The sequence below is a fragment of the Humulus lupulus genome, chromosome 3, assembly GCF_963169125.1.
Source record: "Humulus lupulus chromosome 3, drHumLupu1.1, whole genome shotgun sequence".
In the NCBI taxonomy this organism is placed as follows: domain Eukaryota; kingdom Viridiplantae; phylum Streptophyta; class Magnoliopsida; order Rosales; family Cannabaceae; genus Humulus; species Humulus lupulus.
Window position 1 is genome coordinate 191508946 of NC_084795.1, and position 72089 is coordinate 191581034.

General features: G+C 40.2%; 1 protein-coding gene across 1 annotated transcript; it reads left to right on the forward strand.

The window, feature by feature from the left end:
- Window positions 1-29444: 29444 nt before the first annotated feature.
- On the forward strand, window positions 29445-31435 carry LOC133821477 (7-dehydrocholesterol reductase-like). The gene is made up of 6 exons (XM_062253751.1): window positions 29445-29558; window positions 30036-30161; window positions 30265-30329; window positions 30610-30691; window positions 30773-30855; window positions 31189-31435. Exons 1-6 carry the CDS (start codon window positions 29520-29522, stop codon window positions 31253-31255), a joined length of 462 nt encoding a protein of 153 aa, XP_062109735.1. The 5' UTR covers window positions 29445-29519; the 3' UTR covers window positions 31256-31435.
- The last annotated feature ends 40654 nt before the right edge of the window (window positions 31436-72089 follow it).

The following is a 72089-nucleotide window of genomic DNA, read 5'->3' on the forward strand; positions in this document are numbered from 1 at the left end:
TTATCTATGGATTATCTGATAGGTTGATTATATAATATGCATATGATATCTGTTGTTTGAGTTTTGTTGCTGGGCTTCGGCTCACGGGTGCTCTGTGTTACAAGTAAGGGCAAAGTTAAATTCTACCAGCCATGAGTATGGAGAGCATGAAGCGGCGCGTACATGTTTGGCCTGCCTGACTGCTTTGGTTGGGGGCATTTTTCTAAATGGCTGTATTAACCTGTAATTTGATAGTCAATCAACTGTAAACTTATTTTAAGTTGTAAAACATTTTGCAAACCTTATTTTGGGATCCCAAATAATAGATACTTGAAGTTTTCAATAAAGTAAACCATTTTCAAAAGATTACAGCCTTAACGTTTGCTTAGTCACACTTTTGTTTTAAAAACCTCGGTTAGCGAGTTAATTGCACAAAGTTTTCTTTTAAAACTCACTTGGTAACGACTCTAAGGAAGTAGGGCGTTACAGTTTAATACCCGAGCTACAACTACTGGTCGCTATACTATTGACTCTATTAGTCACACACTCACTATCTGGCACGAAGAAGTCTGGCCCTAGATTTTGAGTATACGTAAAGTTGCCCTCCCCGTCAAACAAGTGACAGGGAATTGGCAAGCTATTTAAAAGCGAAATAACTGTACCATTTTCATCGGAGGATTCCCCCAAGTCCACAATAGATTCCGTTGCCTTTTGTTTCCCCTTGCCTTGGGGTGTAGAAGGCCTTTCTACAGAAGGATTGCCCGTGGGTTCCCTGATTGTAATCCCCGTCGGCCTCCTTCGTGGAGGGGATGCAGGGGGTTGCTGCTCGGGATCCCCCTCGGCAGTGGCATCTGCTACCACGGGTCCTCTTGTTTCATGGCGAGGAGCCAAGAGGCCGGATAGCCTCAGATTTTCATCAGTGACCAGGGACTTGACGCTTTTTTCTGCGTCTGTCATCCTAGCCAGTGCGGTGGACCTCAACACCATGTCTGGTGTTGGGGTCGGACGTAACCATGGGCCTGAAAGACAAAGTGAACTTTAGGAAAAAATGAAGAAAAATTCGCTGATGGAAAGTATCGACCAGTAAAATCAGCACTTACCTCCTCGGGCGAAGGGTAGGTTGTTGCTGGTCATGTCCGGAGTGAGGAAGTACTCCTTGCTGTACTGCGCCACGTTGGATATGTGTGTAGTGTCACTCAGGAACATCCAGTTTGTCTCCTGGTGACAAAGATGGAAGAAGCCCGTCCCATACTGTTGTGGGTTGGACTTGAGGTCGAAGAGATAATTGACCTCATGGGGGGTAGGTTTTGGCCATTTTTTAAGTTTGTACAGGATATAGAGTGCGGCCAGCATTCTATATCCATTCAGAGTAATTTGGAAGGGGGCGACACCAAAATAGTTGGCCACCCCCTGATAAAAAGGATGTAGAGGGAGGGTAGCCCCCGCCTCTATGTGATACCTAGACCAAGCACTGTATACACCTTCGGGAAGGTTAGCCCTTTGGTCTGCAGCAGGAATTTTGAGATTGACCCCTGTGAGAGGATACTTCCTGAGGTAGTTGGCAAGCATTCGAGGAGTCACTTGGCTGGTCGGGGAGAGATACCACTCGACATCAGGCAGATTCTGATGACGAGGATGGGCTCTAGTTTGGATATTAGGGTCAGGAGCGGGATTTTCTCGACCACTGGTTGAAGGAGCCCTAGCCTGTGAATCAGGCTGGGCAGGAGAGTTTGGGCTATCTTCGGAGTTAGGTCTCTTCTTGCCTAAGGATTTAGAACGGGCCATTTGAGGAGGAGATGGGCGAGGTCTAGAATAAGATCGTGAGAAAGGGATTTCGTGAACTCTGTCGGTCGGTTGTTCTTCGCCTTCGAGCAGTTGGGCAAGAAGATCGTCATCGATGGGCCGTTCACCTCCCCACAAATCTGGCATTAAAGTCTGCAAACAGAAGAATGGGGAGGTGAGGATAGAGAATTTTTAAGACTTTTTAGAATAACGCTGGCCGAGTATAAAAGTTAAGCTTTTATACAGCAGCATTCTAACAAAAAGTTAAAATTTTCCATACGAACAGTTTGAGAAATAGATCAAAGGGTGAAAGCAAAAAGTTTTTCATAAAAGCTTTTTCAACTCCCCTTAGGGCGGGAAAAACCTAATTTTTCGTCTGGCCAAAAGATCGAACTCTTACTTTGGTTTTACGTCCTAAAAAGTATGATCTCAACTATCAAACTAACTCGTAACTTTTTTCACCCACAAGACATTCTACAGACAAGCATCTCAACCCAGGTGTAGATAAACTCAACAGTCAACATACAGAAGCATGCATTACAAAATTACGAAACATAAAGATTCAAAGACTTACCAGAAAGAAGGTCGTGGAGATTGGTAAGAGTTTTCGGAGATCAGGGAACTCTCGGGCTGAGTCTTGAGAACGCAAAGGGATGGTCTCTAGAAGAAAATGGAAGCTCTGGTTTTAGGGTTTCTTGAAAGAGTAATGGTGTGTGTAAAAAGAAAAAGGGAACTTCGGAGATGTTATATATAAGTTTTGAATATGGCATTAAAAGGGATTAATCATCAGTTTCCCCTTTTTCGAAGTATGGGGAAGCGGGATAGCCGTCGAATTATTACTAGGGAAGCGAAAAGTCATGATTAGACAAGAGTAGGTTGCTTTTTCCAAGAACACACGAAGGGTTCTGACACGTATGGCGGGGTCACCGAAGGGTCGTTTCCTCAAAAGTTTATTTATTGCTCGTAATAAATAAACTTGGGAGGCAAATGTTATCCAAAAAACTGGCATAGATGACGTGGCAAGTGATTCCCGGACACGTGGCTGACATTTGGAGAAATTCTGCTAGGGTATCGACCAGAAGACAAATTATAAGCAGTAAGCAGCCGAAGTTTACCTGCGACCAGTCTGGTCGCAGGTTCCGCATACTTCATGATGTTTCTATAAAGATCTTTGTAAATCCTGAAATTGAATCCCACAATCTCCTGAGTATCCGATTATTTAGGAGAGAATATCTGTAACACATTCTTGTAATCCCCCTTGAGCCTATAAATAGAGAAAGATAGCTCAAGGAAGGGACTTTTGGCTTTCCAATTGTTTGAGACTAGAGTAATCCTATTTCAGATATTATATTGTTCTTCAGAGGTTGGTGAAACTCATTGAACCCTAGTTCTTTGATCACTCCTTTGATTCTCACATCAATAACAATCTAAGTGGACGTAGGTTATTACCAGATCATGGGGCCGAACCACTATAAAATATCGTGTTCTTATTATTTTCGTCATCACGTTCTTTTCAACGCATTCATCCACGTCAAGCGTATTCTGACTCCGTGTCAGTTGACCAAAATCAGGGTCAACAATATGTTTTGCTAAAATGTATTTAATAATTGTTTAAAATAAGAAAAATAATTTAATTTTAATTTTACATACAAAATAGTAATTCAAGTTTATATGTTTATAATTTTTTTAAATTTATATTATTATTTAATTAGAAAATTATGTATATTTGTAATCTTTATTAAAATTTAAGTAGGTTATTTATATATAGTTATGTTATTTTTATTGTTTAGTAATATTTTCTTAATTGATTAATTTAAAATTTTAAGTTGTGGTTTTAAAGGAGATTTTTATGAGATTTTTTCCTCAAATTTTCGATTTCAAGCACTCATTTGAGTTTTTAAGTTTCTAAAATTTCAATAATAAGTTATTGTTAATCTAATTACTTAGTGAAGTTTGTTTAGTAATATTTTATTTATTAATTAATTTAGTTTTGTAGGTTGTGAATTTAATAGCAAAGTGTGCTCTTTGCAAGTGAAGTAAATTTGCTAGCAAGGACTATTAATTACAAGTGGTACGTGCATTATCTTCTTTCTTGTTTTAGTATTATTAAACATTTGTTCGAGGGGTTTAAATATCTTAAATATTCATACATAGTGAAGTAGATTCTGAGATTAAAATTGTGTGTTTCGGTGATAACAGATGGTTGAGAACTGTGTGTTTTAGTGAAGTAGGTTCTCGAAAATTTGTTTGTGTGTTGCGGAGCTATAAGGAAGAAATTTATTGTGTGTTGTTTGAATTGTTTGACTTGTTATTCACAGATGGTTAGATCACTATTATAGGGGAAATGCTGCTCGAATTTGTCTAGAATTATGTATTTTATTATTCTATTATTATATTTGTATTGTGTTGTGCTTATTCGATTGGATTTGATTAGATTGATAGATGGTTATGTTACTAATATAGGGGAAATGCTGCCCAATTTTTCGTATTCTTATTTATTTATTTTTTTGTTTAATTTTTCATAGACATAGGAGATGATATGGATATAAAATGGATGTCAGCGAATAGGTTATCCGTGGTATATAAAAACAGGGTCAACCTTTTTCTGACCAGTCTACCAAAACATCCCGAGATTCCAAAGAATATAGAAATTGTGCAACCTAAAGTAAGTAACTACAACTTCAATTATTTTGAAAATCTATAGTTGAATTTGACTAATATTCTTTATATTAAGCATTTTCATTTAATTATTAGTGTCCACACCAACCAGACAATGTGACATTTAGATATTATGTGATGAGGATGTTGATGGATTACATTGAACATCCACGATCTGGACATTACTTGAAGAAAGAGGTATGTATATATATTTATAAAAAATTTATGACTTATTTATTATTAAGTATATATAATTAAATAATATATTTTAGTTTGTATTTTTTGTAGCTAAACACTACACCATATACACCAGCACATATTAATGAAATGCGACAATAGTGGGCGAATGATATGTTACCAACAGTTCAATGTCATCGTCACAAAATTAGGTTTTTGTTGTTTACTTGTTCTGTCTTACTATATGTCTAGCTAGCTAGTGTAATATTTGTTGATTATGTAAGTGTAACAACAAATATTACCTTTTTGTATATTTAGCTAGCTAAAACAAATTATACACACATTTGAGTTTTATTAATGAAAATTCACAATTTAAATTTGCATATAATTTATATTTTTTAATTAATAGATTTAATTTCATTTCAAAAAATATATATTTAATTATATTAATTAATATACTGAAAATAAATATTTAATTAATTATTAATTATTATTTTTTTAAAATACAAAAACCAATGATGACTCGGGATAAGAGACATTGAATATATACAAAGTCTTTTATGGGGAGACGTTGTAGGTACCCTACGATGACTCCCAGGGGGAGACTTTGTAAACATTCAACATCTCCCCCTGGGAGTCATCATAGGGTGTACGGTCTACACCCTATGATGACTCCCAGGGGGAGACGTAGAATGTCTACAAAGTCTCCCCCTGGGAGTCATCGTAGGGTACCTTTAGATGGCTCCTCCAACAACGTCTCTCCTAGGGGGAGACATTAAATGTCTACGATGACTTCCAGGGGGAGACTTTGTAGACATTCAACGTCTCCCCCTAGGAGTCATCATAGGGTGTACGGTCTACACCCTATGATGACTCCCAGGGGGAGATGTTGAATGTCTACAAAGTCTCCCCCTGGGAGTCATCGTAGGGTACATTTAGATGGCTCCTCCAACGTCTCCCCTAGGGGGAGACATTAAATGTCTACAATGTCTTCCTCATATAGCCATTAAATGTCTATTTTTTTGTAGTGATGTTTTCCTCAATGTCTCAAAATCCATTTCCTCCTCTTCGAAATCTATTTATGGCTCATCCTCAGCCACATTTTGCGGAGGAGGCTGGGTTGGTGCAGTACCGAAGGTTTGTCCAATCTTTCTAGCTTTTTTTTCCATTTGATCTTTTTGGAAGTCTTGAGTTCAGCTCTCAATGAAAGCACCAAAATATTGACCCTATAATTGGTCAATGACACGGAGTCAAGTAAAACGATAGAAAATGAGATGAAATCAAGATGAAAAGTTAAATGACACAAAAGATTTATAGTTGTTTGACCCCAAAAATGGTAATGACCTATGTCCACTTCGTGTTCTTATTGATGTAAAATCCCAAGAACTGTGATCAATGAACTCAGGGCTCACAAGTTTCACTAGTTTCAGGATGAATACAAATATGGTGGATAAAAACACTTTATTTTTTCTCTTAGAATTTTGAAGTTCCAAAATGTCAAAAAGTCCCTTCTCTTGAGTCCTTTGATTCTTATTTATAGGCTGAAGGAGTTCTACATGGGCCAATGGGCCTTAATTACATTTAATACAGACGTATCTAAGTAATAATAAAAATTACAATTAATATGTAATTACAAGATTACATATCTGAAGGAAATAAATGAAAATATGCGACCAGAGTGGTCGTCCATAATTATGCTGTCTGATGAGCCAATTCTCTTCTAGTCGATGGTCGAACAGATCATACTTACTTAAACCGTCACATGTAGGCCGATCCCGCCACGTCATCAGGTAGTCCGTTTTTGGGGTAAACACATTTGTTGTTTATTTGTTAATTTATAAGCATGATGAATTGATGTATTTGATAATAAAGAGGAAGCATGATTAGTTGTATTTTATGATTGATAGTGTAGTTGGTCAATGCCTTATTCTTGAAGTTTATGCTTTTAAAATAGTTTGAATTATTGGTGCTTGCTAATTAAACATTGCAATGCATGAAATTATAGAAACATCCTAGGTTAATGGTTAAAAATGAATATGAGTATCTTTTTTAAAATTATGCTCGCTGATTTTATTTTTGTATTTTATAGAAAATCCATAAATAAATAAGAGGAAATAAACCACATCTTAAATATTTTTAAAACTAAGAAAGGGAAAAATGGTGATTTTCACATGTTAATTAAGTATTTTTCTTCAACAAATACATGAAGAAATTTTGTTTGAAATTTGAGAAAAAGGGTACTTAAAAAAATTGGTTTATTAAAAAATTTGAGTAATATTAATCCTTGTACGAATTTTTAAATAATTATAAACTAATATAAATTTTGTGATATAGAAGTGTTATTTTTAACAAATTAATATGTCATGTTTTATTATTTATTTTAATTTGCCAAGATAAAAAGAGTACTTTTGTGAAATAAATTAATTATTTCATAAGTAACTACAAAGTTTTGTCATATTTTAATTGCTATTAAATAATAAATAAGATTATTATAAATAAGATAATTGTTTTAGTAAATTAAGTTTTTATAATAAAATTGATGAATGACAATTATATAATTTATGGAATAAAATAGTAGTAACCAAGTTGGTAAAATATTTTATGCTTGCTGATTTTTTACTAAAGTAACAATGAAATAAAGGAATGGAATTTACCAACTACAAAGCGCGTTTTCAGAACTCACCTACATATGCATGTTACATAAAAGTTCATGTTTACGTTCAAATATACGCCAATTAATCAAATACATGGTTCTTGTTTTGTAACCATTGAGAATTACTCACTAGAATTGGTATTATTATTTCATGATTTTATGTGTAACTATTGTATGATTATAGTTGTGGTGCAACTTGTGCCACGTGTGCATGACCCATACACACGTGGGGTGTATTTGTTTGGTTTTCTTAGCCTTATTTGGTATTAACACGAGTGTTTGATTGTTATTCTAGGCTCGTTGTGAAGTATCCCGCTCTTTAATTTGCTTGGACTCGAGGTAAGGAAGTTAGTTAGAACTCTTATGATGTGCGACTTTATGACAAGCAGAGTGTTGTAAGCGTGTTGAATGCGATGCAACAAAGGAGTTACAAAGGTATGACGTAACTGTTTATTCTTTTATTGTCATCTCATAGAATTGTTTGCTTTATTTATTATGATGAAATATTCAGATAGAGTGTATGAGATTATGATATATATATATATGATATTGTAACACCCTTGATAAAAAGGACGAATACACTGTGTTTAAAATAGTGCAAGATTTGCTAATCAAGTAGTTTGAACATAAATGTGTTTCTAAAGTCAACTCACATGTTAGGGTTAAAAGATTTTGATCATAAATTGGTTGATTTTCATTAAAATAAGTGTTTGATACATGGGATCCAAAATATAGTATTTACATAGCGGTTAAAACCCTCAAAAAATAAATACAACTGCAGCCAGCCTAAATGAAAAAATTCAAATTTTGGTTCTAGTCCCTGTAAATCCCTCAGCCATGGCAGTCGAGCAGCTGCCAATGTACACTCCACCCCTAAAGCCCTCCAACTCATGGCTGGTCCAACTTTCCCTTGCCTTCATCTACACCGAGTAGCACTCGTGAGCCAAGGCTCAGAAAGAAAACCATATTCAACAAGCATAGATAACAAAGTGCATAGTAAACTTTAGGCAATAGTAAAAAAATTCTTCCAACCATATAATTCAATCTCAATAAAAATAATTAATGGTCTGCACCCTTAGGCTAAGCCCTTTAGTTACTAGCTGATCCTAACACGCTTAGGCCGAGCTGCTTTCAGTACGCTTAACATCAGCCCTGCCTCCCTTAGGTCGAATTTTCATATCAAACATAGCATACATATAAGTTGCGAAGCACGCAATTGAAGGTTGTACCTACTAACCGGCCTATTAAGATATTCCAATCACAACACATTTATGATCTCACATATATTTATTTACAGGGGATCTCAGCCCCAATCACAATTCGGATGCAGTTTTCTTACCTCGAGTCCTAAGCGGAGGATATGGAGCAGTCTTGAGCACGATCCTCAATCGCGAGCCTTAACGACAACCCTAGTTAAAGCGAAAATGCATAGCTATCAAAATCTAATCCAAATAAATGCTTTGGAATAAAATACTAGCATCTGGGACGTCGAATTCTACTAAACCGGGCAGTAGAATTCATCCTGAGTGCTTAGGTTTAAGTCCTCGAGCCTAAAAACAAATCGTGGATACGACTGCCTAGGTAGGTCGCAACTTGGCCCTAAGGGTAGACGAGCCACGACCTGCCCTTTAGGGCTACGACACGCACAAGAATCAGTAAGCCCCTAGGGCCTTTTGGATCATGCAGGCCACGACGCCCATGAACTGGGTCGCGATGCGCCCCCATGAACCCAAAGATCCCTGGGTTTTTCTCTATTTTTCCCAAACTCCAAGCCTCATAATTCAACCATAAATATATAACCAAGCCAAAACTGTCTAGAATTCCCAATATCACCTCATAAACAACACTTATACCCTAAAACACTAGTTCAATCTTCCTTAAATGCCAAATTCAGACACCACCTCAAGTATCCATAAACATGCCCAAAACCCAACTAGAAATTCAATATATTAGAACCTGAAATCTTATCAAAGTTAGTAGCTTTAATCCTCAGCAATTCCTTGACTGTTCCTAGCTTAATTTCCCTAGACTTCTCAGCTAAATCCCAAGGTTTCTCTTCAAGAATTTCCTTCAGCTTCAAAGCAATCCAAACGGAGAGAGAAAACGTGAGAGCAAGAGAGAGAGAGCACCAGAAAATGTTTCTGATATGTTCCAGCCTATTCCTAACATTTTCTAACTTTATCCCTTAACTTTTAAGAGAAAATTACTCTTTATACTAGCTCAGCCCCTTTGTTGCCCATATGGGCAAAACGGTCATTAGCCCTAATTCCTGTTAATTCCTCGAGTCACCCTACAAATTCCCAATTAATCATGACACACCCAACTAATAGCTAAATACTTACCCGTTACTCGATAAATGTCAAATATACATTTAGTTTCCCAACATACCCCTAGGCTCACCCTGAGCTGGGTATTAAACCCTGTTGTGACTATTCCGCTCACTATGATCGCCTTGAGCCGTATTCTGCAAATATATCTACATAATAATGTGGTCCCAATCATTTAACGAATATAATCACATTTATGCCCTCAACGGGCCAACATTTGAAAATATGCCCTTGTAAACAGTAGCGGGCCTACATGTATATCTAATACCAATAAACATGCATATAAATATATTCATATTATCATATAAATCATGCATTCCACATAGCCAAGGAATTAATCATTTAATAACACATATATCCAATTTATGCCCTTCCAACATGCTAACAAGGCATTAGACCCTATTAGCATTTGCGAGACGTTACAACTATCCCCTCCTACTAAAAATTTCGTCCTTGAAATTTACCTGAATAACTCTTGATACTGATCACGAATAGATGACTCTAGCTCCCTAGTCACTTCCTCGACCTTTCTATTCCTCTAGAAGACTTTAACTAGGGGAATTGTCTTGTTTCTTAGAGCGTTATCCACCCTATATAGGAATTGAACTGGTCGCTCCCCATACGATAAATTGGTCTGTAGTTCTAGATCCTCATATCCCAATACATGGGTCGTATCCGAGAGGTACTCCTGAAGAATCGAGATATGGAATACTTCATGAACTCTTGATAATGATCATGGCAGAGCCAACCTATAGACTACCCACCCGATCCACTCCAGGATCTCAAATGGTCCTACGAATCTTGAGCTCCCCTTGCCCTTTTTCCCAAACATCCTTACCCCTCTCAACGACGAAATTCGCAGAAATACGTGGTCCCCAACCTAGAAATCTACATTCCTTTGCTTGGGATTAGCATAGCTTTTTTGTGTACTTTGTGAAGTGAGCATTCGAGCTCGGATCTTCTCAATAGCTTAATTAGTCTTCTGAATCATCTTCAGTCCTAGATATATCCTCTCTCCCATCTCATCCTTCTACAGTTCCTTCCATATAACATCTCGTATGAAGCAACTCCAATCGTTGATTGATAGCTGTTGTTATACGAAAGCTCAATCAACGGGAGGTACTTACACCAAGACCCCTCGAAGTCTAACACACATGCTCTAAGCATGTCCTCCAATATCAGAATTGTCCTCTCAGACTGTTCGTCTGTTTGAGGATGAAAGGTTGTACTAAACTTCAATTGAGATCCTATATCCTTTTGTAAACCATCCCCAAACTTCGAGGTAAATATGGGATCACAGTCAGATACTATAGACTTAGGAACCCCATGGATATGTACAATCTCCCTCACATACAACTCCGCATACTGATCCACAGTATAGGTCATCCTCACTGGAAGAAAGTGAGCTGAATTGGTGAATCTGTCTACTATCACCCACACCAAGTCATGTTTCCCCCTCATCCTTGGTAAACCTCCCACAACATCCATGGTAATATCTTCCCACTTTCACTTGGAAATACCCAAAGGCTGTAACAACCCCACTAGTCGCCAGTGTTTGACCTTTACCTGCTGATAGGTCAAACACTGGGCTACGTATTCAATCATGTCTTTCTTCACCCTAGGCCACCAATAAAATGTTCGTAGATCCTAGTACATCTTCGTGGTGTCTGGATGGAGTAAGTATGGTGTAGTATGGGATTCATCAAAATTCTTTCATCTAATACCCATATCCATCGGAACAAAGATCCGATCCTTATACCTCGGTAAACCCATCTCTGAGATGGAATAATCCCTAGCCACTTCGACTAGGACATTTCCTCTAACCTCCTGCAATTGTGCATCACTCATCTGACCCTCTCTTATTCTCCCTAAGAGGGTAGACTGTAAAGTAATATTGGCCAACTGGCCCACAACCAATTCTATTCTCGCTCTATTCATCTCCTCTGCTAATTTCTTCGATATTTGCTTCGAGCTAAACAACTGTCCTAGGCCCCTCTTGCTCAAAGTATCTGCCCCTACATTGGCTTTTCTTGGGTGGTAAAGGATATCACATTCAAAATACTTCATCAATTCTAGCCAACATCACTTTGTCATAATTAGGTCCTCCTGGGTGAAGTAATACTTCAAACTCTTATGATCGGTGTATATCACGTATTTGTCTCCATAAAAATAATGTCGCCATACTTTTAGTGCGAATACCACCGCTGCCAGTTCCAAATCATGGGTAGGGTACTAGTACTCATATTCCTTCAGCTGCAACAACACATAAGCGATAAACTTCTCATTTTGCAACAACACACATCCCAAACCCAGGCTCGATGCGTCGTAGTACACTACAAATTGCCCCCATCCGAAGGAAGACTCATCATCGGAGCAGTAATCAATCGTCGCCTCACCTCCTGGAGACTACCCTCACATTTGTCTGACCATGTGAACTTCAGAGTCTTCCATGTCAACTCAATCAATGGTGTGAAAACCTTTGAAAACCCTTCCACAAACTGTCTATAATGTTCAGCTACTCCAAGGAAATTCCTAACCTCCGAGGCATTCCTTGGACTTGGCCAAATCCACCTTAATCCCATCTCCACTGACAATATGTCTAAGGAATGTTACCTCCAGTAACCAGAACTCACACTTCTTAAATTTAGTGTACAACTGATGCTCCCTCATTCTTTGTAATACTCATCAGAGATGCTGCTCATGCTCTGCCTTTGAGAAAGAGTATACCAGGATGTCGTCAATGAAGACAATCACAAATTGATCTAATAAATCCTTGAACACCCTTTTCATTAGATCCATAAATGTTGCTAGGCATTGGTCAAACCAAACAACATGACCAAGAACTCATTGTAATGACCCAAATTCTCTATTAAGGCTTAGGGGCCTTGAATAGTGTGCCTGGAGGGCATAATGGGATTTTGTGTGTGTGACTTTAATGAGTTTAATGCATGATTATGATTTAATGCACGTTATATGACTATTTGATTATTTGAGATGCATGACTATGTGAATTAGTATGCATGTAGACCTGATTATCGTAGAAAGAGCATAATTGTAATTTGGCCATTTTGGGCATGACTGTGTTGATATTTGTGATCTATGACTCGAGACGATCCTAGAATGAGCGGGTTAGCGGAAAAGTCAAAGCGGGAATCTATACCCGGCTTGGGTTAAGCCTGGGGAGTTTAATTGAGAATTTGGAAAATATACTGAGGTTAATCTTGATGATGAGGAATGTATATTTGGTGATTAATCAGGTATTAGGTAGCGAGCGGGAATTATTAGGAACACTTGAGGAATTAGTGGGAATTTGGGTAATATGACTAAAATGTCCCTACATGGGCATAAAGGTTTAGAATTATTAAGGGAGGGAATTTTGGTCTTTAGGCTTGTAAGAGATGAGTTAAAGGGGGCTTTATACTTAGTGGATTTTGTAGAAAAAGAGTTAAGGCTGAAAAAGAAAGAAAGAAGGAAGAAAAAGGAAAAGAGAGAAAAGCTGAAGGGTTTTGTTCCAAAGAATCGGTTTGTGGCTCTCCCAACCATTTTCCTTCATTTTTCTTGGAGTTAAGGTCAGTGGAGAGCTAGGGTAGGCTGAGCATCAAGGATCCTAAGCGAGACTTGAGGATTGGCAAGGGATTAGCAAGATCACATCAGAAATTTGAGGTAAGTTCTTGGGGATTTCAATTTTAGGGCTTGACTGGTTTGAACTTTGTATTTGAGCTAAATAGATGGGATTTTTGGGAAAATCAGGTCAAGGTTGTAAAGAAGCAAGCTAAGGAGGTCTAGGGTTCAACCCAAGGTTGAATTTCCATCCACGGTATGATTTCTAAGACCTTATCTTTATTGTTTGAATGAATTTCTCGTTTTTGGTTTCATTATGATAGATTTTGAGTTTTGGGTTGCTTGAGCTTGGGGTTGAGTTCTTGGGATGCTTGGGATGAGTGTGAGGTGTGGATAAGTTTGTTTTTGGGCTTGGGAAATATTTGGACAAGTTTGGGGTTGAAATGGTAGAAGGAAATCGCAAGAAGCGATTTTTGGGTTTGGTCTGGCTGCAACTAGCGCTACAGCGCTAGTCAGGGGGCGCTGTAGAGCTACTCCCTGTTTCTGGGGGGGTGGTTCTGCTTGTAGCGCTACAGCGCCCTCTTTAGAGTGCTGTAGCGCTGCACTATTCACAGAAGGGGATTTTTGGGCATTTGTTAAGGGATTTTGACCTAGGGTTCGGGGCTCGAATCCCCCACTTTGTTTTGGGGATCTAGGACTTCCCAGGGGCTCGGGATTGGTCCCGAGGCTAGGTTTTGGACTTGAGGTTTGGTAATGACTTTGACTTATGGATTTTACTTATGTAAGCGCTAGGGCTCGAGTAGGATTGTGCTCAAGGAGTCAGGTGATCAAGGTTATCGAATTTAAAGGTAAGAAAACCGTAATACCCGGGATCAGGGCATGGGCCCACAGTGTTACTGCAGGGCATGGCCCTATATTGTTTTACTTGTGAATGTATGACCTTGGATGAATTATTATATGTTTGAACAATTATTTCGAAATGTATTATGCGTACGATTATAATGAAATGAACGGCTAAGGCCGAGAGCGGCAAAGGCCGGGTACGGCCTTGGGGCCGGAAGTAACACTCAGCACATGGGGTGCTTATAGCCAGGGTGGGACCCAAGGGATACATGAGTTATCCTGAAGGTGAAGACCGAGAACCCAGGCTTTGGTAAGGCCTCTGGGGCGGCATGGCCGTGCTTGTTTAGTCTGATGGTTTTCCTATGCATATGATATGTCAGCTATATAATATGCATATGTTATGTACTATTTGGGTTTTCTTGCTGGGCTTCGGCTCACGGGTGCTCTGTGTGGCAGGTAAAAGCAAGGAGTCAGTCAACCGGCCATGAGTATGGAGAGCGTGGGGGCGGCGCGTACATGTTCGGCCTGTCCGACTGCTTTGGTTGGGGGCATTTTGTATATGGCTGTATTAACTCATTCTTTTGATAGTTAACCTGGTGTAAATCTATTCTTGAGTTGTGAATATTTGTAAACCTTATTTTGGGATCCCAGATGTTTGATACTTAATGTTTTCAATGAAACTAAACATTTTCAAAGGGTACAGCCTTAAATTCTGGTTTAGTCACACTTTTGGTTTTAGAAACCACGTAGAGTCAGTCAAAAGCACGATTTCTGTTTTAAACTGACTAAGTAACGGCTCTAAGGTAGTAGGGCGTTACACTCATAATGCCCATACCTCATATGGAAGGTCGTCTTCAGAATATCCTTGTCATTGATCCTCAGCTGGTGATAACGAGATTAGAGATCAATCTTTGAGAATACCATCTTACCCTGCAGATGATTAAACAGGTCATCTATCTTCAGTAGGGGGTACTTGTTCTTGATAGTTAACTTGTTCAATTCTCTATAATCTATACACATTCTCAGAGTCCCATCCTTCTTTACAACTAAAATCGGAACACCCCATGGCAAGAAGCTAGGTCTGATAAATCCCAAGTCTAGTAGCTCATGCAACTGTATCTTCAACTCCTTCAGCTCTACCGGAGCCATCCTATATGGTGCCCTCGACACAGGCTCTGTACCCGACACTAACTCAATAACGAATTGAATCTCCATGTGCGGTGAGAATCCCAGAAAATCCTCAGTAAACACATATAGAAACTCATATACAAATCTAGTCTCTCCTGGCCCCACTGGCGTAACTCTAATGGTATCCACCACACTGGCTTAAAAACCTATACAAAAGCAATGCTAATATCATTGGAATGCGGGGTCCGTGCATATTACCCACAAAAACAACAGGGTCCTCACCCTCAGGCTCAAAAATCATAATATTCTTCCTACAGTCTATAGTTGCACCATACCTGACTAACCAATCCATCCCCAAATCATATTGAAATCATCCATACCTAAATCAATCAGGTCTACGAATAACTCTCTACTATCCACCATCACTGGAAGTGCTCTAATCCATCTCCTAGAAACTACTAGTTCCCTTGTAGGCTATATAGTCCCAAACCCCGCAGTATAATACTCACTAGGCCTACACAATCTACCAATCACTTTACTGGAAACAAATAAATGTGCAGCACAAGAGTCAATCAATAGAGTATATGAAGAGACAACGCTAGAAAGTTGACCTATCACTACCGGGGAACTAGCCTCATCCTCTGCCTGTGTCAAGGCAAACACTCGAGCTGTAGTCAAGTTGTCTGCCTTCCCTGGTTCCTCTATCTTTAACGTCAGGCAATCTTTCTTGAGGTGACCAACCACCCCACACAAATAACATGCCTTTGCCTTGCATTCGCCAGATGGCGCTTCCTGCATCTAGTACACTCTGAATAGCTCCTTCATGTCTCACTGCCTCCCTGCGTGGTCACCATGGGCACCCCAGCCCCTCCTATTAGGAACGACAATGGTCGAGGTGTCAAGGTTCTTCCTCTTCTGATCACTTGGGCCTCTTCCCCTACCAAACCCTGTAAATGGAGGCACTACTGCGAACATCGCATTTTGCAGCATTCTCCCTCCAAATCTTTTGCTCTACCTCATCAATAAAACTGGTGCCACAACTGGTGGAAAATCAGGTGCAACACTCCCTGGCGGAGCCTGCTGCCTCACAAGGCGAATCTCTTCATCCTAACTTTGAAGACTGGCTTACATGTCAGCAAGAAACTGTTGTAAGTTCTCAGGAACTGGCAGAGGGTACTGGCCCTGCTCATCATCTCTAGCCTCAACCCCAATGCTGGCTAGTCAAATTAATCACTTTTGGAGGCATTACTCCCCATGTCTATCTGGAATCAGCGACTTGGCTGGTCAGGCAATGATAATAAGTTTGTAATCATCCCACGGTCCAACGACAAAACTCAACCAACATCACACAGTCATAATGCAAACATGCATTTAAAATATTATTCACCTATAGTAGTAATGCTAATAAGCATGCCTTATCATATTCACACAACACTCAAGTGCCAAGCCCTATCAGTATATCTCATGGTCCCTAATAAACGTACAAATAAAGCATTTATACTTAATTTAAAAACTTAAACAAATAATCACGTATAAGGTTACCAAACCCTGAGTCGAACTTGTCTTTAGCGACGAGTGTACATGCCCAGCCAGTCTTTAGGATCCCTTAAACCTAGACGACTCTGATACCAAGTTGTAATGCCCTGGATAACCAATACCGTTACACTGTGTGTTTAAAATAGTGCAAGATTTGCTAATCAAGTCGTTTGAACATAAATGTATTTCTAAAGTCAACTAACACGTTAGGGTTAAAAGATTTTGATCGTAAAATTATTGATTTTCATTAAAATAAGAGTTTGATACATGGGATCCCAAAAATAGTGTTTACATAGCAGTTACAACCCTAAAAAAATAAATACAACTACGGCCAGCCTAAATGGCAAAATACAAATTTTGGTTCTAGTCCCTGTAAATCCCTTGGTCGTGGCGGTCGAGTAGCTGCCAATGTACACTCCACCCCCAAAGCTCTCCAACTCATGGCTGGTCCAACTTTCCCTTGCCTTTACCTACACCACGTAGCACCTGTAAGCTAAGGCTCAGAAAGAAACAAGATTCAACAAGCATAGACAACAAAGTGTATAGTAAACATTAGGTCAACTAGTTCATCCAACAACAGAGTACAAGCAATAAATTAGGCAACAGTAAACAAATTATTCCAAACATATAATTCAATCTCAATACAAATAATTAAGCGTCAGTGCCTTTAGTCTGAGCCATTTATTTACTAGCTGATCCCGACTCACTTAGGTCGAGCTGCATTTAGTACGCTTAACATCTGCCCCGACTCCCTTAGGTTGGATTTTCATATCAAACATAGCATACATATGTGTTGTGAAGCACGCAATCAAAGTCAGTACGTTCTAACTAGTCTTTTAAGATATTCAAATCACAACACATTTATGATCTAACATATATTTATTTACAGGGGATCTTAGCCCCAATCACAATTTAGGTGTGGTTTTCTTACCTCGGGTCCTGAGAGGAGGATATGGAGCAGTCCCGAGCATGATCCTCAATCGCGAGCCTTAACGGTAACCCTAGTCACAAGCGACAATGGATAGCTATCAAAATCTAATCAAATTAAATGCTTTGGAATAAAATACTAGCCTCCAGGACCTCGAATTCTACTAAAACATGTAGTAGAATTCATCCCGAGCGCTTTGCTTTGAGTACCAAAGCCTAAAAACCAATCTTGGCTGTGGCTGCCTAGGCGGTCCGCGACTTGGCCCTAAGAGTTGCGGTGCGCCCCAATTTAGAGGTATCAGCCTCTTGTCCCAAAGGTAGGTGGGCTGTGACCTGTCCTTTAGGGTCGCAGAACGCCCAAGAATCAATAGTGCCCTAAGGCCTTTTGCGGAACGCAGGCCGCAGCGCCCATGAACTGGGTCTCGGCGCGCCTCGTGAACCCAAAAATCGCTGGATTTTTCCCAAACTCCAAGCCTCAAAATTTAACTTTAAATATATACCCAAGTCAAAAATAGGTCTAGAATTCCCAATATCTCCTCATATACAACACATATAGCATAAAACACTAGTTCAATCTTCCTTAAATGCCAAATTCAGACACCCCCTCAAGTATCCCTAAACATGCTCAAAACCCAACTAGAAATTCAATAAATTAGAACCAGAAATCTTACCTAAGTTAGTAGCTTTAATCCTCAGCAATTCCTTGACTGTTCTTAGCTTAATTTCCATAGACTTCCTAACTCAATCCCCGAGTTTCTCTTCAAGAATTTCGTTCTGCTTCAAAGCATTCCAAAGGGAGAGAGAAAACGTGAAAGCATGAGATAGAGAGAGCACTGAAAAATGTTTCTGAAATGTTCCAACCTATTCCTAACATTTTCTAACTTTATCCCATAACCTTAAAGACCAAAATACCCCTTACACTAACTCATCCCTCCTGTTGCGCATAAGGGCAAAACAGTCATTTGCCCCAATTCCCGCTAATTCCTTGAGTCATCCAACAAGTTCTCAATTAATCACGACATGCCCACTCATTACCAAATACTTATCCTTTACTCGATAACTCTCAAATATATGTTGAGTTTCCAGAAATACCCTAGGCTCACCCCGAGACAGGTTGTAACGACCCGAATTTGCTAATAAGGCTTGGAGCCTTGATTAGTGTGCCTGGAGGACAATAATTGTTAAACTGTATTAACTTATGTTAATTTAATAAATATGTGGTTAGAATGCATGTTTAGGTGAAATAAATATGCATGTGGGCCCCATTTGGTTGTTAGAGGCAACTTGGTAGTTCTAGCCCATTGAGGGCATAAATGAAATATATGTGATGTTGTTGATATAACGGTGATATATTTGTGATGCACATTCTGAGACGGTCCTAGGGAGCTAATTAGTTTAAAAGTCACAACGGGATTAAATACCCGGCTCGGGAGGAACCTAGGGGTATTTTGGGAATTTTATAAATTGGGTTTGGGGATTTTTGGTGAATGGCTAATGGTATTCTGGTAGCTTGGGTAACCATAGGTAACCATTGGGGATGGTTACTCTAAGTGAGGAAATGGTATATTTGTAAGAAGTTAGAAAAGGTCTAAGTTGTCCTTGAGGATTAGTCAGAGTATGGGTTAGATGGAAGGGTAGTTGGGTTATTTGGTAGCTGGCTGTGATGGGATAAGGCTGAGGGAATTTTAGAACGGTTTAGAAAACAAAGGAAAGAAAGAAAAATAGAACTTCTCAGCTCTCTCTTCCTTCCATGCGATTTCTTCCTCATCTCTTTGGTGATTGGAGACTTGCTGAGTTTTGGAGGATTCTAGGCTAGAGTTCAAGGGATTCAAGGCTGGGAATTGGGGCATTGACCCAAGCTCAAAGGTAAGTTTTATTCAGTATGTTGATTGAATTCTACAGAGAAATAATAAGTTTAACAGCTGATTTGTGTGGCTATTTGGTGCATTCTTGGGGATGAAGCTTGCCTAGGTTCAGTTTGGGAATAAGAGGGATTTGCTTGGAGTTGGACTTGGAGAAGGCTTAGGGGCGAATTTCTACTTGAGGTAAGGGTTTTATGCATCTCTGTTATGTATTAGCTGCTGTGGTTCAAGTTTCTGGTTTATTGGTTTAAGTTTTATAATGTTTTAAGCCAATTTGTGAATTGGGGATTTTATTGTGTGTTTAGGCTTGTTGTTGATGTTTCTGAGTTGTTAGAGGGTCTACGTGGGGTTTTGAATTGAATTTGGGACTTAGGTATGCTTTGGGGTTGATTTGGGAGTGTTTTGGCACGGGGAAAATGCAGGGGAAAACCCAGAATTCTGGGTTTGCGAAGGGGGTGCCACGACCCTATTCTTCTGCGCCGCGGCGCTCGGTTGCATCAGGGAAGGAGGCCACGCTGGGCGCCGCGGCCCTTGAGAGCTAGTGCCGCGGCCCTAGGTCATTTCTGGGTAGGGCAAAATTCTGTTTTCAGGATTTTGCTCAGGGGGCTCGGGGGATGCTTCCGCAACCTTATGTGGGGGTCCGGGAGGTCCCGAGAGCTCGAGATTGGTTCCGGGAGATGTTTTAAATTGGTTAATAATGGGGATGCTATTTATGTGTTGTGACTAGGTTCTCGGAGAGGCTTGGATTAGAGGACCGTGCTCGAAGGTTCAGTGCTTAAGATGCTTGGGACACAGGTAAGAAACCCACTGTTCCCATAGAGCTTGTATGCAGGGCTGAGCCTAATATGTTTGAATAGCAGGGCGTAGCCCTTTGATTGAATTTGCTAGTATTCAGTATATGTTTGTTATGCTATGAATGCGATTAGATGAATGTTCGACGAGAGCCAGGAACGGCGCAGGCCGAGGTCAGCAGGGACCGGGAACGGCAAAGGGCCGAGAACGGAGTTGGGCACGTTGAGTGCTAGGTCGAGTATGGCAAGGGGCCGGGAGCAGCGTTGAGCACGTGGAGTGCGAGTTGCAGGGTGAGACCCTAAAGGATACCTGAGATATCCTCACGATGTGGACCGCGAACCCAGTGCCTGGTAAAGCACCTGGGATGGCATGGCCGTATGTGTTTAGCCTATTGATGGCATGTTTAACTGATAAGTGTTTGTTATGTATATGTTATCTGCTTGTGAGGGTTTTCTTGCTAGGCTTCGGCTCACGGGTGCTCTGTGGTTCAGGTAAGGGCAAGGGGATAGTCAACCAACCATGAGTACGGAGAGCGTGAAGCGACGCGTACATGTTTGGCCTGCCTGGCTGCCACGGCCAGTGGTTTTGGGAGATGGTTGTACTAAAACATAGATTTTGTCGTCTAGTCGACTTAAATTTGTAAATTATATGTTGTAAATATTTCTAAACATTTTCTTGGGATCCCAAGTGTCAACTACTCAATGATTTATAGTAAATGGAATTATTTTCAAAGTTTATTTCACTGTTTATGATTTAATTACACTTTTGACCTAAAAACCTCGATTAGTGAGTTAAATGCACGTTCAAAACTCACTTAGTAACGAATCTAAGGAAGTAGGGCGTTACACAAGTATTAAACCCTGATATGACTATTAAGCTAATCAGCTCACTAGGATTGCCTCGAGCCGTATTTTGCAAATATATCCACATAATAATGTGGTCCCAACCATTTAACATATATGATCACATTTATGCCCTCAACGGGCCAACATTTACAAATATTCCCTTGTAAATAGTAGCGAGCCTACATGCATATCGAATAACAATAAACATGCATATAAATATATTCATATGATCATATAAATCATGCATGCCACATAGTCACGAATTTAACTATTTTATCAAACATATATCCAATTTATGCTCTCCCGACACGCTAATCAAGGCACTAAACCCTATTGGCATTTTTGGGACGTTACAGATATGTTATTTTAAGCTTATGTGCGATGAGAATAGTTTTGTATTGTACTTATGTGAAATTTTTTTTGTTTGTACTTCCTTACTTGGATTTTAGCTCACTCCCTTACTTTCCCCCTTTCAGGTAGGCAATTGGATGTCATTGACACACATGGGGATGTGGGGCATTCCTGGGTCTAAGTTTGTATGTCGTGGAGCTCTGATGAACGAAAAATGATCTAGCAACACCTAAGAATATTATTTATTTATGAGTTATATAGTTTAATAATATTATCAGTGGGACTTTAACATATTATTTTAAACTGCATGAAAGACATTATGTTTTTATTTTATTAAATGGGCTCATACTGCATGATTCAATATGTCCCCACTTAACCCTTTTCATAATTATGGTATTTTTCTCAATAATTACCAAGTAGTCATCACACCATTGAGTAAGTAGATCATATCGTAGATTACCAAATCATTAAATATTCTATGCAGTGATATAATCTTAGGAGTAATTCTTTTCAATATATATTTACAATCCTAGTAACTATAAGTGTAACTAGACATATGTTTGAGATTTTATAAATTTTTTTATTAATTAATGATCATTTAATAAAGCATGCAAGCAATGCAATTAAAAACAAAGAATGATTTCTTCTTTTATTTATAATCAAATGTGTAACATAATAAATATGGTTTTACAAGGGCATAAAACTCCAACAACGTAATGCATCGCTTATCAGGCACCGGCTAGTGCAAGGTCGGGAGCCTTGAGATTTTCGTAATGAATATTATTTTGATAAATAATTTATATTTGTACTTGGGAATCATATTTCATGTTGATAGAATAAGCCTATGTGTGAAAAGTATGGTTTGCAGGCAAACCAAGAATTTCGGTCTTGTACCAAACCGAAATATCTAAGCAGGTTAAATCTTGGATAATTAAATGGAAAAAATAATAATTATGGCCAAAATATTTATTTTGAGCGTAGAAATATTAAGAATGCTATAAGAGATTTAAAAAAAATAAAATTCTTAGGAATGAATCCTAATTTGTATTTTGAGAGAAAATTCTTATTTTTCCATATTGGGATAAACAAATTGAAAATGATTTCTAAAAATAATACGAGGGGACTTTAATGACATTTAGGGTGTGTTTATTTACTGATAATATGGCCCAGAAATGAAACTTCCGATAACCAGAACTCGCACTTGCTAAACTTAGCATATAGCTTATGCTCTCTCAGCCGCTGCAACACCAGGCGCAGATGATGCTCATGCTCTGTCTCTGACTGGGAGTACACTAAGATATCATCAATAAACACAATCACAAACTTATCCAGATAATCTTTGAAAATTCTGTTCATCAAATCCATAAAAGCTGCTGGGGCATTGGTTAATCCAAAGGACATAACTAGAAATTCATAATGCCCATACCGTGTCTGAAAAGCAGTCTTTGGTACGTCCTCTTCTTTGATCCTCAACTGATAATAACGTGATCGGAGATCAATCTTTGAAAACACTGTACTCCCCTGAATCTGATCAAATAAATCATCAATCCTAGGCAATGGATACTTGTTCTTGATGGTCATCTTATTCAACTCCCTGTAGTCAATGCACATCCTGAGCGATCCATCTTTTTTCTTAACAAATAACACTGGAGCACCCCATGGCGAGAAACTCGGTCTGATAAACCCCAAATCCAGTAGCTCCTGCAACTGAATCTTCAATTCCTTTAATTCTGTCGGAGCCATTCTGTAATGTGCCTTGGACACTGGCTCTGCTCCCGGAACCAACTCTATGACAAACTCAATCTCTCGCTGTGGCGACAATCCTGGCAGATCTGCTCGAAACAAGTCTGGAAACTCACAGACCACTCTGGTTTCATTTGGTCCCACTACCGCCACCTTAGAGGAATCTACAACACTCGCTAGGTATCCTATGCAACCCTCCTGCATCAGGTCTCTAGCCTTTAGTGTTGAGATCATAGGCACCCGCGGTCCACTCACTGTCCCCACAAACACAAAGGGTACCTCGCCTTCTGGTTCAAAAGTCACCATTCGTCGCTTACAGTCAATTGTTGCTCCATACTGCATTAACCAATCCATTCCTAGTATTATATCAAAATCGTCCATATCTAGTTCAACCAGGTCAACAAACAATTCCCTACCGTCTATTACTACTGGTAATGCTCTAACCCATCTCCTAGAGACTACCAGTTCTCCTGTTGGCAATAAAGTCTGAAAACCCCTAGCATACAAAATATTAGGTCTACAAAACTGATCAATCACCCTAGCAGATACAAATGAGTGAGTAGCACCAGAATCAATCAATGCAGTATACAAAGAACCAGCGCTAAAAATCTGACCTGTCACAACTGAGGGACTGGCTTCCGCCTCAGTCTGAGTCAAAGTGAATACCCTAGCAGGAGCGAGGCTGTCTCCCTGCTTTGGCTCCTCTTTCTTAGCTTGTGGGCAGTCTTTCTTCAAATGATTGTTGCTCCCACAAATAAAACATGCCCTGGTCCGGCACTCGCCCTGATGTCGTCGCCTGCATCGAGGACACATCGGAAAGCTCCTCCAGTTGTCATTTTCGCCCTGACGGCCACCAATAGAACTGCGAACCCTCCTATCAGAACCATAAGGAACAAGTGAATCTGGTACTCTTCTTTTCTGCTCACTGGGACCACTTTCCCGACTCGGCCCAGAAGAAGGAGGCACCATCCTCCTGGTATCGCGCCTAGCAGCGCTATCCTTCCAGATCTGATCCTCAGCCCTCTCTGCAGTAAGGGCTTTATCCACTACCTGATCATAAGTAGTCTCTGGAACCAATGTAATACTCACATCATAGGCGATCATCACATTCAATCCCCGTATAAACCTATCTCTCCTGGCCGCATCAGTTGGCACTAACTCTGGCGCAAACTTCGGCAATCTGTCAAATCTTAGGGCGTACTCAGTGAATGATAACCTGCTCTGAGTCAGGTTGATAAACTCATAAGCCTTCGCAGCTCGAACTGCTACACTGTAGCATTTCTCATTAAAAATGCTCTTAAATTCATCCCAAGTCATAGTTGTAGTATCCCTTCGCTGCCTTACTACATCCCACCATATTCGTGCATCATCTCTAAGCATATAGCTGGCACAATCAACCCTTTCCTTTCCTTCAACCCTTATGAAATCCAAGATTACAGAAATCATATTCATCCACTGCTCAGCCCGTAGTGGGTCTGTTCCACCCTCAAAGGTAGGAGGTTGCTGCTTTCTGAATCTTTCATACAGAGGTTCTAACCTGTTCTCAACCACAGGCTGAACCGGAGCTGGTGCTATACTCTGCTGTAGTGGTAACACTACAAGAATTTTGTGTAAATATTACGGTAAGATATTACATATTTTTTAAAGTGCTATTATTGACTTAGCTCTAAAACATACGGAGGGAACTTTTTGGCGCCATGTGAATTAGTAATGGCGCTTTACTTATCATTTTTTTTTACTCAACACTCTCATTCTCTCTAATCTGAGAAGCCCTAAGACGCCACCCTCTCCTCCTCTCACTCCTATCCTTTATTCTTCTTTTTCTTCGTCTCCTGATTCCCCTCAACCTCTTTTCTTTGGTTCTCTCTCTCTCTTTGCTACCTCAGGGCCTCTCATTTCTACTCACACCCTCCTGCTTCGAAACCATCCCCACTTCACTCTCTCTTGGAAGAATTGGTGACGGCGCCTGGTGGAGGCGGAGGCAGAGGCGAGATCACGGGTTCGACGCTGCGTGGGTCTTCTTCTCCTCAGCACACGACGAAGGCAAGATCTGGTATGTTTCCTCTCAACTTATTTTTGTTGCTGTTGGTTGGTTCATGGTAGTCGAAGGCTTAGTATGGGATATTTTAATTTCTTTATTCTCATTCTTTCTCTCTCTCGAGACTTTCTTCTCTCAGCGATGTACCTTTTCTCTTCTCAACCCTATCTCCCTCACATCTATCTAACCTCTCAACTCCATCATTTTTCACATTTCTCTCTTGTAGGTGGCTGGCACGGGAGACTAGACGGAGGTGGTGACGAGGACTCGGAGGTGCAGGAGCTTGATGATTTCTGTCTCTGATTTCATCATTACAAGTCCGGCAGTGTGTAGGGTCGAGCGTGGGACTGGGCTTGTTGGCGGAGAGCGAGACAGAGGAGGGAGACAATTGGAGTTCAGGTTTCGTCCCTGAAACACCATCAAACACATTTGATAGATTACTAAATGCATAATAATAGGGTACTCTTCCTTGTTGTTACATGTTTCTTAATTACAGTTAGTGAGGAAAACCATTGACATAATTTATGATGAACTATATGTTTAGGCGTTCTCAGTTTTTGTTATTGCCTTTAAGTAACTACTAGTACTAGTCATGGTGTCTTTCCTTTGAACTACACTGATGGTTGAGAAAGAACTTTTTCTTCACATAATAATTATAAAACCATTGTATTGCTAAAAATGAAAGCTTTGGGACTTTATTTATATTTGGGGGAGATTGAAAATTTGAAACTGTTTGCTCGGATAGTTATTTCAGAGTGGATACTACATAATTTGATGTTGGGTATTGGGTTATTAAGATTGGTAACTCTGTTTCTTTCATTGTTAGTTTGGTTGTGATTTAGTTGAGAAGATTATATTTCAAACAATTTGGTCCCGAGTTCTAATGGTGGGAGTTTTGTCTTTTCTTGACTGAATTTGCTTCAGGCATATATGATATTACTATAGCCATATCTGTTTCAAGCATTCCTTTTCAAGGTTCTGTTAGGTCTCTCTCTCAGTCCCTTTTCAATGGTATTTATTTTAGGAGAATAAAAGATTGATTGAATTTCTTAACTTGACATTGCTTTTGGTAGAATATCATTATCTTCCTTGTGGCTGCTGTATTTGATAATACAGATTGTTGGCTGATGTGAATTTTACTGTATTTAGTAATGTATTCTAATTTATGAAAAAAGAGGGTTGGTTTCATTCACCTGGGTTTTCATGTCTGGTCTGGTTATATCATAAAGGCTATAAATTTGTATGTAATTGTGATATTAACTGTATATTTGGGTCACAGAAAAACGTAATTCATCAATTTTCTGAAGAAAAAAATTGATTCTTGTATTGATAATCGCCTTGTTTGTTCTTGTTATGGCTATAGGATGAAGATCTTATCTTTTTCACCCTCGGAACCTCATGAACAGCTGCAAGACAATAATCATGTTGTATATCCAGAGGAGAGGATGAGTCTCTAAATCTTTTGAGATCAAGCATATCCAGAGGAAGCATCTTTGAGGTATCTTGTTGTATATCATGTACATGCATAGAAAGTTTGGTTTGACTTTAACATAAAAAAGGTTCCATATTGGAAAAGAAAAGGGTTTATTCTGTATAGCAATTAACTTAGAAAAACACACATCCCACGAGCTTGTTAGTGTTTGATTCATTGTTGTGTGCCATTACATATTTGATTGAATGAATTTATCATCATCAAATTGATTTCAGTAACTTTGAAGCTAAAATATTTCACTGCTTTATCTTTATTTATCTTTAGCTTGTCTTTTTCTTAGTGTCTTATCCTTTTAAGAAACTTCTGTCGAATCTATTCGATTTGGTTGTGCTAGAAATCAGGTAAATTTGGTGCCCTTATAAATCATGTAACTACTTCCTTGTATTTTTTCTTTATATAAATAGTACAAGTGAATACAAGTAGTGTTGTTTCTTTTTAAATCCCTGTTGTTCGTAAATTTTAAGTGCAACTCTCTAATTTTTGGTTCTAGTTTCATGTGATTAGAAAGGCCCTCTTATTAGTTTATCTTGTTTTTTAATTTTTGGTTCTAATTAAGTGGTTGAATCGTTTCACACACTTTTATGTTTTCTTTTTCTTGTATAACAGAAATCATATTTGTCTTTTTTTCTTAGGCCCTTTTTCTTGTAGGACCTTTATCGAATTACTTAAGTTTCTCCCTTCACACATCTTACTTAGCCAAAATGTTATAAAATTGGATGAGTTCCTCTGTTTACTATTCATATATATTCTTTAATAAAGGGGTTGAAAAATGGTTGATGCTGAAATGTAACTAATGGACAACCTTGCTGCAATGTAAAAGGGGTCGTATAAACTTGCTTTATTGTAAGCTTTGTTGCTCTCTCTCATTATAGGGCATTGGCATTTGTGCTTGTGCTGCATCAACTGGTTTTCTAGTTGGTTAAAAACTTTGATTAGAATCATTATATTTTTGACATAACCCACTGCTGGGACATAAGTTCAATGATGTTATTTTCTATAACCAGGTCAAATAGAACAGGTCCTCTGTTATCCTTGATTGAAAACATGAACTTTTTCCAAAAGGTTTTGCTTTTGATATATGTTTGTCTTTGGTTTTGAAAAAAAAGTTCTGTTCATGGGAATAATTTGTTAACAGTTTCCAATATGCTAATTGTGAGATTTTTCTTATGTCTTTTTTTTATTTTTTTGAGAATGCAGGTTCAAATGCGGCATACAATGTATCAAGGTTTATAGCTTGGAATGTGAGAGAAAAACATTGCTGTGCTGGGTTACAAATAAGTTTTCATTATGCCATTTATTGTATGGATATAAACTAAAAATAACTAAATCATGCATGACATAGATATTAAGAATGTAAATGAAAAGGAACATGTATCATATAAATAGAAAGGGAAGGAATAATGTTTATTTGGGTATCTGTTTTACCAAATAGTTGCATATTTTAGCCATTTGTTACTATGATCATGTAAATTATAATAGTAATGCGTTTCAGATTTCAATAATTTTTTTTTTAAAATTGAAAAGATTTCAATGATTCCAAGTACTGAAATATGCATTGATTTTCAGACCCATGTCTTGAAAAGGCCAGCTGCCTTCTCAAGGCCTCTCATATTTGCAACTGCATTTATGAGCTTCTTCTCAGTTGTTATAGCATTATTTAAGGTATCAACTTTTGTTTTTTTTTCATGGAACTATGTTCTGTGCTTTCCCATTCTGCTTGATTAGTACTGTGAATGTTGATTTTTTTATATGTATTTCCTTGATTAGGTATTGGGACACACAATTTTGGCTTCAATACTCTAGACTAATGCCAAGTCGGTTGATTTGAGCAGCAAAGCTGCAATAACATCGTTTTACATGTTCATATGGAAGGTAAATAACTATGGTGCCAAATTTAATTTGTTTGGCGCTTAGTTTAGTTTAACAAAATTGTAAAAATAATAATTTAAATAAAATTAATTATAGTCACTTGGCTAACTCAAGTGGTTGGGTGTGTGAGTTTGTGTGGGAGGAAAGGTTCAAATCCTACTATAAGATGGCTAACTCAACGCCTGAAGGGATAGCAGCTATGCATACACGTCTTGATGCCCAGATCACTTATGAATTGAATGGAGCTCAGATGCTGAAGAAACAGGTTTGTTTTTTCTGATCTTTTACTTTAGCATTTTGAGCAATTTTAATGTTAACATTGAGATTCTTAATTTTTATGGCTCAGTAAACATTGCATTAAGTTGGCCATGATCGAGGTTCTACATCCTTTTATTTTAACTTTCCATCCTTGTTATCCATTATTTTATTAAACATCATTTTGGCAATAATCTTCTGGATGGTTTGATATTTTGGAACATGTACAAATTTAGATGTCTTATTATTTTTTTGAATGCATACTAAGCATAACTTATATTTATGAATTAAGTGAGATAGAAATAAGATAACTCGTCTTCTATGAAGTCATCATCATTAAAGTCTCTTACTTTCGTTACCATTCGAAGATTATAGTTACTTCCCCTTTAACCTTTTCCATCTATTGCTGTATTTGATCCCAATTACTTGGATTGGCTACCATGACGTTGCAAATTCTTGGCCTTAATTTTAGCAGATAAATTGTTTCTACTACCTAATTTTTCACTGTGATTAGAAGAGACCAAATAATTATTAAACAAATGTTCTTGTAGTGTTGAATTTATCTATTGCTTCTTTCCCGTTCTTTTGGTTTGTTCATACTTTCTCTCATTTGGATCATTGTACCTATCATTTTGACAGCTGGTTTTTATATTTGCTGGGGATGCCTTGTATGGGTGCCTTCTATATATACTTCTCCTGGCATGTACCTGGTCAATCATCCTGTACACCTTGGAACTCAGGTATAAAGTTTTCTATTCTAAGTTTATTTGGTCAATAAAATGTAATATTACTGCTTTCGTTCAGGAACAGTTCCAAAATGTGAACACTTTTCTGCATTACTAGAGAGTAGGAAACTATAGCAATGGCTATGTAGATACCTTGGTGGGATTCAAACTTTAGACCTTATGGAAGCAAACCACATGTCTTCCCATTTGAGCTAACTCCCCTTGGTATACACCAGTAATATTATTATTAGCTTGTAAAAGCTGTATATTGGCAATTTGATTCTAGATTTGAGTTAGAAGCTGCAAATCTATTCTACCAGCCAAATGCAAAAGTTGAATGCTTGTAACTTTGTTTGTAAGCTGCCAAGCCCATGAGATGAGCGTAGACTTGATTTTTTTTGCAACCAACCATACTTTCTTTTCTGTCCTATTTCCCCATTGTCCCTGTGAAATTAATTCTTAATTTTAGTTGTCTACTTTGCTTTGTCACAGTTGGCACTCTACATCCTAGTAGCAGGCATTCTTTGCATATACATCAACTATGACTGTGATAGGCAAAGGCAAGAGTTTCGCAGAACAAATGGCAAAGCTTTGGTTTGGGGTAAAGCTCCATCAAAGGTATATGGTTCTCTGAAACTCGTTATTTGGTTCTCATTATACATACAATTTTCTGTATATCTGCTGCTAAATCCTGCATAATTCTTCCCTTTCTGTTTCACAGATAACTGCCACTTACACTACCACAACTGGGGAAACAAAAAGCAGCATTCTTTTAACTTCGGGATGGTACGTTTTCAGGCTCTGCCATGTAAATATGAACTAACTGGATTTTTTTTTCTTCTTGGTTATGAATGCGGGGGGTGAGCATGCTGTTTTTGGCCTACTTGCTCCAACAGGATGTTGGAAACCTTGAAATGGGTACACTATGTATATAAAATGAGCATTCTAACCATGTGGATGGTTTGGTTTTCTGATAGAGGGTGCTTTCTTCTTCTATTTCTATGAGCCATTGTCCTAATTTGTCAAATGCTAAAATTCTAAAAACAAAGTTCTCTGGTTCACGCAGGTGGGGATTAGCTCGACATTTCCACTATGTCTCAGAAATATTAGCTGCATTTTTCTGGACTGTTCCAGCTCTTTTTAACCACGTAAGTAATTTTCCTTCTGGGGTTTAGATTTATTTATGTTGTTAGAAGTTGTGTTTGAATTGAATCACTTTTGTCCTGCAGGCTTTACCCTACTTTTATGTGGTGTTTCTTACAATCCTTCTCCTCGACCGGGCGAAAAGGGATGATGATCGGTGCCGATCCAAGTAAGCAAACACAATCTCATCATTTGTTTATGAAAAATTATATGTCCCTTAAAAATTGCAAAGGTAAACCTTCCAAATTTAGTTTTTCAAATAGATCCCGAAGTTGAGGTAATTCATTAGTTAAAACTTACCTTACGAGTGCTACTAGTTTATTTGCTTGTATGGGAGAGACAAACTCTGATCATGTTAGTGGTTTCTGGTCCAACAGGTGTAGACAATTTACAAACCGATGCCAGTGTAGAGAAAAATAAATAAGTAGACGAAATGAATAATGGTTTGCGCGTTTTCATACAGATAAAGGCATAAAATCTTGACATGTGATTGTTATTGTAGGTATGGAAAATACTGGAAATCGTACTGCGAAAAGGTTCGGTACAGGGTCATCCCCGAAATTTACTGAGAAAATGTTGCACAAGTGTTTGTTCTATGTTGAGAATGGCATGTATATTCAACGTTTCCAAATTAAATGATGGCAGGCTAGAATCATGTTGTTGTTATTGTTGTTTTTGTAATGGTCAACTTTATGGATGTTGTATTTCTCTCATCTTCAATGACCAAAAACTTTTCTTGTTTAGGAAAATTACTATAAAGTTTTGTTTCTATTTTTCATTTTTGAAGTAAAAATTGTTCAAGATTATAAAACTTTATTATGTTATGCTTTCAAACTTAAGTTAGAACTAAGATCTCATGAAGTAGACACATTTATGGTTTGAATTAGTCATTGTTTAATGTAATACTTATGGTTTATCAATCTATTGAGAATTAAATTTATGATTAATTTTGAATTTTTTTATCAAAATACAATAATGAAAATCTTTTAATTAAAAAAAAACTATATAAGTATACTTATCAAAATAAAATTTAAAATTTTATTACTATATGTTATGATTTAAAAGCATATTATAAGCGTAAAAAATTGTTATGGTTTATATAATATAACAAACTAAAAATGTTATCAAAATAATCAAATGTAACAGTTGAAAAGTGTTATGAAAAAAATACAAGATTAAACTTCAAATTTATAATCAAAAACTCTATCTAAATGTTATTATTTGAATATTATAGCACCTAAAAATGTGTTATTGAATAGTTTAAGATAACACCGAACATAACATTCAAAAAATGTTATAGAAAAGACTGGACTTTTAATAACATGGGCTACGTTATCATTTTCAGAAGTGTTATCAATAGTCCCAGATAGCACTTTTTAAGTGTTATGAATACTATTTTTTCTTGTAGTGTAACCCGGTGACTTGTGGAGGAGCCTGCTGCCTCAACTGACTAAGCTCATCTTCAGTTTTCTTCAATCTAGCCTCCATTTTGGCTAATATCTGCTGCCAGTTTTGAGGAGCAGGTGGAGGGTCTTGACCCTGATTGTCATCCTCGGCCTGAATTCCGCGGAGTCTAGATGATTGCCGAGGCATTACAACTAAATGCCTGCAATCAGTGACACCGCTCATCAGGCATGATAACAAGATCCAATTCCACGTCTCAATCTCAACAACAATCAAGATCAACAATCCAAATAATATACAATTAGCATACAGCACACAACGGGCCTTGCCCTGGCATCATGCATATGTTATCTCACTCATCATGCTCATTATAATCTAAGCAGGCAAACAAGGCATTCAAACACATATTCAAGTACATTATTCAACCATACCAATCAACCCTGAGTCAAGCTTTTCAATGGCAGCGTGCGTACATGTTCGGTCAATCTCCAGAACCAATAAACCTTGGCTCGCTCTGATACCAAGTTGTAATGCCCTACTACTTTAGAGCCATTACTAAGTGAGTTTAAAACACAACTGTGCAACTAACTAACTCTACGAGTTTTTCAAAGACCAAAAGTGTGACTAACCGGAATTTAAGGCTGTAATATTTGAAAATACTTAGTTTCATTGAAAACTTTAAGTATCAACATCTGGGATCCCAAAAATAAGGTTTACAAAATATTTACAACTCAAAGAATAGATTTACACTTGAGTGACTATCAAAAGAACAAGTTAATACAACCATATTCAAAATGCCCCCAACCAAAGCAGTCGGGCAGGCCGAACATGTACGCGCCGCCCCCACACTCTCCATACTCATGGCTGGTTGACTGACCCTTTGCTTTTACCTGCCACACAGAGCACCCGTGAGCCGAAGCCCAGCAAGAAAACTCATACAGTAAATAACATATGCATATAATATAGATAACATATAATCCATTGATAAACAGGAAAACCATCAGACTGAACAAACACAACCATGTCGCCCCAGAGGCCTTACCAAAGCCTGGGGTCTCGGTCCTTACCGTAAGGATAACTCATGTATGCATTGGGTCCCACCCTGACTATAAGCACCCCATGTGCTAGGTGTTACTTCCGGCCCCATGGCCGTTCTCAGCCTTCGCTGCTCTCGGCCTTAGCCGTTCATTTCATTATAATCACACATATAGTACATCTCGAAATAATCATTCAATCATATAATAATTCATTTAAGGTTATACATTAGCACGTAATACAATCTAGGGCCATGCCTTGCAATAACACTATGGGCCCATGCCCTATTCTCGGGTGCTACAGTTTTTTTACCTGTATCCCGAGCTTTCCGATGCACCAAGGTCACAAGCACGATCCTCTAGCACGAGCCTCTCCGAAATCCTACTCACAACACACATAAAACAATTTTAATACTAACCAAATCCAAAACCACTTCCCGGGACCAATCCCGTACTCTCGGGACCTCTAATTCCTTAAAACAATACATTGGAACCAACCCCTGTGTCCCTGGGAAAAAGCCCTAAAAACCCAAATTTTTGGCTGCCAAAATGGCCTAGGACCGCGGCACTCCCCTCAAGGGCCGCGGTGCCCAGCGGCTAGGCCATTTCCTGAAGCAACCTCGCGCTGCGGCGCCCAAGAACAGGGTCGCGGCGCTCCTTCGCGAACCCAGATTTCTGGGTTTTCTCTTGCGTTTTTCCCGAGCAACAACCTCTCCAAATCATCCCAAACAAATACCTAAACCCCAAGATCAATTTAAAACATCAAATGAACTATCTAACAACCCATAAACACTAGTATCAAGATCAAAACACAATCACACCCAAAAATCCACCCTTTGATTTCTAATTTCAGCAAACTCAAACCAAAACTTAAAAACTTAACTCATGCTTTAAATTTCTCAAATCAAAACAGAAACAAGCCCTAAATTTGCAATAAATTCTTACCTCAACTGGGGAATTCACCCCTAAGCTCCCTTGATTCTCCTCCTAAACTCCCACTTCAGCCCCTTCTACTCTTCTTCTTCTTCTTCTTCTTCTTCTTGCCCTAGCGTTCTCTCTAGCTCTTCTTCTCTTAATTTTTAACAAAACCCATAATATGGCTAAGTGCCTAAACCGAGTACCCCTATATCCCTGCTGAAATTTGTCTAAACCCCCTGCCAAATGACCATTCTACCCCTTTTAATAATCCTTTCTTAACTAAACCTCCAAGGGTACTCAAGTCTTTTCACTTCTATTTCAATTCTACCATTTTCCATCTAAAACTTGTTACTCAAAGCAGTTACAAACGGTTACACAGGTTACTCAATCGCCAATAACTATAATCATTAGTTCTCAATTCAACTTACGAAATTCCTAAAGTACCCCTAGGCTCCTTCCGAGCCGGGTACAAAATCCCGTTGTGACTTTTAGACTAATTAGCTCACTAGGACCGTCTCGACCAGTGCATCACAATAAAAACACCACACTCACATGGTACAAGTCACATAATACAATTATCACATTTATGCCCTCAACAGGCTAAAATTACCAGTTTACACCTAACATACAAACGGGGCCCACATGCATCTATATTCCACCTAAACATGCATTACTAATCACATATTCATTCAAATTCATATATTATCATGTAAATTCATTTATTTCCCTCCAGGAACGCTAACACAAGGTCTTAAACCTTATTAGCAACTTGGGGTGTTACACTGCCCAGCCCTTTGGAGCAGTAAAGGACGTTGTAGCTACGGCTCAAACCGTTACCCAGAATAACCAAGGGGAAGGTAGCAAGAGGAAGGGAAATGGTGAGGGCGACTAGAATGGTTCAAAGAAAAACAAGCCCGTGGAGAATTTCAAACCGATCTATGTGACTTATGCCGACCTCACGTATACTAGAGAGCGCATTTTCTTGGCAAATTCAGCTCGCCTTGCGGGGAAATAGTCGGAGCCTTTAAAAAATCAAAGGGCGAAGAGAGACCCTTAAAAATTTTATCGGTTCCACAATGACATTGGTCACAACACCAATGATTGTAGGCACTTGAAGGATGAGATCGAGATTCTCATCAGGGCCGGACCTTTGGCTCAGTATGCCCGGAATCGAATAACTCCTAGTCAACTCGCTGGACAAAACATTCCCTCAACTTCGGAGGCCCCGAAAAATTAGACTGGAGCTAAGGTGAATCAGGATAACCCTCCTCCGATAACAGGGGGAGAGATAACAACCATCTCCAGAGGCCCCCATCTGGCAGGCATGAGCAGAGGTGCCCAAAAGAGGTATATCAATGAGTTGAGGTCTCACAACAGAGTTGAGTTTGTCCCGAAGCAGCATTTATCCAAGCAACAATGATTGGAGAAACAACCAATCAGTTTTACAGAAGAAGATGCTAGTCATGTCCAATTCCCGCATAATGATCCTCTAGTCATAACCGTCCAACTCGCAAATCAGAGAGTTAGGAGGAAACTAGTGGATAATGGGAGTTTTGTGAACCTACTATTCAGGTCCACACTAGAGAAAATGGGTTTGTCTGTGACCGAGCTGAAGGCAACCTCCATGACACTATATGGGTATTCTGGCGAGGGATCGACAACTATCGGAACAATCGAGTTAGTGATAACCTTGGGTGAGGGATTGTGAACTGTTTCCAAGCTTCTCGAGTGTGTGGCCGTTGATTTTCCGACCGCATACAAAGCTATCTTGGGTCGACCTACGCCGATGGAATTCGCAGCCATTACATCTGTCCTCCACCTTGTGATCAAATTCCCCTCCTCTACGGGAGTATGTACTGTCTGAGGTGATCAACTTGCTGCCATGGAATGCTACAGCATTTCCATGATCGGAAAATCATGACCTAGGCAGCAAACGATGGCCATACAAGACGAAGGCGAGGAATCCTAGGAAGTAAAGACTGCTCCAGGAACGGAAGAACCTCAGAAAGCTAGTGCCAGGGATATTGCCCTGAGTGATGATATCGATCCACGAGTAAGAGAAGATAGATCTGAGCTCCAAGCCATTGAAGAGCTCGAAGAAGTAAACATCGATACCACAAATGCTTCAAAAGTCATTAAGCTTAGGAAAAATGTCGGTGAGAAAAGGAAAGGGGAGTTGATAAAATTTTTACAATAAAATCTAGATGTATTCGCCTGGTCTCATGAAGACATGGTAGGGATAAGTTCGAGTGTGATCATGCATACCTTGAACTTGGATAAGAGCGTGCCTGCGAAATCCCAGAAACAGAGGCGTCTGGGTACAACCCAAGCTGAGGCCCTGGAAGAAGAAGTAGCTCGGCTATTAAAATGTGGGTTTATTCGCGAGGCTAAATACCCGAGCTGGGTTGCGAATCCTGTCCTGGTCCCAAAGCCAAATGGAAAGTGGCAGACTTGTATCACACTACACCAAATACCCATTTCCATAACACATGAATATAATACTAATGAAAAAGTATTATGATATACTCATATATATGTGGCAAAGTAATAGAAAAAAGAGGCGGTAAGTTATTTTGGGTGCCCGCCACTTGTAAAAGTTATATTTTTTCAGACTAATTCCTTCTTCATTTTCAGAAGAAGAAGTCAATCCCCTACTAATAACTCTTTTCTTTCTCTCACTCTCTCTTCGACTGCGTTTTCGGTTGGGAATTTCTCAAGCTTCTGATCCGACAGCTCAGGATCTCCTGGTCCCTCTAATCGTACGCCCAGGATTTCTTTGTCAGTCTCACCTCTTATTCTCTCTCCATCTTTACGTAAGTATCTCTATCTCACTCTACATGCCTTTTTCTCTATATTCCCCTCTCCCCCCCCCCCCTTCTCTCTTTCTGTCTCTCTATATATGTATATATGTGTGTATATCAATCTGTGAATCATTGTCCGTATGTATTCCTTTCTTCTTATTTTTGGGGGTTCTTTTTATTTCATTCATGCTAAAGTTTAATAATCATGCTTTATTTATATCTAATTATCATTATTAGCATCATTACGATCCCGCTGTATTGTTATTACATGCAATGGTTTTAACTTTTGATCAATTGTATGATGATGACTTTTGTAATGGGTTCTTTCTTTGATTGAAAAGATTAATTCGTAGTTGCACGTGTGAAGATTTCATAGCTTTTTTGCTTTAATTAGTTTGATGTTCTCTTATTCTTTTTCCTCTTATATGTTATTAGCTTAATTGTTAAGTCAGTTTTGGATTCCAATGCTTTTACTCTAGGTGAATTAGTTCAATGAAATTTTCGAATTATATAGCTCTATGGAAGTATTTGGTTCTTGTGCTATATATGCATTTGAGATTTAATTCTTTATTTTATTATCTTGGTGGGTTTGTGTGTGATTTCTTTCCGGGTAAGGGTACTTTTCTTCATCAATATAGCGAATAACCATGTATAATCCGTTATATTGTATATATAACAGCATGTAGGTGCCTTTTTATAGACTTCTTTTATTTATTGTATGAAGTTTTTTGTAGTGTTTGGGATATATAATTAGAAGAGTTAACAGAGATACTAATTATATTTTCAGGTTGTCGTAGTTTATTATAGTTGAAGTAACCATGGCCTTAATTTATAGATGTGTTGGATAGTATAGGAGGCTATGAAACATGTCCCAATGATTGTTTCTTGTTAGTGCGCCAAAATTTTATCTTTTTGGTCTGGTTTTATATGAGCTGGTTTTAATCGAGGGTGAATTTTAAGGAGAGTTTTCTGGGATTTGTTATTTTTACTTGGAAAAGTATTTTTTGATCATATAAATGCACTTTTTCCAGGTGGAATTTAGTATAGAAGTGGGTTTACTTTATGTAGAAGAGTGTGATAGATGGCACGATGATCGATATGCTAATATATGTAGGATTGTGGAATTTAGTGTTGAAGTGGTTGTGACTTTATAGAGAATGGTGTTTGATTTTAGCATGGCCCTCAGTACAACTTGTAGGACTGTACCTACATGTCGGGCAAGCTGGATTTGATTTATGGCCTGACTAATCTCTCATGTTTTCATGGAATATATGTTTCAAACATGTAGGCCTTAGTGGTAAATTGAACAAATTATTACAGCTTTCTCTATGTTTTTTGTTTTCAGATTTTTATGGTCATCCATTGATTCCACTCACATTTCATCCCTATCTTTTTCTTTATTGGATAATTCATTTTCAGTTAATGCAAACTTTACCTTTCTCATGCTGTATTTTTATGCTAAATTTGTAGGGAGCTGAACTTCTCTGACGGTCAGCCCATGGAGCCTAATGGTGATAGGAGATTACAGGCAAACCATCATAGTAGTCGAGAAAATGGTGATGTTAATTATTTTAGTGCTACTGATGACCTTGATCCATGGACAGCATGGGCATACAAGCCTCATACCATTTCGATGTTACTTATCGGTGCATGCTTTCTCATGCGAGAGTTCTGCCATTTAAGACTTCCCATGTTGACAGTGATTTTTTTTATATATACCAATTATGCAATTCTTTGCTAATTAAATAGTGCTGCAATACATTTGTGGAAGATTATAGTGATGGAAAATCGTGACTTAAATGTTCTTCACCTTTACTATTATCTTTCAGGTTAATCACTATATTTTTACCTGAACAAAAGGTTGTGTTCCTTTTAGGAGTTTTATGTCTTCTGCAATCGTTGCTAGTTGCTTCTATCATTTTTATTAATGGATTTTACTGGTTTCTCTTAGGATGGGGATTTTACTGGGTGGTGGATAACTTATGGCTATCTAGAAGTTGGAAGATTGAACTTCTGAAGTTGCAAAATAATGATACAGTATTTTTGTTTCTTGATTATTCTCATCAAGTACTAAGAGATTGTTTTTGCTTTTTTTTCTTGATGCGTTTACCATTTGGGTAAGCGGGGTCTTGGATCTAGAAGGCAGTGCATTTGGAGATGTTGTTACATCAGTTAAAAGGTAGGCTCTTATTTGTTATTTTTGTTTGCCTATTTATGTAGTTTCTGCTTTAATAGTTGGTGTAATTTGTTTTAAAACTCTATGTCTACTCTTTCATATAGGGACATATGGGCAATGATAGCAGTTTTTCTCGCTTATTGCTTGCTGCAAGCCCCATCATCGTAAGTCCTTTGATATATTTTGTTCTCAACAAACTTTTTTCTTTGTACAATTGCTTAATTGGTTCTGTTATTCAGTTCTTCTAGCATATCATTGTACTCAGCTACCTTGATTTCAAGATAGAATTTTGGTTTTTTTTTCAGACTAAGTTATATTCGTTCAACGTTTATTTTGTCTACCTTTGATAGTTGCCATTTGTAATCTATTGATTAATGTTTGATTGGCATGCTTAATAATATTAATCATGAAGAGAAGAGTGACTGGTAGTCGTAGTTTAAAAAAAAGTCCTTTATTGGGAAGTCTTTAATTTAGTCACCTTTCCGTGTAACTAGTTACGCTGTACAGAATAACGATAATATTTTATGGATCTTTAATAATGATTGTTATATAAAATATGAGTTTCATAGTTCACTAGGATTTTTCTTATTTTCAGGGGAGGGCATTGGGATAAAATGGTCCAGATGGAGTTGGATCTCTAGGATGATTATACATGTAACGAGAATGAATAGAAGAGAGCTTGAGTGGTTTTTGCTTGGTTCTTTGTAAAAGAATTAGCATAAAACATGTGAACTATTTTATGTCTGCTTTATGCTAGAGTTTCAAGGGGTATTCAGTTGAATCTTGTATGTTGTTTTCTGACATAAATTCATACAGGATTCTGATCAGACCGCATCCTACAATTTGGCGTTTAGTTCATGGCACGGCTGTTGTTTACCTTGTTGCTCTCAAATTTTTGCTTTTTCAGGTTAGCTCTTCTCTTTCCTATTTTTATAGTGATCCTTTTTTCCAAAAAATAAAAATGTTTGGAGTAGCCTTCTTTTGATTCACTCTAGAGTCATCTACTTCAAATTCTTAGATTGTTGTTCAGATTGTCGGCGCATTCTGTTGGCTTTCCTTAGCTATTTACATAGTAGAGCTTCTCATTTGCATCAAGTTTGGACATGTTATGTTACTCTGCAACAATAATCAATCAAACGATGTAACTACTGAGAATAATAACAACAATAATAGAGGGCCACAATATATTGAGAATAATAACAATAATAATAGGGGGCTCAGTATAATTTAGTATTAGGATACTAACTTTTTTTTTCTACATGCTAAGAAAAGAGAGAGAGAGAGAGATTAGGAAGAAGAGTGTTGCTAACAGTCTCACTCCCTAATATATATATAATTATATATACAGTTACAGTATTCATCCTTATCATACTGGTTTTGTATAGTTCATCAAAAATTCTCATTCTCCACATATTTAAGTTGTCCGAATTGTTAAGGATATTATTTTTGCCAAACAAAGTTGGATAGGCGTTTATTCTCGCTATATAGTGGCTGTAGTTAAGGTGTTTGGTCAAAGGCAGATCTCTTTAATGCGTTAAATTTTGTTATCTATGTTTCTGTAAATCCGCTTGTATTCGGACCATTTATTAGAAATTTTTTTTTGGTTTATGCCAACACTACAACAATTATGCCATTATATTACACTAAAATATCACATTACAACAATTATGCCTATATAATGCTTTCCCAACAACACTAACTGTTTTGGTTAGTTAGTTGTTCATTGTAACTAATAATTGTTATTTTGTAGATTAGTTACTTTATTAGTTTTGTTCTTTTCTGTATATATACTCTTTTCTATCATTACTTCTTTAATGAGAATTGATTCTATTAATTCAGTCACTAAGTTTGATTCTATCTGCTTTTCTCTTTTTCCTCCTCTGGGTTGACGATGGTTCTTGGTTGTGGATGAGCTATTCTAATTATTTTTCTTCTGTTTGGGTTTGCGTTATGCAGGTTTGTAGGCGTGATGGTGGTGGTGGTGAGGGTTCGATGTAGTGGCTCAAAGGGCAAAGGGTGGTGTCTTCTTTATATCAATGTCTGGGTTGTTGAGTGATGCCGAGATAAGATTTTATTTTCATTTAAAAATGGGTTTGTAAATTTGATTATTTTACTTTTGAGAATAACTTGTGTGTTTCATATTTCTTTCTGTTTTGAGTTTACTAATTATTTTTAAAGATTTATCTATGGTTGAGTATGTTAAATCTTTTATTTCTAATTCACTGTATATTTTTATACAAATGTATGTGTGTTTTTTCATAAACACATGTTTGCATAATAATCTATGAAGTTTTTTTTGATTCTCTTGATGTGATAATGTGTGCGTAGAATCTGTTTGATTAAATTCCTGAATGACTTGTATTTTCTTTAACACATTGCTTCATCCTTCCTAGTAGTACACATTGCTGCTCTGTTAAGTCTAGACCTCATCTGATGCACTTGTTGTTTTTTTTAATGTTACATTTGAAGTCTGTAAAAATAGTTAAGATAAAAGTGTGTTGGCTTGGTGTGATTATGTGTAAATTTCCCTGTCAATTTACTTCAGGAACTTTCATATCTTATAAAACTTATCTATACATATGCATACACACTTTCAAAACTTGCAAGCCTACTGGTACACATTATGCATTTTGGCCATCATCTCATATATCTATTTGATTGAACTGAAACTTGGTTGTGCATTTTGTTTTTATTGTTAAGTTAGCTTACCTATGTTTAATGCTTTGGCCATCAACATAACATGGTGGTATTTTAGTTTTAAAAAATTGACCCTATGACAGTTACTGTCTTAGGACTGTAATTTACTGCATTTCTTAAAGCACAACCCAGTTAATAATATGACGCAAGATAGTCCTTGCAGTGTTCATCAGTGTTTGTGCTCATGGAATAATTGAAATATGTGGAAACAATGAAATATGTTTTTGTTCATCAGTGTCCTATTTGCTGGTAAAATATAATGTCTGTCTTTGTTTTGTTTTGGTAAAAGTTAAATCTAGAACATTGACATATATAACTCAGAATTGTTGAGTTGTGCATTGAAAAAATTATAGAGCAGTTACTGAGTTGTGTATTTTCTTCTCTACAAGTTTCTATTCTATCGGGCAGTGCATGCATTACATCCTCCTACCTTCAATAAGGATGAATTCATACCAAAATCTCTGCCTGCACTTCCCTGCGTGAGACCAGCTAGCTCCATCCAGCCTTCTTCTTCCTTGTTTTTTTTTGTTTAATAATAATACTGTGACAACTTTGGTTTGACCCACTTCCTCTGTTTTTTTTTTATTATTATGGTTTATTATTTTCTCTTTCTATACGTATACAAACAATACAAAACAGAATTTGTTCGCAACATTTAAATATAAATATGTAGAGGAAGAGAGTCTTTTGTTTTCAGTTTCAGTGGGGAAGTGGCATGTAGCTAGTTCTATCAAGACTCGTTCATGTCTTTTCCCGGAATTAAAACCTCATTTTAATCTTTGTTTTTACTGACATGAATTATTTTTCAATGGCAGTGACTGGTTCGAATTCTGAGCAGCCACAGTTCATAGCCAGCGCTGGAAATCGAAGCTTTTCATCAAAGATTGTTGTTCCAGATGTGAGTCTTTTTCCTTTTTCTGTTTTCTTTGTTTAAATGTAGTTTATTCATTAATTGAGTGCTTATCATGAATGGATACAAAATATTAGATTAAATTACAATATAATATTTTGAGTTAGGTGGCTCTTCTATTTTGACAAAAGCTTGAGATTGGTTAAGAAAATGTAGAATTCGTGATGTTAATGCCTCTAAAAAAAAGGCTAGGAATGTCCCGAGATCATGAAACTTAAAATTTTGTTGGCTCTTATATGGGTCCTAGATTTCTTGTCTCTATTGCATATAGTCTAGTAAAGCATGCCACCCTGTATGCACCAGTTTTTTCTGGCTGCATACTTGATATTTCGTTCTGTATGTAATGAATTAGATGGTAATTTTTTTTAGCAACAATTATCTGGTGTGTTATAGTAGGAATATCAATTTTTAACTTCATAATATTTGATTAGAAAAGGTATTTTAAACACTGTTGGAACTGCAAAAAGAAATTCTGAAATTGATCCGGAATAATTCATTAAGATATTTCTGTTGGCAGCCTACACAAGCCTGGTAATGTCCTCATAACTCATGGGAGAGTTTACATTAGTACATTTTCTTGATATGGCACCTGTCATGTAGATACAGAAAGTGGATGCACTTTATAAGATCCCTGGTCAGTAGTCTCAGGTTATACAGATTTACAGACTTTGTGTTGTAAATTTTCTGTTTTAAAATTTATAATTCTACTTTTAATCTGGGTTCTGGATTTTTCAATGATACTTCTTTTAGCCTTTATTTTTAATCTTAATACTTTTTTATAACAATGATGTTAACTGAACCATTGATGTTGTCCCCTGTTATACATTCTTCTGCTCTTTTCTTTTGGCTATAGAGAAATTGTTCTGTTAAAAACACACGTGGAACATGTTTCAACTGCATTATGCTCTCCTCCAGCAGGCTGACAAAATAAAATTTGGAACTTCTAGTGCATTGAAAAATGATTTTGCCATTAGAAAAACTTATTCTTCTCTTTGTCACAATGCATTCTATGTTATTTTATTTATTTATTTATTTTCTGGAATTTGCTAGGGACACATGTTTCATACCAAAATCTTGCACCACATAATGTTGCATATATATATATATATATTTCCTTTTCGAAATAGAACCGGTCATTTGAAGTCATATGGCTGGCTGTGCATTTTTATTATTATTATTATGTAAAATGTCACATGCATTACTCTTATTTTACACCCTTACCATTGTTTTCTTTAATTGATTGTATTATTTTCAACTTGTGGCTTCACAAGATTTTTGGTGATCAACCTGCCATTGATTTACTGATTTAGAAGCAAAATGCATTGCTTGGAGTGGCTACAAATGATGATGGAAAGCAAGTGGAGGAAGATGCTAGATATCCACCATGGGTGCAATGTTGCCTGAAATCTCATTATCTGGATAAATCTGATATTTGGGGAAGTCAACAGTATGGAATATTTGGCACTAGATTGGTGGTTATTAGGATAGATACTCATTGTCTTGTATGTTGGTTGGAAATTGTATAGCATGTTAGTTTTACCATGTGATTTAAGATTTATTGGTTTAAGTTTTTGGGTCTTTGTCTCTTGGAGCTATAATATAATTTGATGACAGTGTTGAATGTTTTAAACTAATTTGTGGATTGTTAATACAATGTTGAATGCTTTTTACTTTTTGTTATTTGAAAATCAAGTTCATTTGATGATGCTAGTATATATTGGAAAAATAATTTTAATTATATAAATAAAAAATAAAAATATAATAGAATAAATTAGTGTTATATAAATGAATATATAATGAGAATTTAAACTTATCTAAATATTAAAATAATACGAAAAATATGTGATAATATCTATTACAATAACTCTTTTTTATAAGTAAAGAACTTTGTTATGCAAACTTCATTATATAACACAAAAAATGTGTTATACTAAAGTATAGTATAACACAAAAAATGTGTTATATAATCGACTATAAATAATATAATTAAACACTTATCGATTTATTAAAATAACACAGAAAGTGTGTTATCGTTGACAGTATAATAACACATCTGTATAACAATGATAAAGTGTTATGTAAAGTACCCGGACCTACGATAACATAGTCCGTCTTAACACATCAAAAAGTGTTATGGTATGTTTTGATAACACATTTTTGGTGTTATTAAAAACATTTTTTCTAGTAGTGTCAATTTTTCCGACTTAAACAAAGCTTGTCCCAAGAATTGCTTCCCATTACCAAGGATTGATCAGTTGGTGGATCTCACTGGAGGGCACGAGCTCATCTCCTTCATGGATGCGTATTCTAGATATAGCCAGATCGTGATGAACCCTGCGAACCAAGAACATACTAGCTTTATGACTCCAGCGAATGTTTACTGCTATAAAGTCATGCCCTTCGGTCTGAAGAACGCCGGGGCTACCTACCAGCAATCGGTCAACAGAATGTTCACTGATTAGATCGGGAAAAACATGGAAGTGTATGTTGATGATGTGCTGGTCATGTCTAAAACTGCCGATAACCATGTTCCCGATATGAAGGAATGTTTTGAGATATTAAGGAGGTATAACATGAGGTTAATTCCCCAGAAGTGTACTTTCGGAGTGGCATCAAGAAAATTTCTAGGATTCATAGTCAGTACTAGAAGGATAGAGGCGAACCCTGACAAAATCAAATCGCTACAAGAAATGCCTTCGCCTAAGTCGCGTAAAGATGTCCAGAGTCTGACTGGAAGAGTGGCAGCCCTTAATTGATATATTTCGAAGTCCACTGACAAGTCTTTTCCATTCTATAACTTGCTATTGGGAAATAAAAAGTTTGAATGGACTGAGGAGTGCGAGCAGGCATTTCTCGATCTAAAAACACATTTTGCTGATCCACCAGTATTTTCTAAACCAACGGCGGGGCAGCTCTTTTTTCTTCATTTAGCTGTTATAGAAAATGCAGCTAGTGCCGTGCTGGACCAGGAAGAGGACCGAGTTCAAAAATCGGCATATTATATAAGCAAAAGACTTCTCGGAGCTGAATCACGGTATCCCTTAATGGAAAAGATGGAGTTCTGCCTTATTACGGCCTCCAGGAAGCTTAGGTCGTATTTCCAATCCCATTCAATCCACGTCTTGACTGATCAACCTTTAAGGCAGGTAATGCAGAAACCTGAGGCATCAGGACGTCTTTTGAAATGGGCAATCAATCTCAGCCAATTCGAAATACTATACATACCACGGACCACGATTAAATGCCAAGCCGTGGTTGATTTCATGGTTGAATGCACTGGATTCTTTTAGGAGCTTTTGAGAGAGTCGGTATAGGCATTGTGGAGAATCTTCGTAGATGGTTCATCTAATGAAAATGGGTCTAGACCTGTGATCCTTTTGATCTCTCCAGATGGGCACCGGTTCCACTCTACGCTACGGTTTGGGTTAGAGGCGTCCAACAACGAAGCCGAATACGAAGACTTATTGGCTGGGCTTAGAGTTGCGAAGGAACTAAAGGTCAGGGTCGTCCAGTGCTATAGCGATTCCCAACTCATGGTAAACCAAGTGTCAGGGGAATATAAAACACGAGGGGAAAAAATGGCAGCTTACCTAGCCAAAGTGAAGAAAGAGCTATCATAATTTGAATATGGCCTAGTTGAGCAGATCCCTCATGAGCAGAATGCAAATGCTGATGCTTTGGTGAGACTCGCTACCTCCAAGGAAGCCAAGACTCTGAGCATAGTACCAGTGGAATTCTTGGAAAGCCCAAGCGTGCCATAAAGCACGATGGAGGTCGAGATGATCGACACCAGACTGACCTGGATGACTCCCATAATAGAGTATCTTACAACAAGGAAGTTGCCTGATGAGCTAAAAGATGCGAGGAGGATACTTTATCAGGCTCCAAGGTATACAGTCATGGATGGGGCGCTATACCGATGTGCCCATTCTTTGCCTCTTCTACGATGTGTTCTGCTAGAGGAGGCCAAAACTATTTTGCAGGAGGTGCATGAAGGCTTCTGTGGGGGGCAAAACTTGGCCTTAAAAACATTAAGGCATGGATATTATTGGCCAACTTTATCAAAGGATTCCATCTCTTATGTTCGAAAGTGTAACAAGTGCCAACGATTTGCCACAGTCGCCTGAGCTCCACTAGTCGACCTGGAAATGATCTTATCCCCATGGCCATTTGCGGTATGGGGAACTGATTTAATTGGAGCTCTGCCCACAGTAAAAGTAGGAGTTCGCTATGCGGTGGTGGCCATTGATTATTTCATGAAGTGGGCAGAAGTCGAGCCCCTGGCGACAATCACCTAAAAAAGAGTCCTTGACTTTGTAGTTAAGAGTATTGTTTGTCGACTCAGACTGCCCAAAAAGGTTGTACCGGATAATGGAACTCAGTTTGATAGCGACCTCTTCACTGAGTTTTGTGAAAGGCATAGCATAATTAAAAGTTTCTCTTCGGTTGCCTACCCGCAAGCCAATGGGCAGGTTGAACCAGTGAATGAAACCCTCAAAGCAAGCCTTAAGAAGAGGTTAGACGAGGCCAAGGGATTCTGTCTCGAGCAACTCCCGCAGGTGCTATGGGCATACCAGACCTCCCATCGAACTTCTACGAGGCACACCCCTTTCTCCCTGACTTTTGGAAGTGAGGTCGTCCTTCCCGTCGAAACAAAGATAGCCATGCACAGACTGCAAACCCTCAACCAGGAGCAAAATGATAAGTTGCTCAGTGCGTCCCTCGACTTAATTGATGAAAAACGAGAGGATTCGCAACTCCAGCTTGCGGATTACCAACAAAAAATCACTTCTTATTTTAATTCAAAGGTTAGGAGGCATATCTTTAGTTTAGGCGATCTGGTACTCTGAAGGGTCTGTTCGGCAAGCAAGGACCCTAAAGATAGTGCTTTGGGTCTGAGCTGGAAAGGGCCTTATCAAATAGTGGAGGTCGTACAGGAGGGAACCTTCAAATTAGCTCAGCTTAATGGGGAAACAGTCCCACGGACCTGGAATGCTATGCACCTAAAGAAGTATTATCAATGATCATAACACCTGTCTGTGTAATGCTTAGTTATAAAAGCCGTGTAATTTAAGAAATAAAAGAATCATTGTATAATTTTTTTCTTTCATATATTTTCATCTATGTGTTAGTTCGGATGATAGCGTTTGTCCAAATCAACCAAGAAAGTTCACTTTCTGATTACTTGGGGGGCATATAACCCGAGAAGGATTAAGACTTTGAAGCTAGAGAAATTGATTAACTAGTGTTTTTCCTAAAAAACGCGAGATGTCAATAAATCTAGCGTGGATTAACTTTTCAATCATCAGAAACCATGGATATAACCAGGTACAAAAATATCCTGGATACAACCAGGTCTGAATTTTGGAAGTTAATAAAATTGATTAACCAGAGTTTTTTTTCTAAAAAAACGCGAGGTGTCGATAAACCTAGCACAAACTAAGTTTTAATCAAATATCCTGGATACAACCAGGTCCGAAACTTGGAAGTTAGCAAAATTTAAGAACCAGTGGCTTCCTTGGATGCTCGGGATAACAACAAAACCTAACAAGAACTAAGTCAGGAATATTCAAAACCCCGGATACAACCATGTCAAAGGCCTAACACTTAACAGGTAGGATATAAATCAACATCAATTTTGGTTATTAAAAAAATTAAAATATCTATATCGACATAAAAGTCATTTCCTAAGATTTTGAATGTACAAGTCATGAACATAAGAAAAAAATCAGGGAATAGATAAAAAAGTAGATATTGGAATTATAAATAAATTGTCTCGAGGAGAATAACCTCGTACCAAGCCAAAAAAGTAAGTGTTTGCAAAAAGAAAAAAATATACAGGGTAAACAAAGGCAAAAGAAAATTAAGCCCCTCTACGGTGCTCTGAGGACATCACCTCCTCGATCTCCAGCTGACCAACGGTGGAGGCTTCCCCAGTATCGGACTGCTCTTGTTGAATCTGAGCCTTGAAGTTTTCGAGAAAGGGATTACACACTACAGTGGCCAGGAAGGAGAAATTGTTGTCCTTGTTCAAGGCCCAGCAATGGTACACTATGCTTTCCATGGAGGTTAGCGAGGCTGCCCTCTCCTCCTTGACAGTAGTCTCGACCTCCAGCCGCTTGGATTTTTCCTCCGCGAGCTCAATTTGAATAGCAGCCATATCAGCCTTTGCAGCTTGCTCGCCCTCTTGAGATGCTGCAAGAGCAGCCTTGGCATCCAGCTCGCCTTGTTGAGTAGTGGAAAGGGAAATCTGGGCGGCAATCAAGGCTGTCTGAGAAACTTGAAGCTCAGCCCGAAGCTCATCATTCCTGACCTTGGGCCGAGTTATGCTTCGGTGCTGAGCCAAGACCGCTTGAAAAAAAGTAAAGAATCAAGTTAGACACACGCTGGAATAACATCAGAAGAGTATATTTAGCTAAGGAAAATTGGCTTACTGTAAGGTTCATCCCCAGCGCGGACTCCATAACGTTCTCCGGGCTCCTCTCCTCGATCACCCTCAAGTCCTTCGGATTGGCCTTGTAAAAATGCTCCACCATATGGTTAGCCGTCTCATAGAGAGTCCCCCGAAAGGTGTCTGGGATCTTCTCCAGGTCCTGGGAAATGACTGGAATACGTACGAAGGCAGTGGGGATGAGGGACGCTGGGGGATCAGCTTGTGCTACCTAATCCTGAGCAGAGGTGGGTTGAAATCGGGGATAAGGTGGAGGCGGACCCCTTTTGTCTTGAGCAGTAGCAGTAAGAGTTGTTGAGCTCTGGCCTTTCCCCTTAGCCGAGAATTTGGAGGTCGTTCCTGCTGCAGGGGTCACTTTCTTCGCTGAAAGCTAGGGCTTCTTCACAAGTGGCCTCGAACCGGATTTTCCCTACTGGAAAATCCCGTGGATGTCAGGAACCCCTTTTTGTGCCATCTCCTCGCTTGAAAATGAATGGGATGTAGGTTAGTATGCATATGAAGTCATTAGTTTACATAAGAAAGTATATGCGATATAACAAAAGATCCTACCCTCTGAGCTAGAGGAGGAGTCTATTGTCACGACCTCCGGCCTCAGAACCGCTATGGGAGATGGAGAGCCTAAGTCTATGATTTCTGGGATTAGGGGAGGTTCAGGCTTAGGCTCTATCTCGGGGCTGGACTCCTCTACGTATTGCCTAAGTCCAGGGGCAAGGATACCCTGGCGCAGGGTGGCCCATGACCTAAGGTTGGTTCCATACTCTTCAGAAAAGACCGACCTAAAGGATAAGGTGTTGTCTACAACTATGGTCCCCCTAGGATGGCCCATGTCATGACGTAACACTAAGTGATCCACACACTGTAGCAGGGTTATGTTACGGTCGGGGCCATTAGGGTGGCGATGTACGAGCTAGTTTGGGTTAAACCTAACAAGCCTATGGTTGGCGACAACCCTATCTAAGTCCCTAAAGGGATATGGGTTACCTTGGCTGGAGGGGCCGGCTTCTGCCCCTGATGAAGCTCACTCTACATCAGGATCCCGAGTAGCCTTGGGAGCTCGCCTCTTCCGCACGAGGGGCACCTCGTCTTCTTCTTCCTCTTTGCCCTCGTCGGCTTCAACAACCCCTTTGGGGATAGGCGCTAGCTCGCGAATAACCGTGAAGTTAGCCCGAGTTCTTCTCAAGGCCAGAGTCTGGCCTTCGGTAATAAGCTTACATGCCAACATCGTGTCGTCAGACACGAGCTGGCAGAAATCCTTCTCGCTAGGCGGGAGCCTTGAGAGAGTATCGTATTAACCTCAAAGGGTCACAGATTTGGCCGTCCTCGCAAAAATGGCTGCACGAAGATACTACAGTTAATCTACACGCAAAAAGACTAGAAACAATGAAAATAATTACACGAACTAGAAAGGGAATAAAGACTTACGAGGGCAGTTGAAGTATTCGTGTTCGCAATTGCGAAACCCGTTTGTCATAAAGAATTGGTCTTTAAAGTCGTTGGGATGGTTGGGCAGCTCGATGACTGCGGGTGAGTTTGGCAATTGGGTCAAGTATTTAAACCCATCTCCTTGCTCTCATTGATCTGGGCTGGCCTTGAGGCAGAAGAAGTAGAGAATGTCCGCAGGCGTGGGGACCTCCCACTCGTACTTCAGGAAGAGGTACTAAAACCCTGCCAGCATTCGATACAAATTCTGGGGGAGCTGAAATGGTGCCAACTTCACGTAATTGAGGAAGTCGGCAAAATATTGGTCAAGGGGGAGGAAGGCCCCTACCTTAAGGTGTTCATCACTCTGGCCACGAAGTCGTCCTGGAGTGGTGCGTAGCTCCGATCCCTTTCAAATGGAGGTCGGGCGATGAGGACGCCAGTCCCGACCTCAATGTTGTGTGACAACATGATCTTGTTGACCCTTCCTTGGGTCATGATCTTGGAGGCTATTCTCTCTACCTCAAAAAATGCATCAGATCCGACCACGTCCTCCTCCACCGCGGGGCCAAATTGAGGAATAGGGGACTCTGAGGCAACCTCCTTTCCCTTGTTGGCTTGTTGGGACGATGAGCTAGCTGCACTTTTCTTGGGACCGTTTTTCTTGGGCATCGTCAAATTTCCTGGCAAACAAGAGCGATGGAGCACTTATTAGGCGACCTAGAATTGTTATAAAAGCAAGGAAAAACGAAGGAAGGTTGAGGTTTTTAACGCACGGGCTGAGGTAATATTAGCCCGCGGTGTAATGCCACGCGCTACCTACACTACGCGCCTAGGTTTCCCAATAGACCCGTGATGTTTAGGGATTCGTGTGTCAGAAAGTCAGGCCACTACCCTCCTTGGGGAGCGATTTAGAGTAAAACCACCCAAGAAGCGTAACCCCTAAGCAACCTAGTTTCGAACCCTAAAAACTTTTCATCTTCTATATTTTGATTGAGTATCTCCTAAAATCCCCCGTAAATTACCCAGGTTTACCCATAAATTACCCAGTTTTATGAACATCATAATTCTAGGGATATTTTAAGGCCTACCCAATAAACCTAAGTCAAAGCCTATGTGCCAAAAACATGTGGAGAACAACTTAATATTGACTACGGAGAAGTACGGATAGGCATGGTAAAAAAAATTATAAAAAAAAGAGGGGAAGAAAACCCAGGAACCAATAAAAGAAAAATTTCGGAAAAACCAATAGACTTACAGTATGTTCTTCAGTCGAGAGTAGTAAACTTTGCAGGGGAGAGTTCCTGGAAGACTCCTGAGCGATTGGGTTTCTGAGGTTTTTTTGCCACATATGGTTTTCAGTTTCCTCTATGATAGAAGAAGGGTTGAAAATGCAGAAGGGAGAAAATGTGGAAAGATTTCGAATGAAAGGTGGTGAATCCTGGAAATTACCAACCTTATTTATACGTAAAAGGCATAAAGTGCCGTGGACAGTCCGATCAAACTAGTGCAAGATCCGAGGATGGTGTTTTGAAAGAGGAATTAGAGGGAAAAAAGTTACCAGGCCATTAATGCAAACCTCGAAACCCGAACAAACGCTAATCGTGGTGTTCAACATGTCCAGTACTCAAGTAATGGACAAACATGGATAATAGCGATATAAGTTTAAAAGTCCCCACCATGTAAGTCAGAAAATGATGTCATGGAACACGAGCAGTGACTTGGGGGGCAAGTGTACGTCCTAAAATTCAGCACGAGTCTTTTAGACAGCTCGGATACAACTGTCTAGCCAAGAACTATTTCAGCTTTCCTCTGTAATGACAACACGATTCCCCAGGTAAATAGCATGAGCTGATGTGTACAAAGCAATAGGCACGATCTGGAAACACTTATGAAGCATGGCATCCGAGACACGACCTGACGCTATGTTCAGCTCAGGGTACGCTAGAGATTTACCATTTCCAGGGATCTTTATAGACCTGGATACGTTATATAAACGTGCGTGATCAGACATCACATGTCTGTTTATCCTTGACTTCCAGGACACGTAATATAATCGTGCATGATCAGACATCACATGTCCGATTATGCCGGATGACCCATGATCAGTTTCACCTATTGATTAGACCATACCTTAATATAAATTGTAATATTCATCATTAGTGCGCGACATGTCACATGAGGAATTGGTATTCACGTGATGACCCCAACGCCTACCCAGGGATTGTTTTTCTATAAATACCAAGACCATGGATAGGGGGAGGGATTGGTTTTTTCTGTACTACAAATACTCTGTCAAAATGTAGAGAGATATTCAGTAATAATACAAACTCGTGGACTTGGGGGATTTTAACCTCCAAACCACGTAAAAAGGAACGAGTGTTCTTGATATTTCATTTATAGCATTTTTAAGTATCATTTTCTTATTATGGTTTATCATTAAGCACTAATCTATCGCAGCTATTTACGTAATTTATTGTTGGCGAAAAACCACATCAACACAACCCATAAAGGATATCCAAATGGAACTTTTCACAATATCCAAAGTATATTATAAAGGATATTAAAATGTAGGCTTAGATTTTCTCCTTAACTAAGTAATATTATTATTTTAAACACTAATAAATGGAGTAAACCCATAATTTTGAGAGTTCACCTTAAAATAATTAAATAATTAATAATAAATAAAAAGGGGTCCAAAGCATATCTTTCCAAAATAATTAAGGGAGAAAAAATTCTTTTCTAAATAAATCTTAAGAAATTGTTAAGAATAAGTTAATTCTTCTAGGACCTAATTAAAGTCAAAAGGTAAACTTATTTTCCTTATTATCGAGTATTAATTGAGAAATTTTCTTTTCCACTAGTTGTTAAGGAAATAACGTTGGTATATCATTAGTACTCTACATTCAGAAAACATGGCTAGGGTCAAGAATAGAATAAATTTTGGAAAGTAATTAGGGTCAAACCTTTCTAGAGATTCTAAGGTTCCCGAGGTCATAGAGGGAATGTTTGAAAAACAAATAATGAAATGTTGTAATAGTTCAATATTTTCTATAATGATCTTACTGCTCAAAGAAAATTTAATTAATTATTAATCTCCATAATTAATCTGAGTGTATTGTATAGCTAACTATAGTATTGGCTAAACAAGAACAAGGCTTCTAGTAGAAGAAAATCCTGCATATTTGTAAGGACTACTGGTAAGTCAACTCTGACTTCGTTGACTACAACATGAATGACTAGTGTATTCCTTGTTAGGTATAGGTCACAAGCAAAAGTATCCATAGTTGTTGTAGAAAGACCATAATGTTGTTATCCTAGCAGACATGAGTTGAGGTTTAATTTTGACATTGATGAAATGACTGAAATCATTAGTCCATAGAGCTCGTATGCCTGTAAGGAGGTTAGAATACCTAATGGCACTAATGGTTCTAATGGAAATAAAATGAGCTAGTGAGGTTGAGGGCCCGATAACTGCGAACCATTATTAGATTGGTGTTACCACATCCATGATAGTAGTTGTTTACTTATATGGGCATTTCATAATTGAATATTGATATGATGCATGCTCTCTCTATTTGATGTTAGGATTGGATAGTCCGATTAAAAACAAAAATGAAAAATATAGATTATTTACGTGATGCATGTATTGTTTGAACTATATTAGGATGTGATTATTTGAATTGCATAGAATATAAGTTGCCTATACAATAATATTTGTTGGTGTTGTTGCTAATAAGATTGCCCAATCTAACTACTATACGATTACAAATATTGTTCTACAAATCTATTTTAATCTGGGATCATTGGTGTGTAGGTTCAATTTGAATTATAGTTTTTGGGCCAGACCACAAGTTTACGAGGACACTTATGTGTTCTTGAATTTTATGTTTAGGACCCGGTAATACTGGAACACTAATTCTCGTTAGATTTTTTAATGTTGTTGTTATAACAAAAATTTCTTTGTCTTTATTGATGTTATTTGTGTTGGGTTGATCGAACTAAGCGTTTTTACTTACCTAGTTGTTTCATGTTGCAAGTAAGTTGAAAGTTAAGTTACAAAAATGAGTTCTGAAGTCTGTCTTGCGCTGGAGTCTGAATGTTTATCAATTTATGATGTTGTAATAACTTTTTAAGCATGTGCATTCTTCAAAACTAAAGCTTTATCCCTTTCTAAAAGTATTTTATATATATTTTTAATTCCTTTTATGGTTAAAATTATTATTATTCTACATTATTAATCTTGTAAATTATTTTTTTCATTACAAGTGGTTCTATAGACAAATCAGCTCTGTAGATAAACCCACATGTACATTCGCAACGATAGACCGACACTCACTGTAAATATAACATTTAAAAAAATTCTAGTGTGTTTATTTCAATTTTAGTTAATCTGTCTGATAAACTGTTAAACAGAATTCTTAAACAGTAGTTGAGGCTATTATCGAGGAAGGTGCCACACGAAATCCAGATGTTGAGGAGGAATGGGAGGAGGACCCAGTAGAGGACCCGGATGAGGACTCGGAACAAGACCTGGATTATGACTTGACGGAAGACCCCGAGGTGGATAGAGATGGAGATTCTGACATAGAGATACTAGTCTCTTCTAGTCACTAATAATAGTATTGCGAATCTTGTTGTTTTATCAATATTTTGAAAGTACTACCGATAGATTAGGTTTGAGTAGGAAACCCCACGTCCATAGATATGACTAGTTTTTTAATCCCAAAGGATGAACCAACCCAAACCTTGATCTGTGTGCAACTTTTGTGGTTTTAAAGTTAATGTTACTGTTTTACTCTGATATCTCTCCATTATGATGTTATCTTATGTTTCGTGTACTTATTTTTTATTAAGTAATTGTCTGTGTTGTTCAGTAATTGTTTGTCCTTATTATGCTTAAGAGTTTATACACTATGACTATCTCATGGCGCCTGGAACTAGAGAGCGACGTGGACAAGGGCAAGTTGAGCCAACGGTCGTTAATTAGGATCAAGCAGCCCGACTATAATTGAGAAAACAGATGAATGAGTTGCGAATAATAGTTGAAGGATGGGGGGATGGATTGACAAGGGGAAAAAGAGGCAGGAAGACAGTGACGCCTTCACAAACGAAAGGTTTAACATTTTATTAGGACGTCTCCCTGCAACACTTAACAAAGTCCCATACAATAAGATACCACCCGCTGCTAACGTATAAATCCCTGAATAGCAGGTTCATGCTACACCTGTTATTCTGCCAGTGGAGGCACCAAGAGGAACCTGCCAAAACCAATCTCGGAAAGATTCATTAGACAAAACACACGAACCTTCAAAGGTACTATTGACCCTCTGGTAGTTGAAGAATTGGTCAGTGTACTAGAAAAAATCAATGACTTTATTGAAGCACTAGAAAAGGAGAAAGTGCTATGTATAGTGCATATGTTGTGAAAGGATGCCAGTATGTGGTGGGATGCAGCAAAGAAGGGCCACAATGTGGCTGAAATGGAGTGATCAGAGTTCCTGACCCTATTTCACTCCATGTACTACAATCAAAATGTAATTGATCACAAGGTGGTCAAGTTCTCTAATTTGAAGCAAGGGATTTTGAGCATGCAAGATTATGTTCACATGTCTGATCACTTGTCGGGGTTTGCACATGATTTGATCAATACTAAAATGAACAAGGTTCAAAGATCCATAAAAGGTCTAAGGGGCGATATTGCACAATTTTTAGAAATTGGGAAAACACGCTTGGAAACCTATGAGGAAGAGGTAGAAATGGCTATTCGACAAGAATTATGGGCAGTTCAAGAAAGAAAGAAACCCCAAAGGGTAGAGGAATGAACCTATACCCCTAAAAACCAATGAAAATTCCAAGTTATCCTAAATGGGTCTGGTGGATGGTTTACTTCAGGGTTCAACCGGAACTCGAGATGGTCCAATAACCAGGGTAACTCAAGGTCATCAAATGGGGAAAATGACAAAAGAAAGGCAGGACCACCTAACAAAAGATCGAACTCCAACAAGCATCCAACGAAAGTTTATGAACCATGACCACCCTGCAACAAGTGCAACCGCCATCATCAAGGGGAGTGTAATGTACAACGATGTTATAATTGTGGCAAACCGAGCCACAATGCTTGTAACGACCCAAAAAAAATTGCTAATAAGGCTTAAGGGCCTTGATTAGCGTGCTAGGAGGGCATAATGGGTATATGTATGGTTTAATGGTTTAATGCATGATTATGTAGCATACACGATTAATATGATTACATGATTATGTGATATGCATGTTTATGAGTATTAGATATGCATGTGGGCCCTTTTTAGCTTATAAGGGCGTATTTGTAATTTTAGCCTGATAAGGGCATCAATGTGATAATATATGATAAATGTTGAGACCACATTATTATGTGGATATATCTGCGGCGTGTGGCTTGAAACGGTCCTAGTGAGCAGATTAGAGAAATAGTCATAGCGGGGATTAATACCCGACTTGGGAAGGGCCTAGGGGTAATTTTTGGAATTTATAGATATATTGGGAATTATTAGATAGTGAGTAAATAATTGGTAGATAGTAGGAACATTTGAGAAATTAGCAGGAATTAGGGGAGAATGACCATTTTACCCCTAGGGACAACTTTAGGATTAGTAAACCTAGAAGGGTAAATAGTCTTTTGAATTATCAAAGGATATGCTCATAAATCACTTAGAATTCAGGCAGAGGAAAGTAGAAACATCTCAAACCCTCTCACGGTTTTATTTCCTCTCTCACTCTCTCATGTACCTTTATGCTAAGGAAGGAAAAAAAAATAGGGGCAGAAGCTTAGGCTTGAAGTTGGATTCTGTGAAGAAAATTGGGGGTGATTAAGCTAGGAATTAAAGTTGGAACTTGGGAGGATTCAGCCACTGTTGAGGTAAGCTCTAGTATTTTAATTTTTTGAAGAATTAGTTCAATAGGGTGGAGTTAGAGCTGGGTAGTTTTGAAGTTTGGAACATTTTTTAATTCTGGGTTTGTTGACGCAGTTCTTCGCCAACAAGTAATTAAGAAAATAAGAGAAAGGGATTAGTGCTGAGTGATGAACCGAAACAAATGAATGATCTTAATATGAACTGAAGATATGACTACGTTTTTAGGTGGTTCAAAGGTTAAAATCCTTCTACTCCACCAGCCAATATTATTGCTATATTTCTGGTATTCTTTACAGGGTATTTCGTTACACAATAGAATCGAACCCTTTGCAACTCCCAGGGTCTCCATATTTATAGGAGAGGGCACCTGGGAGTTGGTAAGGGGGGTCATCCCATGACCTTCTTACCCATCATGTCACTTCTGTGACATTCATGATTAATTCTTAAAACCTAATAGATGAAGTGTGGTCTAATCAATAGGTAAGGGGGATAATGGGCTGCACGGCCCAACCCAGTCGTGGGTGCCTGAACATGCACGTTCATGCTGCGTGTCTGAGAATTTAGGGATATATCAGACACGTGATGTCTGATATATGCACGTTTACATTTCGTGGTTGACCTCATAAGGGGTCACAGCTTCCAACTCCAGCTCGTGCCTCGGACTGGATGCCTTCTCAACCCGCAGTCTTCATATCTCTGACTCGCCCCTTAAATAATTTTGATAAACTTTTGGCTACCTCGAGCTAAAGAGATAGGACCTGACAACAGCAGCTCCAGCCACGTGGTATCCGTGTGGCTGATATAATTATGCCATATCTCAGCTCGCTAATAGCCCGTGGAAAATTAGGGCGTACATTTTCCCCCCAAGCCTCTGCTCGTGGCATATGACGTCATCTGGGGCCACAGTGGGGGCTTTTAGGCTTCTTCATGGACTCTTCATATTCCACCCATTACGCAGCCGCCGAATACGTGGAGCATCGTGGTTGGTGACGGTACGTCTTCCGAGAACCGCATTAAATGGCCTAGCCTATACTCGGCCGTCGTTTTGCCTTTCGAGTAGAGAGCCTCAGATCCCACATCAGGGCAATCCAACGGCCCTCCTCACATGGCCTTTCACGTATATAAAAGGGGTGGCCACCTTACGCATGGGCCACCCGTTTATTTGAAAATTTTCTAAACTTCCCATCTTCTTCTCTCTTCTCATCCTCAAAAAATCCTCTTTTTCTCCCGGTTACCATTCCCAGCATTCCAGAAGTTCAGGGGCAAGGGCTCCTTTGAGGCTTTGGTACAGCTATTTCGATGAGGCTCCAACCCAGACAATCCCTTCATCCACTCCACAGTAAAACACTCCGTAAGTTTTCTGACTGTGCATGCTTTGAATTTCTTCTTCACTGTAGCATAGGTAAATAGTTCCTGTAGCTGCATGCAACATTCTGTTGGTTTTTTGTGGGTATGAAGGGTGTAGGTTTTTATTTTAGGGCATCGGTCGTAGAAAAAACCCTTTAGGAGAATGGCTCATAGGGTACGCTTTCTGGGGAAATCTTCTGGGTAGGATTTTTTGGTATGCTTGTTTAAAATATCCAGCCTTTTGGGTACAAAACTAGGTAGCTAAGGGGACACGCTTCATAGGCAGTTTTGCACTTCTTGCCTACTGAAACTTTCCTTCCAAGGAAAACTTTTATCCTAACCCTCCTGACACACAAATTCTGAGTAATCGAGGATCCGTTGGGAGCACAGGCACGTGTTCAGAGAACCGCGTGGTCTCACTCTCCACGGGCTGAGATTACCTCAGCCCGTGCACAGGAAACACTTCTCCTTAGATTCTTTCTTATGCTTAGGTCGCCCTTTCTAAAATTTCTTCTTTTGTTCGCTAGGCGACCAGATGGGACCCAAGAAGAACGCCCCTAAGAAGACCGCAGGTAGCTCGTCCTCCCAACAATCCAAAGGAAAGGAGGTGGTGACAGATTCCCCAATCCCCATTTTTGGGCCGGCCGTGGAGCGGGAGCTCAAGGTGGCGCCCGACGCTTTCTTCGAGGCCGAGAGGATAGTCTCGAAGATCACCGACCAGGGGAAAGTGAATAAAATCTTCCTTTCCCACAATATCGAGCTGGGGAGCGGCGCCCTGATCGCCCGACCTACCCTAGAAGGTGAGCGGAGCTGTGCGCCGCTCGATGAAGAATACACGGCTTGGAGTGACGAGCACTTCAAGGCTGGGGCCTTCCTCCCGCTGGACCAATACTTCGCCGACTTCCTCAACTACATGAAGTTGGCTCCTTTCCAGCTCCCCCTAACTCCTACCATTTGTTGGTGGGGTTGAGATATCTGTTCCTAAAACAGGAATGGGCGGTCCCCACCTGTAACGTCCTACTTCCCTAGAGCCGTTACTAAGTGAATTTTAGGACAAAACAGTGCAATGAACTCGCTAACCGAGGTTTTGAAGCAAAAGTGTGACTAATAAAAGTTAAGGCTGTAATCTTTGAAAATGCGTTGACTCAATAAAACTTCTAGTATTAAACAATTGGGATCCCAAAAATAAGGTTTGAAAACTATTTACATCTTGAAATAAGTTTACAGTCGATCAGTTATAAAATCATAGATTATTACAGCCAATTTCAAATAAACCCCCAACCAAAGCAGTCGGGCAGGCCAAACATGTACGCGTCGCTTCACGCTCTCCGTACTCATGGTTGGTTGACTCAGTCATTGCCCTACCTGCAACACGGAGCACCTGTGAGCCGAAGCCCAGCAAGAAAACTCATGCATAACATAACATATGCAATTCATACAGTTTATCATAACAGATAATCCACATACAAACAAGTCAACCATTAGACTAAGCAAACACGGCCATGCCGCCCCCGAAGCCTTACCGAAGCCTGGGGTCTAGGTCCTCACCGCAAGGATCTCACACATATCCTCTGGGTCCGGGGCCCTGCCCTGACCATAAGCATCCCATGTGCTTAGTGTTACTTCCGGCTCCGCTGCCGTACCCGGCCTACGCCGCACTCGGCCCTTGCCGTTCATTTCATTATAATCATATATAGCATAAATCAAGTAACATTCAAACAAATGCCAATTTATTTAAATCTGGACCCTAACATGCAACATGCAATATAGGGCCATGCCCGGCAATCACACTATGGGCCCATGCCCCATCCTACGGGTGTTATAGTTTTCTTACCTTAATTCCAAATGCTTTAAATAGAAAAATGACGGCCCCCGAGCACGATCCACTTCCCGAGCTCTAGCTTAACACCTAGTCACAACCAAGATAATGTATACCAATAAGATAAATCTTAAATGAGTTTCTAAACCAAGTTCTAGTCCCCGGAACATTGAACTTCACCAAAAATATAAAAAGATTCAATCCCGAGCACCCGTGGTTAAACTCTCAAGCCTTAATTCTCAAAATCCCAAAATTCCTTAAGCGCCGCGGCATGGCCCAACCATGCCGCGGCATGGCCCCCAAACAGGGCCACAAAATGCCCAGAAACAGGTAAGGGCCGCGGCCCTACAAGGACCATGCCGCGGCCCGCCCTCCATCCTCAGCGCATCAAAGCCTTCAAGGGCCGCGGCCCGACCCCTCGAACCCAGAAAAACCCACCATTTTCAAGCTTAAAACCTCACCTTAAGCCATCCCAAAGCTCCCAATCCAAAACCAATTAATAATCACAACAATAGGATGGTTTAAACAACACAATTCCACCAAAAATCCAACCTAACACTTACCAAGATCCCAATTCCAAATTTCTGAAATTTCAAACCTAAAACTCAAAACCAACCATGGAAATTCTCAATTTCAACCATCAAACTTTAATTTAAACCTTACCTCAGTTGTAGAATCATTTCCCAAAGGATCCCATGACCTATCTTCAAAGTTTCAAGCCTCAAACTCCACCTTGAATATCAAAATCCAGAAACATTCACAACCCAACAAAATCTCAGAATTTAACTTGAGAAAAAGAATTACTTGCTTACCTTTACCCTGATTTGTTCTTGATTAACTCTTGAGCTAAACCTCCAAATCCCACCATCAATATTCAGAAATTCAAGCTTGATTTCTCCTAAGATTTCTATGGATTTCATGAAAGAAGGAGGAGAGAAAGAAGAAGAGGAGAGGGTGGAGGCTGGGTCGGTTTCTCTAAGTCTCCAAATGGTTTATTTGTTTTGTTTTTTATAACTTAAGCTGGTTACCTCAAGGTTCGGGGTACCAAAATGTCCCCGAGGCAAAAATGGTAAAATCCCCCAGTATTCCCGCCTAGACATCCTAACCTCAAATATATCACCAATTATTTATCTTCATAACCCAATACCAAAAATACTCCTTGACTTGCCCAAAGTCAATCATAATGCCCCGTTGTGACTTTTCCTCGCTATCCAGCTCTAGGATCGCCTCGTGCCGAAAGTTACAAATCACAGATATACCCACATACCACTGTGGTCTCAACAATCATCACATATTAATACAGTTATGCCCAACATGGCCAAAATTACAATTATGCCCTTCTAACACAATCCGGGCCTACATGCATACTAATATACATAGTCATGCATCTCAAATAATCAAATAGTCACATAACACGCTTTAAATCATAACCATGCATTTAACTCATCAAATCACACATAAATCCCATCATGCCCTCCTGGCACGCTAATTAAGGCCCTTAAGCCTTATTAGCGAAATTGGGTCGTTACACCACCCTGGCAGATATCTTATATTTTTTCTGCCTCAAGGCTAGCCTGGAGTAGCGGGGGCGAGGTAACGGGTACTACTACATGACCCATTTTCCAAACACGGCTGCGGTCATCGAGCTGCCTAGCCACCTCAATGACTTCAAAGACCAGTTCTTTATGTCCACAGGGTTTTGCAACTGCGAACTTCACTACTTCAATTGCCCTCGTAAGTACCCTTCACTCTTAGCTTGTAAGATAAGTATTGATTAGCTCCCCTTTATCAGTTTCTGACTTAGAACAATTCTGTAGCCATTTTCGCGAGGACAAACAAGTCTGTGATCCTTGGAAGTCAGTACGAGACACTGGAGGGGTTGCCTGCCAGCGAAAAGGACTATCGCCAGCTCGTATCAGACGAGACGATGTTGGCATGCAAACTGATCTCTCCAGGCCAGACTTTGGCCCTGAGGAGACCGCGGGGGCTTTCCCCAGCTTGCGAGATGATGCCCATTCCCGAGGAGGAGGCCGAGGGAGGATAAGAGGATGAGGAGGACGAGGTGCCCCTCGTGAGGCGGAAGCGGGCGTTGGAGGTCGTCCAAGCATTTAACGTGGAGAGGGCCCAGTCCGGGCCAGCAGTCGGCCCCTCCGACCAAGGTAACCCTCATCTATTTAGGGGCTTAGATATGGCCACCGCAGACCCCCCGTTAGCTAGGTTTAATCCCAACCAGCCCGTCCAACGCCATCGAAATGACCCAGACCTCGACATAACCCTACTCCAGTGTGTCGACCGGCTCGTGCTGGATTACGAGAGTAGCCGCCCTAGGGGTATTGTAGTCGTAGACAACACCTTAGCCTTTAGGTCGACCTTCTTTGAGGAGTATGGGACTAATCCCTGGTCGTGGCCCTCTCTTCGGGAGGGTACTGTAGCTCTGGGTCTTAGACAGTATGTAGAAGAGTCTAGTCCCGAGCCAGATTCGAACCCAGAACCTGTTCCAGCTCGCAAAGTCATTGTCTTAGATTCCCCTGCAGAAGCTCCGGGGCTGATGGTCGTGACCATAGATTCCTCTTCTAGCTCGGGGGGTACAATCCCTTTCGATATATACTTGAGTTCCACTTTTTCCCTCTTATTTTTGTTGTTCTTGCAAAAATGATTACTTGTATACTAATGTTGTCTTTGTTTTTCCAGAGGAGATGTCTCAGCTTGGAAACAAAGACCTGCGAGCTATGTCCACCGGAGGGAACTCTTTTGTTGGGGCTTCTGGGCCCACGGTGAAGAAGCTCGAGGAGGCGAAGAAAGTCGTTGGGACAACATCCAAGTCCCCTGCAAAGGGGAAGGACCAGACCCTAGCTACCCAGGCCAAGGTACCTCCACCTCCTGCAGCAGTGGAGAAGATGCCCCCGCCCCCTCCACGAGCTCCTGCCTCTGTTCGGGATATGGAGGTGGAGCCCGGGACTTTGGCAACCGCAGTCCCTGAGGTGCGCGTTCCGGTGGACCCCTAGACCTTGGAGAAAATTCCTGACGTCTTTCAGGGGACGGTGTATGAGACGGCGACCTACACCATCGACCACTACTACAACACCATCGAAAGGGACCTGCGGGCGATCGAAACAAGGAGCCCGGAGAGCGTGATGGAGTCTTCGCTGAGAATGGCTCTAATGGTAAGCTGGCTTTGCATTTTATATTCTTTGGTTACCATGCATCGCACGTTCTCTCTTTTTTTTTTCTAAGGCAGTTGCCTCTTTGTTTTGTAGGGTGCCTTGGCTCTTCACAGGAGCATATCCAAGTCCAAGGCTCGCCTCGAGGACATGAGGGGCGAGCATCAGGCTATTTTGGCCGCCCAGTAGATTACCTTGGCCGCCCTGAAGACTGCCCAAAAGCAGGAACAGGAGGACAAGGATGCCTTGGCGGCCGCGCGGGCTGAGTTGGATGCGTCTGTAACGCCCTACTTCCTTAGAGCCGTTACTAAGTGAGTTTTTAAGACAAAACAGGGCAATGAACTCGCTAACCGAGGTTTTGAAGCAAAAGTGTGACTAATAAAAGTTAAGGCTGTAATCTTTAAAATGCGTTGACTCAATAAAAACTTCTAGTAATAGACAATTGGGATCCCAAAATAAGGTTTGAAAACCATTTACATCTTGAAATAAGTTTACAGTTGATCAGTTACAAAATCATAGATTATTACAGCCATTTTCAAATAAACCCCCAACCAAAGCAGTCGGGCAGGCCGAACATCTACACGTCGCTTCACGCTCTCCGTACTCATGGTTGGTTGACTCAGTCATTGCCCTTACCTGCACACAGAGCACCCGTGAGCCGAAGCCCAGCAAGAAAACTCATGCAAAACATAACATATGCAATTTATACAGTTTATCATAACAGATAATCCACACATAAACAAGTCAACCATTAGACTTAGCAAACACGGCCATGCCGTCCCCGAAGCCTTACCGAAGCCTGGGGTCTCGGTCTTCACCGCAGGATCTCACACATATCCTGTGGGTCCCGGGCCCTGCCCTGACCATAGCATCCCATGTGCTAGGTGTTACTTCCGGCCCCGCTGCCGTTCTCGGCCTTGCCGCCCTCGGCCATAGCCGTTCAATTCACTATAATCATATATAGCATAAATCAAACAACATTCAAACAAATATCAAATCATTTAAATCTGCACCCTAACATGTAATGCAATAGAGGGCCATGCCCGGCAATCATTTCATCATGCAACATGCAATATAGGGCCGTGCCCCGCAATCACACTATGGGCTCATGCCCTATCCTACGGGTGTTATAGTTTTCTTACCTTTCCCTTCAATAGCTTAGATCACCTGACTCCTTGAGCACGATCCCACTCGAGCCTTAGCGCACAACTAGGCACAAACATAGGTCACAGTCAACACCGAACCCCAAGTCCGAATACCTAGCCTCGGGACCAATCCCGAGCCCCCGGGAAGTCCTAAATCCCCAAAACGAAGTGGCGGAATCGAACCCCTAACCCTAGGTCAAAATCCCTCATAAAACCCAAAAATTCACCTCTGTGAACAGTGCAGCGCTCTAAAGAGGGCGCTGTAGCGCTACAAGCAGAACACCCCTCCAGAAACAGGGACTAGCGCTACAGCGCCCACTGACTAGCGCTGTAGCGCTAGTTGCAGCCCAGAAATCCCAATATCGCATGTCTGCGATTTCTTTCACCCAATCTCAAACCAAACTTCCCCAAATCTTTACCAAACTCAAAATCAAGCTTATGAACACTCTCCATTCATCCCAAGCCTCCTAAATCCTCAAATCCCAAGATCATTTATCCCAAATCTCAAAATCTACCAAGAACAACCCTAAACTAGAAATTCATGCAAACCACAAAGATAAAGTCTTAGAAATCATACCATTTCTGCAAATTTCGACCTTGAATCAACCCTAGGCCTCCTTAGCTTGCTCTCCCTCAAAGCGTGCCCAGAAATCCCCTGAGATTCCCATCAATCCAGCTTAAAACACAGCTCAAACCATCAAAACCGTTAAAACCGAAAATCTCTAAAACTTACCTCAACATTGATGTGTTCTTGCCAAATCTTCAAGTCTAACCCAAGATCCTTGATGCTCAGCCTATCCTTGCTCTCCACTAAGCTTTGCTCCAAGAAAAATGGAGCGGAAAGGAGCAAAAATGCACAAACCGACCCTTGCGAAAACCCCTCTGTTTTTCCCTCTTTTCTTTCTTTCCTTTTTCTTTCTTTTCTTTCTTTCTCTCCACAGCCAACACTCTCTATAAATCCCACTAAGTGTAAAGCCTCATAAAACCTATCTTTAAAAGCCAAATGACCAAAATTCCCTTCCTATTAACTCTAAGTCCTTTTGTCCAAATAGGGCCGTTTTAGTCATTTTACCAAATTCCCGCTAATCCTCAAGTGTCCCTAATATTTTCCCGTTGCTTCCCAATACCTGATAAATCACCAAATAAATATCCCCCATCATCAAAATAAATCTCAATCTATTCTCTGAATTCCTGTTCATACCCCCAGGCTCGCCCCGAGCTAGGTATAAATTCCTGTCAACACTTTCCGCTAGCCTGCTCATTGGGATCGCCTCGAGTCACAAAGCATAGATACATCCACATACCACTGTGGCCTCAACAATCAACACATATCAATACAGTTACGCCCAATCATGGCCAAAATTACAATTATGCCCTTCTAACACGATCCGGGCCTACATGCATACTAATATACATAGTCATGCATCTCAGATAACAAATAGTCTTATAACATGCTTTAACTCATATCCATGCAATTAAATTAATAAAATAATCACACATAAATTCCATCATGCCCTCCTGGCACGCTAATCAAGGCCTTAAGCCTTATTAGCGAATTTGGGTCGTTACAGCGTCCCACCCCAAGCTGCAAGAGGCCGAGGCTACCAAGGCCACCCTAGCCGCTGTAACGGCCGAACTCGAGGAGGCAAGGCTGCCCAGGCCATGCTAGACTCTGTGAAAACTGAGGCCGAGGAGGCTAAGGCCTCCTTGGCAACGGAGAAGGCGGCGTCCAGCTCTGCCATAGAGGATATGCTATACCACTGCTGGGTCTTCAACCCGGATGGCGACTTCTCCTCTCTAGGAGCGGATGCTTGGGAGCTCTTCCAGGAGGGGTTTAAAGATCGCCTTCAGCAAGAGGCGCCCTCTGAGACTGGGGAGACCTCCACAGCTGCCGAGCAAGAGGGCGAGGTGGTGACCTCATCGGAGCTGCCCGGTGGAGCCTAGGGCCTTCTTTTTATTTTTTTAACACATGTATTTTTTTCTTGTAACTTTGTATGAGGTTTTTTCACCTCGAGACAATTGGCTTTACCAATTTTTGTTTTTAATTGGTTTATTTCCTTTTGCCTCTATGCACTTCGGTAATAGTCTTAGTTTTTTTTTCTTTTTGTTGGTGCTATGATTGATACTTTTATGCTTTTCTAGGAAAAACATGTTAACCAATCTTGACCCAACTTCGAAGATAAGTCCTGGTTGCATCCCGAACATTGCTTTAAAAACTTAGTTCGCGTTAATTTCTTATTGATATCTCGTGCTTTTTAAGAAAAATAATGATTAATCAATTTGAATCAACTTCTAAGTTTTAGGACCTGGTTTCATCCAAGGCGTTAATTTGAAAACTTAGTTCGTGCTAATTCTTGACTAATATCTTGTGCTTTTTAAGAAAAACACCGATCAATCAATTTGAATCAACTTCTAAGTTTTAGGACCTGGTTTCATCCAGGGCGTTAATTTGAAAACTTAGTTCATGCTAATTCTTAACTAATATCTTGTGCTTTTTAATAAAAACACTGATCAATCAATTTGAATCAACTTCTAAGTTTTAAGACAACCTGGTTATATCCAGGATAGGACTTAGTTCGCGTTAATCCTTTATCAATATCTCGCGTTTTTTAAGAAAAACCTCTATCAATTGATTTGAATCAACTTCTAAGCCTTTAAGGCGACCTGGTTATATTATCCAGGTACCATATGCCCCTCCAAGTAATTAGGAAAGGGTCTTTTGTGGTTACTTGGGATTACATTCGCAAACATACATAATAATAAACAAAGATTTAATTCTCATTGCTTAACAAAAAAAAAGTGGCCTTTAAGCCTTACAAGGGTGTTACTGATAATATTTCTTCAAATGGATGGCGTTCCAAGTTTGTGGGACTGTTTCTCCATTGAGCCGAGCTAATTTGTAAGTTCCTTCCTTTATGACCTCGGTGATTTGATATGGCCCTTCCAAGTTTGGTCCCAATACTCCATCTTTGGGATCCTTACCGGCTAAGAAGACTCTTCTGAGGACTAAGTCACTAATGCTAAAGGCGCATTTTTTAACCTTTGAGTTGAAATAATGAGTGATTTTTTGCTGGTAATGCGCGAGCTAAAGCTGCGTATCTTCTCATCTTTCATCAATCAGGTCGAGGGACATGCAAAGTAGTTTGTGGTTGCGGTCCTGGTTATACGCCTGGACTCTATGTGAAGATATCTTAATCTCGACAGGGAGGACTGCCTCACTCCCAAAAGTCAGGAAGAAAGGAGTATGACCCGTAGGAGTCCGATGCGAGGTCCGGTATGCTCACAGTACCTGGGGGATCTGTTCTGGCCAGACCCCCTTGGCTTCGTCTAGCCTCTTCTTAAGGCTCGCCTTTAGCGTCTTATTGACAGCCTCGACCTGGCCATTTTCCTGGGGTAGGCCACGGAGGAGAAGATTTTCACAATCTCGTACCTTTCACAAAATTCTGTGAAGAGGTCGCTGTCGAACTGAGTCTCATTGTTGGATACGATTTTCTTTGGGAGCCCGAACTGGCAGATAATGCTCTTGACCACGAAGTCAAGGACTTTCCTGGAAGTGATTGTTGCCAAAGGTTCTGCCTCAGCCCACTTTGTGAAGTAGTTGATAGCCACCACAGCGTAGCGGACCTCGCCCTTTCCAGTAGGGAGGGCACCCACCAGGTCGATTCCCCAAACCACGAATTGCCCCGGGGATGAGATCATCTTCAGCTCGACTGGGGGAGCTCGGGCAACTGTGGCGAATCGCTGGCACTTGTCACATTTCTTGACGTACGAGATCGAGTCCTTTAATAGAGTGGGTCAGTAATACCCTTGCCATAAGACTTTTAGGGCCAAGCTTTGCCCCCCAGTGTGATCCCCGGAAAAACCCTCGTGCACTTCCTACAAGATGGCTTTGCTTCGCCTGGCAGAACACATTGTATGAGGGGTAGGGAATGCCCACGTTGGTACAGCACCCCATCTAATATCGCATACCTTGGAGCCTGGTACAGTACCCACCGTGCGTCATTACGCCCCTCGGGTAACTTTCCTTCGGTGAGATACTCGAGGATGGGGGTCATCCAGGCCAGTCTGGTGTCGATCATCTTGACCTCCGCCCCGACCTTTTCTATACTTGGTATCTCCAGGAACTCTACCGGTACTAACCCCAAAGCGTTTGTCTCCCTAGAGGTAGTGAGCCTGGAGAGGGCGTCTATGTTAGCGTTCTGCTCTCGAGGTATCTGCTCGATTGAGCCTCGTTCAAATGCGGACAGTTTGACTTTTACCTTTGCTAGGTAATCAGCCATCTTGGCCCCCCGTGCCTGATATTCACCCAGCACCTGGTTTACCACGAGCTAGGAATCGCTGAAGCATTGAACGGAGCTGGCCTTCAGCTCCTGGGCTGGCCTTCAGCTCCTGGGCTATCCTTAGCCCGACCAGGAAAGCTTTGTATTCGGCCTCGTTGTTGGAGGTCTGGAATTCGAATCTCAGCGCCGAGTGGAATCTATCCCCTTCTGGGGATATCAAAATGATTCCAGCCCCGGAGCCGTTCTCATTAGATGAGCCATCCACGAAGATCTTCCATGACGCCTGGGTCGAGGTGGCCTAGGGTGACCCTTCCACAGGATCCTCCGTGAATCCTGTGCACTCTACCACAAAATCGGCAAGGGCCAGAATTTTTATAGAAGTTCGTGGGGTGTACAAAATCTCGAACTGGCTGAGCTCGATAGCCCACTTCAATAGGCATCCCGATGCCTCAAGTTTTTTCAAAACCTGCCTTAAAGGTTGATCGGTCATGATGCGTATTGAGTGGATTGGAAATGCGGCTTAAGCTGTCGGGAGGTCGAGATAAGACAGAATGCCATCTTTTCCATCACTGGGTACCGGGACTCAGCTCCGAGAAGTCTCTTACTGATGTAGTAGACTGATTTTTGAACCCGGTCTTCTTCACGGACCAATACGGCACTAGCTGCATCTTCTGTGACAGCTAGGTAAAGGAAAAGAGGCTCTCCTACCTTTGGTTTGGAAAATACGGGAGGCTCAGCCAGATGTGCCTTCAGGTCGAGGAATGCACGTTCGCACTCCTCTGTCCATTCGAACTTCTTGTTCCCCCGGAGCAGGTTGTAGAATGGCAGGCACTTGTCGGTGGATTTGGAAATAAACCGATTAAGGGCTACCACCCTTCCTGTCAGGCCTTGGACGTCCTTTCGTAACCTAGGTGAGGGGAGCTCGAGCAATGACCTGATCTTATCGGGGTTCGCCTCGATTCCTCTAGTGTTGAGGAATGAAACCTAGGAATTTTCCAGATGCGACCCCGAAAGTGCATTTCTGCGGGTTAAGCATCATGTTGTGCTCCCTCAGTATCTTGAAGCATTCCTCCAGGTCGGAAACATGGTTATCGGCAGTCTTTGACTTGACTAGCATGTCATCAACGTACACTTCCATGTTCTTCCCGATCTAGTTGGCAAACATTCTATTCACCAATCTCTGGTATGTAGCACCGGCGTTCTTCAGTCCGAACGGCATGACCTTGTAACAATAGACATTAGTTGGGGTCATGAAGCTGGTGTGCTCCTGGTCCTCCAGATTCATGGCGATCTGATTATAGCCTGAGTACGCGTCCATAAAGGACATAAGCTCGTGCCCCGCCGTGGCGTCCACCAATTGGTCGATCCTTGGCAAGGGAAAACAATCTTTGGGGCAAGCTTTATTCAGATCGAAGAAGTCGATGCAGGTTCACCATTTCCCATTGGGCTTCGGGACCAGCACAGGATTGGCGACCTAAACTAGAAACTTGGCTTCACGGATAAATCCACATTTCTTGAGCCGGGCTACTTCTTCTTCTAGGGCTTCAGCCCGAGTTGTTCCCAGGCACCTCTGTGTCTGGGACTTTGCAGGAATGCTCTTATCCAAATGAAGGGTGTGCATGATGACATTTGGACTGATTCCAACCATGTCCTCGTGTGACCATACGAACACATCCAGGTTCTCCTGCAGAAATTTGACCAGCTTCGCCTTCCTCTTGCCACAGAGGTTTTTCCCGAGCTTAACCATCCGCAAGGGATTTTGTGGATCGATATTTACTTCCTTGAGCTCTTCAATAGCTTAGAGCTCGGACTTATCCTCGCCTATTCGGGGGTCAATATCTTCACCTAGGACGATACTTTCCCCTTCGGTGCTCTGAGGTTTTTCAATCTCCGGATTAGGCAAAGGTTCCTGAGATTCCTCTTCTCCACCTTGGATGGCCATTGTTAAATGCCCGGGTTTCAATTTTCCCTTCATGGAAATGCTGTAGCATTCCCTGGCAGCAAGCTGATCACCACGGACCGTGCATATCCCTGTGGAAGAAGGGAATTTCAGGGCGAGGTGGCGGACGGAGGTGATGGCTTCAAAAGCTATAAGTGTAGGTCGACCCAAAATGGCATTGTATGCGGCGGGACAGTCAATGACCACGAATTCAAGGAGTTTTGAGACTGTCCGAGGTCCCTCTCCTAAGGTGATCACCAACTCGATCGTCCCTATAGCCGCTGATCCTTCTCCCGAGAAACCATAAAGCATCATGGAGGTTGCCTTCAGCTCGACGACAGTCAAACCCATCTTCTCCAGCGTGGACCGGAATAGAAGGTTTACTGAGCTCCCATTATCGATCAGCACTCTCCTAACCCTCTGATTAGCGAGCTGCACTGCTACGACCAGAGGGTCATTATGAGGGAACTGAACGTGGCTGGCATCTTCTTCAGTAAAAATGATTGGTTGCCTTTCCAATCGCTGCTGCTTTGGCAAATGTTGCTTGGGGACGAACTCTACTCCATTATGAGCCTTAAGTTCGTTGATGTACCTCTTTTGGGCACCTCTTCTCGTGCCAGCCAAATGAGGACCTGGAGAGATTGTGGAGATCTCCACTCCTGTCACTGGAGGAGGGACGTCCTGATCTACCCGAGACCCGGGCTGAGTGATCGGGACTTCCGAAGTCGGATGGGCTGCGGGAACTCTGTTCCGCGCATACTGACCCAAGGGGCCAGCTCTGATGAGAGTCTCGATCTCATCCTTCAGGTGTCTACAATCATCGGTATTGTGGCCAACGTCGTTGTGGAAATGACAAAACTTGGAGGGGTCTCGCTTCCCCTTCTGGTGCTTTAACAGCTCTGGCTTCTTCCAGGGGAGGCGAGCAGAGTTTGCTAGGAAGATGTTCTCCCTAGAATGGGTGAGCTCCGTATAAGTCACGTAGACAGACTTAAATTTTTCCACGGACTTA

What these genes read in the sequence shown, in the direction of transcription:
- LOC133821477 (XM_062253751.1), top strand. Translation starts at nt 29,520, where the DNA reads ATGTACCTGGTCAATCATCCTGTACACCTTGGAACTCAG. An exon ending in TTCCAGCTCTTTTTAACCAC is followed by an intron (nt 30,692 to 30,772) that starts GTAAGTAATTTT and finishes TTTGTCCTGCAG; the next exon opens with GCTTTACCCTACTTTTATGT. An exon ending in GATGATCGGTGCCGATCCAA is followed by an intron (nt 30,856 to 31,188) that starts GTAAGCAAACAC and finishes TTGTTATTGTAG; the next exon opens with GTATGGAAAATACTGGAAAT.